Consider the following 72,089-nt stretch of genomic DNA (forward strand, 5'->3'; position numbering starts at 1 on the left):
TATTAATTTATCAAAAGATGCAATAATACCGTGAAAATAATTGATTTGAACCTCTTAAATTTTGTATGTCTGTCTTGAATAAATAGTGTTTTCAAAATTCTGTTGTAAGTAAAAGATTTTCATATATATGTTTGAGCATTTTTGTGTTTATTCACACCTAGTGAATATCTACCTGAATATTGTTTTGGTTGATAAAGAATTGAAAAATAGGTTGGGTGGGGTTTTTTTTCAGGATTTGAGAGAGACACACTTTTGTTAACAGCTGTAAACACTAAGGAATAAAGTACTGTACTTGAAGTTGTTTGTATCACCTGTGTAGTGTGATTTGGATCCACCATCGTATGTTCCTCCTGTGTTTGCAAGGAAGAATTCCTGCTGGTGATTTACAATAATGATGGAACTTACTTTTTGTGATAATGAAAAATAACAGATATATTTTGACCAAAATGGAGAGGGCAGTAGATGACAATGTAGGAGAATTTCAACAGACAGGGCATGTCACAAATGTATCCCTATTACATTACCTGGGATTACTAAGGGATCTCAGTTAAATTTTATCGTAGTAAAAAAAGAAAAATACATAGGTCTGTATGATCAGTACTTTTGTCATTACACAAGCTAAGAAAATATCCTCCAGTTACTTCTGAAGTTTTCTCCTTTTTTTTTTTTTTCCTAATTTCTGTAGTTACTAAGTAAAATACTATTTGCTTTGTATATGTACGACTGTAGGCCAGATTTGCCCATAGAAACAGAAATCATGTTTCCAGTAGTTAGTGTGCACTCCTTGTTCTCCCTTAGGTGACTGAAGGTAACTGAATGAATATTCACTATGCCACACTGAAACATATTTGTGATAAGATACTTTGAGGTTTACTTCAAGGTAAAGAATAGCAAGTCTTGAGGGTGCTAGAGAGCTGCCCGTGTAATAGCCAGCATCAGCAGACACTAATGACTAATGACTTGGCTGTTACGCTGTGAAATATTTTCTGAGTTAGCATTCTTAACAACAAAAGTGAGAGATAGATTGGGCTAATGAAGAGTTGAGCTCTGTAATACTTGGAATAGCAAGTAGCAAAACAGTGTCTGTACTGTGTCCACCACTAAATAGTGAAGAATAATCTGCAAATCCCAGGCTTCCTGCGTTTTCTCGGGCAACATGCCAAGGTCCACCGAGGTGATGCTGGGCCTCTGGTACTGGTTTAATCCTGCCCAAGTGTCTCAGATGATGGAGTCACAGAAGATTAATAGAGGTTGTTTAGTTTTCCTTGAGATAGAAACTCGGAGGCATGAAGTGCAATTTTATTATTTTTCTATTATAAATATTAACCCAAAATCTTACAATTTATATAAAATCTTTACAATCTGTACAGGTTTTCAATCTTCTCCAACAACATTAAACCAAAATTTTTTTCAAGTTACCATAGAGATCAGTTACAACAAAATAAGATTGCTGCTGTACAAAAATGTATTTCCAAAATACATATATGAGCTACTCTACAGGCAGTTGTGTTTAATATGAATATGAACAGTAGTCATGCCTTGTTAATTGTGACATTACTCAATCTATTTACTTGTATCTTTAAACAATCAGAATTCACACTTTTAAAAATTAAACAGTAATTGGGAGGGGTGGGGACACTTGTTTTTCCTTACTTCATGTAGGTACAAGAAACACAGCTGAGCCCAGAGGAGTAAAGGTGAGTGCTTTTCATTTACATTGGCCATGACAAGATAAATTCAATATCAGTGTTTGCTAATATGACTTTAAACAGCACTTAGTAGTTTAATTGTATCTTTTTTCCTAGCATAAAGCAGCTTGAAGACTAATACAGATGTGAGTGATTTTTGTTCAGTAGCTTTGTCAGTTTTAGTACTATCCCTGTAGTCAGTTTCTGCTATGAGTCTTTCATGTGGCAAAAAGAAATCCCGAAAGAAGTAAGAAGGCACCGCAATCATTTAAAAAAAAAAAAAAGAGATAAAATTGTAAGGGGCTTTGGGCAAACAGAGAACCTGAAAGTACTCTGAGAGCTCTGAAATTCTCCAGGTACCAACTGCCTGTTTTGAAGCAGAAAGTTTGCAGCATACGCAAAGCACCACATACTTGTTCTGTAAGACGTTCCTGCAAACAGATGCCTTTGAAGTAATTTAGATTGTTTGTAGGAACAAGCAGACAACACAGAGGGAACACTGTGAGCATTTAAGACTGTACAAATCTATGGTCATAACTCAATGTTGAGTATTAAGTACTCAAGCTAGTAACACAGTAGCCTTTGGGACAGCTCCTGATAGATAATTTTCTTCTTAAGTAGGAGTTTGTTCATGATCTCCACCCCCCCCAGCACAGACAGTATATGCATACACACAAATACTATTAGAATCCAGAGTTTAGACCACAAGCAAGCAATTGTCGTAGCTGCACAAGATGAGTCTTAGCTCTTCTTTCAGGGTATTTTCAAAATATGTGAAAACATATTCAGCTTTTATCATGTTTATTTTAATTGTTGCAGAAACAGACTTTTATTTGCTAAATGCCTATTAGAAATATGTTTTGCTGTAGTTCCCTGAAGACAAAATCAAGAAACTTAGAGAAAATGGGCAAAGCAAGTTTGCAGACATGACCTGAAAGCCATTGCAATTGCTTCATTGATCAAAGTGCAATTCCATGTTAATTATTTATAATTCGGGTTTAGTGTATGAGGAAAAAAAGCTGCAGTCTTCACCACTGCTGATTTTTGTCTATGCGTTTCAGTTATTTACAGTAAGGTAACAGAAAATCTACTGCTATTACTATTTCCCTCTATTTGTTTTTACCAATACATGGAGATGCAAGCACAATCCAAGTTCAGAACAACAATTCAGAATCACTAAACTGGCAAGTAGTTTCAAATTGACTTTGTTTATAAATAAAGCATTCATATACTGGATAATGACTGTAAATTGTGGATGGAACATATATTTATACCATTGAACACGAAGCACACATACTAAATTTCAATCTATGTATAATGGACTTGTAACTTAAAAGTTCTGAGGAGTATTAAGTGGACTTTGCAGATAAATATATCAAAGTTATAAGTTTCTGACTTTAAATGTGTGATGACAAATCCCTGTGTAATAAATGCAAGTTTTTTACAACTGTAAATGTACAGATTCTCTTAGAATGCAAATGCAATTTTAAAATGAGCTATTCTGACAAGTAGATTTATCAGTAACTTGAAAGACTGTTTTGTTGTCTCTTAACAATAAGAACACCAAGTTACCTCCCCAGCACCTTTTTACTATACAAAATTTACACACAGAAAAGCACACTCATCTTGACTCTTTACCTAAAGTGCATGTGAAATTTAGGAGAGAGAAAACTGAGAAAACCTGTTTAGAACCAGAAGATGTTAGGAGCTCTGGAATACAGTAGCTGTTCCACTGGAATTACTCTACAGTTTCCCTCATAACATGGCTCTCAAGGTTCTGCTCAACAATGGCGTCCACTTGGATGTAGGAAAGAAATAATCAACCTTATCCCATGTCTACCATATGTGGACAACAAGTTATACCTTAAGCCAAATAAGCGGTGCTAAGTGTTCAAAGCTGTGGCATGGAACACAAAAATGGAAACTATTCCATGTAAATTCTCCATAGTCTTATCTATTTTACCTTAAGTAAGGGTTTGAGGAGCAGGACTTCCAAAGCTCTGAAAGAGTTTTCAAAAAAATGTCAGTTTATCTTAAGTCTAAGAATCAAATGTCATTAGCTTAACTATTTATTTTAATATTCTTGTTAAAGTTAGGAAATAAGGATGACAGTTCACAATTTTAAATGGTTTCAGCCCCAATAAGAAGGAACTGTTTCTCTTAATGGAATATTTCTACAGCTTTATCAAACGCTTGTTTCTACAGACCTGAATTTGGGCCAAATCTGAGGTTAAGCAATCTTGTGAATAGCTACTTTGTCCGAACACTTGCAGAATAAGTGTGCTGTGGGCAGCCAAGTCACTGGAGAATCTACATGGTCTTCATCATGAACAGAAACTTCAGCAACTGTGTCACTCCTTGCAAAAGCAAACCCAGAAGTTACTACTTTTACTGCACAGATAATGCTAAATTTCCTTAAGAAGTCAAAGGAATTGATTTACGCATTTTGGAGTGTATTTTTGATATGGAAATGTGATGAGTAAAGAGAATATTCCTGTTTAACATCCTTCAGGCTCTCCCTCCAGTTCACTTGGTAAAGCAGCTTTGTCACAACCCCTCCTTCAAGTCTTACATTTTTCCACAGAAGATTTCCTCTCTTCTCTGCTAGGAGCCGTCTCTGTGCTGTAGGTTGTTGACTACGTGGTTTCTTCTCTGGATTGTGAGAGATTCAATTGTTTTATGTGCCTGTTCCAGTTGGATCTTTAAACTTTCATTGTTTGCCTTAAGAATATTTCTTTCCTAAACAAAACAAACAAAAAAACCCAAAACACAGAGAATGATATTTTATTTTGAGTTTGTTTCAGGACTGTCTGGTTGTATGTTTAGGTTTACTGGCATAAACCTAAGCTGGTGTAACTCTTATCAGTTAAACAGAACCAGTAACTTATTTGAATGCTTCTATAGTCGCTGGTCTATCCTTTGTGTATACTCTGAAAACTTTCCAGCAGCTGGTATCAGACACTCATGTCCACAACCTGTGTCTATCCACCCTCCACTGCTCCTCTCAGAAGAGCAGTAATCCAGGGGAAACAAGAACACAGCTCACATTTTAGTGCTTTACTAATGCAGAAATTGATGTACAGTAATCTAAGACATAAATTTATAACATCAGTGGCTGTTCAGTAATTGAGGTCAGGACCTGCTGAGGGAGCAAGGACAAGTGTAAATGGTGGGACTCGCATGAATGGGACATTTTAGAGAACCAATTATTACAAGTACATCCACACTTCACATCTTTGTCTCTATTGAATGTACTGTTGACTGAAAAAGAAGTGGTCAGCACAGGACAATTCATGCTAATTGTCTTAATCTCTCTTAATAAACGAGTCATCTTTCAAAAAAGATGACCTCACTTTATCAACAGCAAAGGATACTTTGAAAGTTACACTGATCATTCAAAGATCAGGCTGTGGTCCCATTGTTGGACTGTTTCTGTGTTGGTCCATCTCAGAATAGTGATAGTGAGGAGTAAAGTATGAAAATAAATCAGCCTTTGTTCCTCATAATGATATCTAGATGCATGCATCAGTCACATTGTTGATGTTGTGATATCTCTTTCATTGGTCTGGAAAGATTTTGTTTCTACAAAACTGAATTTGGGCAAAATCTGAGGTGAAACAGTTTTATGAATAGCTACTTCATCAGAACACTTGTGGAGAAAGGTGAGCCACAACTGAGCTAATGCAGGTGAAATCTAGCAAGAGGCATCATGTCCACACAACACAATTTCTTGGTGACTTAAAGTTATCAAAAAAAGAAGAGATTTGCTGTCAGCTGAACAAAAGCAGAGCTCCCTGCCCTCACCAGCCCACATATTCTGTCACTTTGGAGAACAAAGGCCACCAAAAATCAGGAAGAAATTCAGGACTGTGTTACTCATTTTATGTCCTAAGCAACTGGATTATATTCACATCCTTGCCTGTCACTTTTAAGACTGACAGGGATCAATGTAATGACAACAAGGGTTTCAAAATCGATTCCCTAAGCTAGTACTAAAATTTCTGCTTGAAGTGAAGCACTGCTGGAGTTAAACTGGCTATGAATTTATGATGCTACTCATGGATTGTTCCGGAAATTAATTATATTGGAGTAAGGTGGCACCTTCCCACCTAGCCACTTCCCCACACCCTCCAACCAGTTGTGTAAAACAGAATTTGTTTCATCATATACATACCTGCTCGAGTTCCTGGTATGAGGATTTACAGCTGTGATGCTCCTCCTTTGTCTTCTGACTGGAGTCCTTGTTTTCCCATTTAACATATGCCTTTTTGCGGCCTAGAAGCGGGCTTGGCCAATGAGATGTTGGAGCCGCCTGGAGATAAGGACTTTCTGTCATCCTGTGTTCTTTCTTCTCTCTCTGCCTACGAGATACTTCACCAGCCAGCAGTACGAGATCAGTCTGTGTACCTGTATGAACCACAGCTGGTTTCAGTCTCACTGAGATTTTCTGAGCTGAGGAGCCCATGAGCATAATGGTTCGATCCTTGCTGTCTTCATTGTGTTCCACTACTTCTCCATTAGGAAATGTGAACGGTCCTTCTTCTTGAACTGTAGAATATATATGGGAAATTGAGTCAAGATCTTATCCCAGGAAAGGAGAAACAGGAAGCACAGTAATTAAACATGATTTTTTTAAAAAACAACATTTATTCTTTATTGATTTTACATTCGTTGCTCGCCAAAATAGGTGTCACTGGAAGTTTCCCAATGTTGTGCCTCTTCAAACAACTTTTTGTCCCATCTCAGTAACATAAATATGGATCAGTAAGAGGACAACAGGTGTATCATCAAGGTCAGCTAGAGAAAAACCTCTAGATGGCTAAGAGGTTTTATACAGACCATTGGTCTTAGTGATTGGGCTAGAAGATTAAACCTCGGTGTTATAATAGTTCAGCTGTACTACAACTTGCAGCTGTAAGATACACATTATCCACTTTATAAAGGAGAAACAATGACATTTTAAATTTTACACTGGTTTTGTATAGGTCATCCTAAAATACTTTTGCAGTTAAAAGTAAAAACTGAGGAGGGATTTGGGAAAAGCCACAAGGATAGAAGCAGTGGGCAAAATTTGTGATTAAAGGATTTTCAAAAGACCTGTTTCAGAGAAAGTAATTTCTCTTGTTGGGAAGAAAACAAAATAAGACTGTTCAAACATGAGGGGAAAGAACAAAGTTCAGTAGCTGCTGCAGGCTCTGGAGAATTAAATGAGGATATGGATGAACAGATGAAGCTTACACCTTCAACCTACACCTGAATTCTCATTCTTCGACGTGATGTAGCCTTGAAAGGTACCACATCCTGGTGTACCGGGTGATGACGGGGCAACACGCTACAGTTCATTCTCTCTGTGTGACATCCACAAGGAGGTTACTATGCAGGGCTGCAGCCATTGCAGCTTCAATCACAGAGATGCACGTGGTCAGTTATCAAGAGAAACGGGCTGCATTGTCCTCCGTGTAAATGCTAACAGAAAGCCTAAGATGGAATCCAGCAATATAAATCTTAAACACAACACAAGAGATTGATATGAAAGTGGCAAGAAGGAGATTTGAAGAACATTAGATACAAGCAAAGAACAAGAGAGAAACTCAAAGAAAGTGAGTACAGAAGAATTGGAACATCAAAATAAAAAGAAAAATGAAACAGAAGTAGCCTGAGGCCTTATTGAAGGACAACACATTCCTTTGGAGGCCTACATGGTAATACACAATATGAAAAGTTTATATAGCTTGTCTGATATAAGGAGAAACACAGAAGTGTAGAGTTTTCATTTCTGATTAAACACAAGATGGACAAAGAGGAGTTTTAGATTCAGCTACTGAAGCGGGAAAAAATGAACACAATCAGTTCTTGGTTTTCCTAGCACACAGATATGTAAGTGAACTGACTTCTTAAACTCCGCATTGAAATCTGAGTCAGAACTGTTAACAGTGCAGTAGTCACTTAATGTGACAAGAGCAGTAAAAACCTGCTTGTCACAAGGTAAGAGAGGTAGGAGAATCTGTCAGCCGTTCAGTTCATGGCATCTAGTTCTCATGAGAGTTTGGCAGAAGATTTACTAAGTTTTTGTGGAATTTGTGCACCACACATTGTGTAGTGTGACAAGAAATCTCCCTGAAAGGGAGTCCGCACTGACTCAGACTAGAACAGGAATGCTGTTACTTGGTACAGGCTCACTTATGCTTGGTTCTAGTTTATATGTTGGTAACATGCTGCAGTTAATAAAAACCTAAAACAATGCCATACAACACAGCTAAAATTATAGATAGATAGATAGATAGATAGACAGATAGATAGATAAAATCTTTTGATCTTTTTAATGTGATCTTTTCCCACCTTGGAGTTGCTCTTTGACTCCTACTGGGCAGAGGCTTGAAGCAAGAGCAGATGTTGGGCTGTTGTCTGCAACTGAAGTTTTGGGTCTTCCCTTGCACTCTATCACAACCAGGTCTTTGCATTGCTTGTGACAGTTCATTCCACAGTCTGTAAACAAAGCGGAGTGTACATGATTCCATGGCTGTGTTGTAGCATCTAAGATCAGCTCTCACACTGTCTTGCCTGCCCCGGAAGCAAGAAAGTTTCTTTGGTGTTCTCTCCATACATTACCTGTTACAACATATATCTGGTAAACAGACCAACAACATCCCTTTGCTATATATGCTCAAGACTCCTTTTCATTATTAAAATACAAAATAGCAACATTCAGTTGCAACAGTGTTCTGACTGTAGGAGTCACAGAGAAATAATGTATCTGTATGAGGAAGAAAACTCCGAAAAAATACAGGTTGTGAATGTGCCATGCTGTTTTCACAGAGTGGTAGTGTTTGTTTCCAAACCCTCTGAATTCAGTCTGGAGCATCTGTCTGTCATACTATTCCTGACCCAGTGTTTTCCTCCCTGAGGGGTCAGATTAAATAGGTCCATAGACACATTAATGGATCTCAGGATGATCTTTTTTTTGTCATTCGCCATCAATTATAGAGTACGTTACCTTTGCATCTGTATCCTTGTTTAATGACTCCCCATAGCTGAAATTCAAACAGAAAGTCTATGTATTAATATATTTCTCTGAACATTTGATACCTCCAGGTATAAAAATCCACTAGAAGTTCCACTCATTTCTGAGATCTGAGCACCTGCAGGATATCTTGTTTTTCTAATCTTTTAATTGTAAGGTCAAAAAATGAACTATTTACCTCTTTAGCTTAAGGTAAACAGAATATTTAATGTGTGTTCCTCGGTCACAAACAAAATACCTTGAGCTACTCTCTAATGAATACATCAGCAGATCTGACAGCCACCAGAGAAGTTGTGGGGCTGGAATAGATGGAGAATTCTATCTCAGCACCCTTGTTTGATCCCAGCTAAACTAGGGATTGGTAGGACAGTCTGTTTTACTAAATCTTTCTGTGCCATAGGCAGGGGGCATCTCATGTCTCTATCAGACATGAGTTCTAAGAGCCCCATGGATTGGAAGGCCCTGGATTTGGAAGTCTAAGACTTCCTAAGACTGTGCCTAAGACTGTGTTTGGTGACACGACCGAATACCACAAGGTAGGAGCCATATTTAAACACATATTAGTATTGCCAAGAGGGGTGTAAAGGGAACCTTAAATAGCTACACAGGCAGTAGGCTGCTGTTCTGCACACCTTTACTGGTGTTTTATATTTCTGTATATGACACATGGTGATTATGAGATAACAAGGGCATTATTCCAAACAATGTTATCATAATTTACTAAAAAGTATGCTTACAAATCCAGCACAGTTGTCGCAGAAAGTAGGCCTTAAGTAGGTAGTCTCTTGAAAGCTGTGAGCAAAGCCAAGTCCTAATTTGGAATAGATTGAGCTAGCCCTCATAAAGTAAGCTGTTATTTCATCCCTGCTAATCAGACCTTCCCTGAAAATGAACAAGAAAAGTTGTTTGTGAGACATACATTTTCTTAAAAGCATAAAGGGGAATTAAACATATCTTTCTTCACAATTTATAATTACAATAGTTTAATGGGTCAAAATTACAGTGATCTGAGTAATCTTGTCAACTGCTCCCAAAACCTACAGCAGTTTATCTACACATTTAAAATGCAGCCTGTCAGGATAAATAAAATACCTACATATGTGATGCAACCTCAAAGCTACTTCATAGAAAACATCTGAATAATCACTATTGTATTTTTCCATGCTTTAAAGAAAAATGTTGTTAATTTGACCAAAATATATATTTGCCATTTCTCTATTTTTGAGGGATAGGTTCATCTTAGGAAAGTTCTTTAGTAGTATACACTGAATATCATACAAAAACTATTTATTTTTCTATTATCTGTTCTACCTCCTATGTCAGCGTGGTTACCACTGTTGTAAGCTCATGAAGATGTTATTCACAACATGTTTAGAAGATGCTTTTGTCAGTTATGTCTTCACTTTTTTTTTGTGGCTGAAGAGGATAATTTTACCACCCTAATGACAGAAGTAAAGTTTAAAAACAAAACCTCCAAACCCCTCCCAAAACAGATGCTACAAAGTTGATAAGCAGGACTAGGTACTCACCAGTCCTTAGCCATTACACAAAATGAGAATGGAAAACTGGCAGCTATCTTTTCAAATTCTTCCTGGGAAATGTATCCATCCTGATCATGGTCATAATTTTTGAAGACAGACTGTGCAAGATAATAGTAGAACAGTTTATAATGAATTACCATTTTAGAGAGTCTCCACAATATTTATGGATTTCCTCTCCCACTTTCACCCAGTATCAAATAGTGCAACAGTCTAGCTGTTTGTTTTTTTTTTTTGCTTGAGACTTGAGCATTGAGCTTTGCTTGAGCATTGTCATTGCTTGATTTGTAGCAAAATATACATGGATCAACATAAGCTGGACTAATTTCTTCACTACACAATGACAGCTCTTTTTCAGTTTTGCTTTAAGATCATTAGGTCCAGGCCTACACATATGACTTGCACTAATGCTCTCAATTAGTGCTCTCAGTGATCACCTCTGTAGCCAAATCAGCGTAGCTGCCTAGCTTATTTCATCAGGTCAGTATTATTTGAAAAGTAGTTGTATGGCAGAATTGTCATGCAGGCACCTATTTCCACTTATGGAACAATATTATTGTTTATCTCTGGCCCTCAGGCAAGGGTCACACCTACAATACATTCCAAAACAGCATGTGTCAAAGGATACCTATCAATATTAGAAGTGTTTAAGAAGGAAAAGAGATGAAGCAGGCATGCAAAGACAAACTCTTTACCTCTCTCTCTCTCTGTGTCAGTTTTGCAATCAATCACATGAGATACTTGATGGGTGACCCAAAAGAGAGAGAAAAAGCAATGGCTGCTAGTAACAAAGGCATTGAGAGGCCCACTTTCAGATTCCATCAGTAACATGATGTCGGAGTCCCTGGTAGGAATGGACTCCCTGGCTTCTTGAAAGAATGACTCTGGAAGTATTAAGACACAAACCAGGATTCACACTCCCTGTTGGCTCTTTAGCTGTTTAAGGAATTTCCTTCCATGCCTCAGGGGCCACCGCTGCTATTTACAGTGACGCAGAAACGTCTGAGGGCAGAATTGCTTACATACTCAGCACAGCTTTGAACATGTCCAGTATTTTTTCCCTTCTTTGTATCTTCTCATACCTAGAGATTAAGGCTGCAACTGATACTAAAGGTAAAATGTGCCAACCATACTTACGTCTACCATCCTCTGAACATGTTTGCTGACAGTTTTTGGATCAGGTTTTGGGGCTACTCCTGAGGCCCAGTCTGCAACTACTGGTGGTCTGGAAGGTGTCAAAGGCTAGAATAAATTGAATGGAACCTCATTAGTACCATATGGAAAGATATTAAATATTATACTTTTATTTGTGACAATGGACTATGTGATACAGGACTGCAGAATTGGTCTGTGGACCCAGCATCATACTTCTGATAATTACTTCAGAGGAAGCTCTTCCCTGAACTGTCCAAAATTGTGGTCATTCCTTAAATGCTCACAGTTCACCGGCAGCCCTGTAAATTCACCATCTTTTCCATATTTATAAAACAGGAACAAAACTACAATATAACGCTCATGGGTTTCATCATTTGAATCACGTAAGAATTCTTCATTTAAAAGAAATAGTATCAATTGCCAAGACTGAGTCTGATGTCGTGTCTCTAAACAAGTAACTTCATTTGTGTTTGTGTTCATATTGTAAAACCTGATATGGCGTCAACTCTCCCATGTCCTCTAGCTTAGGCTATATCATCAACCAAACAAATGCTCCAACAGATTTTGCTCAGCCTATAAAGCTAAAATGTTTTAAATTTAGCAGAAAATAAGAAGAGGGAAAGGAGAGGGAGAGGGAGGGAGAGGGAGAGGGAGGGGGAGAGGGAGAGAAGGAGAGGAAGAAAGAAGAGGGAAAGGTGAAAGGAAATCGAATGCAATAGATAATAGTTATGTTACTCATTAAAAAAAATCTTTTTGTTATGAATCTGGAAAGGCCCTTACGGCAGCTCGGTGACTTCGTGGCTCTCGTGCATATGAAAGCTCATAAATTTCATCTTCTGTGTAGTAAAGATCAAGGGACAGCTGAAAACAAACACAACATTAGTTTAATCATAAAACAGTCACTGCTACTTGATAAACTTGTTCCTGGCATGCATTAGTATTTTTTGATGGATTCATTCTTCATTTAGGTTGCACCTAGAAAAAATGCACATGAGCTGTGCAGGTGTTCACAGTGATTTGAAATGGGTACCTTTCTAAATTCCAGACTGTTATTGCCATTATCTGGAAATCTGTAACATTACACAGCTACAGTCATTAGTACAGCAAGTGACTGTAGGCATGATTCAGCCAGTTAATAAATAACCTTAAAAAATCCTCTTACTCCCATGATATTCAAGTGGTCCATCGTTTAACTAAACAGAAAAGCACTGTTCCAGTGAAACTGTCCATCAATTCAAATTCTCAGGAAACTCTTGTTTTAAATATATCATATATATCCAATCCAGCTGAGACCACGTTGAAATAAGAACTATATGCTGAGGATAAAAGATAGACTTGCATATATTTATTTAGTGAGAACCTTTAACTGTTAGCAGCAGTTATGTAAAATGAGGAACATTACACCTGGGTAAAAAAGGAATTTGAAAAAAACTACCAAATTTATACCTTTGCTTTTGCATGTGTCCTGGAAAGTTGTATAGCAAATATTTTATTGACTGGAAACAAATTTCAAGCTAAGATTGAAGACTGGTAACATGACACTTTTTGAGTATTTACATGAAAATATTCACACTAGACACGTGACTGAATAGAAAAGCCAGATGTAAATCTGTTACAAGCCTTAATCTATGGCAAGTCCAAAGAAAATACAAACTTTTTACAGGGAGTCAAGTTCACAGCAGTCAGGTATATAAACTAAGAAACCAAAATATGCCATTTTATCCAATTAAAAACCTTACTCAAATTGCAGATATGCAAAAATTTGCTTGTGAACAACTACAAGAATTACTGTTGTAGTCATAATAGCGAATAATTCTTGGGGAAGTCTTAGAGTAGTTTCTGGCACTCAAAAAACAAAAGTCCAAATGTTACACTATTCTATGTATTATTGACTTATGTATGTAATTACTAATATGTCTTCAAACGGATTTGCCTGCTAATGGGAAAGTACATGACTGAAGGAAACAGGAGAAGGAGAAAGACTGCTGGAAAAATCAGGGAATAAACAGGAACATTATGTGTCCTGGAATATTAGCAGATTAGAAGCTCCTGCTTTGAAATGTAGTTATTTTATTTTATGTCCTGTCTTATATAGCTGCATGAAATTGTGGCCAAAGTTCTACATATTTGTAATAGCCATTTTTGTAAAACATTATTTTTAAAAGGGGGAGGGACTTAGAATAATTTGAGGCAAAATATCTAAAACATTTAGCAGGAAGAAATTCACCACTTTGTGTAGCTCTATATCAGGCCCTGGGCATATGTGATTAATTTCACATGAGTGCTCCCAGAGAACAAAGAACCTCAAACACACAAGCATTTTTTATTATATCTATTAGCTTTTTGTTGAAACAGAGCTTGTAACCAGACAATGGAAGGAGCCTATATAATTTTTCCAAGCTAAGGTACTTGTTAAAGGCAAACAAAATTGAGAAACAAGAAAGGTAGATCTACTATTTTATAAAAGGTAGTATTTTAACTTAATAGATGCTGAAACTATTGTTGTGACATACATCCTAGGTAGTATCAATTTTTTAGTAACATGGCACTAACTAGATATGACTGGAAGCCATACAACAACTATATTTTACTAATATTTATGTTGGACAGATTTTTAGTAGCAGAAAAAACTTGTTGAGAAATGTGGCATGTTTAACCCTACACATCTCAAGATACTGAATTTCTATGTGAAAGTTTGTGTGTTCAACACAAGGAAGTTTTGTATGCAATCTTCTGCCTTCGAGGTGGATCTAAGAAAGCTTTCCACCTTTCTCCCTATTTAGGCTTAATCAGCAGAGGATTCAGAGTGCTTCCTTAGTGAAACTACAGAGGGAACACACACTAAACAGAAATAAACATTTCCTTCCTTTATAGAAATAATTGGAAGCATACTGTTGAACTGGCACTTCTACCCTTGCTGCCAGATGAATCAATATCACCAACTTTTTCTCTTCTTCTATGATTCTATGTGCATTCCCTTAAGGAAAATGAACACAGTATTATGTATTTATTATTAATGGAATTCTCTAGTTAGTTGTTTGAGAGGTATATGAAATTATTTTAAAAACTGAAGTATTTATCTCATCCACCAGACTTACTGTAAGCAAATGAACAAGGTCCATATTAGCCTCCAGGGGAAGTGGCATTTCCTGGAGTTGTATCAGCTCATTTATGTGGTTATACAGAGAGTATAGTTTGTATATGTTAATTTTTTTGTCCTCTAAGTAGTCTGGCATGCCTGCATAAAGTGATATCAAGTCTTTCAGGTGGACCCCAAGGATTGGAATCTTAAAGTTAGTGCACTCGTTATAGGCACGTCGGTAACTGTCATAATTTCTGTAAGATGAAAGCAGTTCCGTCATTTCATTAAACACCTAAAAATAAAACACACAAAAAAATCAAAATCGGTTATGTTTTTGTTCTGGTCACACAGCATAAGCATTTATCATGTTACTATTAAGTAATGACTCTTCAATGATTCTTGAAATGGATTTTAAAATTTTAGACTTCAAATAAAATCTAGGTATTCACCTCACCTAATTTAACTATCAATAATAATTTTGCTTGTGGAAGTTGCTGTCTAATCCTTGATTTAAACCTTCACAAACTATTAGTTGTAGTTAAACTTTAAAGTGTGTTCTGAAGTCACTAATTACCAGCCTCTATTTACCTGCTTTCTATTAGTGCTTGTATAAAATTTCTTGATGCAAAACATTATTTAGTTGATGGACACATATGCAGTCCACTCCTCATAATGACAAAATTTGTAAAAAAAACCACACTTCGAGAATGAGCTTGCTAACTGGTTTTACAGATCCTGAGAGCTGCAACCATCATGAGTGGGAGGTCATACTTGTGGTCTCTACTGCAGGTATGCACTGATCATTCAAACTGATCATATTGTGATCAAGACAGGTTCATTAGCTACCTACAGGAAATCTTTCAGGCTCAAACACAATAAAACAATAAAACATATTAGTCTCTTAAGAAGTGTCTTCAGATGCCACTTCATTGCTAAAAATACACTTTCCTTCACAGTTTTAGTAGCTGGAATCTCAGCAAAAAATAGATCCATCTGTATTTCACAAGAATTATGACTGATTCCTAACATTCCACTGTATTATAATGTGAATGTATCAGGACTAGGTTTGTTCATGTCTGAAATAGATAAAATCTGTCATAAGGAAATGTCAGATGAACAAAACCAAACCAGTCTTTTCAGTTTTAACTCAAAGTCCAGAGCTCTGTTCTAGCATTTCATAGTTTCAGGATGGTCAGTGTTGCTATGGATGACAATTGTTTTGTTCTCAAATGTTCTAGGATCCAATTCTCCACTTTCTCATTCGAATGCTATTCTGTACTACTGCATACAAATAAAAATGCAGCTTCTTGTCACATCTGATTATTGAAGAGAAACTTTATACAAATCTTGAAAAAAGATGGGGTTGGACATGTGGGAGTAACTGGTGCCATAGAGATGAAATGACAAAGAAACACCCTCCAAAACGAAAGGAAGTCTTCAAGTCTTCCTTTTACTTTTTTTTTATTTTTTATTTTTTTTTTCCTGTCTTTCCCTCCATCTTATCCAATGAAGTAAGGTTGGTTGTTGTATGTGCAATGACAAAAAGAAAGCTAAAGGTTACCTTACTTGTAAAACTTAGAGCAGGAATACCAACCTTAATTACATCATGAGGAATGCATGAGCTTGTTTCCTTGAGTCTGGAAATGGAACTGTGACAGAGACCTCCTATCACTGCCATTAATGTATTGAAATTCTGCAGCTGGTGGAGCTTCTGTGTTGACATACAAAAGATTAGTATTTATTATCTACAGGTTCAAGTTGTTCAATATGCACATCTAAATTCTACATTTCCTCTACTGTCTTCTTCTAAAGTCTTACAAGTTTCGTGCCACTATCCATTTGACTTCATTCATTTTGGTACCCAGGTGTGATTTTACTGGATGTAACATATATTTATTCCACTGTCATTAAATCAGATATTAATTCTGCAGATACAGTAAGACTTCAAAGTACTTCCTCAGTACTTTTCCTTCTTCCCACAGTCTACCACAACTAGGAAACACTGCCTATTATCTTGGTTATGACTGCAGTTGAATTAGTATACAAAGAATAACAATAGGACCAGTAGACTCTGCTTCTATTCAATAAGGCGTATCTGGTAGAAGTGCTTCTAATTACAGCCAAAGGCATGATAGTATTTCATGCTTTGGAAAGGTTTGCGGTCACAGCTTGGAATTGCATGAGCTGATTCAAAAGCAAGTCTAATTTTTCAGTGAAAACAATTTCTTCAGAATGGATACGAGAAAGTCACAGTGCCATGATGCTGCAATATTTGAATGCTTGGTATGAAACTACCGCATACACAAATATACATGTTGTATGTATGAACCAGCTGACCCCACAGTAGTAGCGTGGGAAGAGCAACTAAGGAGCTATGTTGGAGAAAGACAAAATAAACAAAATATACGGCAAAAGTTAACTGACCTGTGCAACATGAATGAACTTGATGAACACTTCAGCCCGAAGCTGTGGTGTCGGTCTGCTGAGAACCATTAGCTGCACCCACTGAGAGACACCATTGCAAAGGGCAATTGATCTTTCCATGGTTGGATTCTCCTTCACACAACTATTCACAATGTAGTTCTGATAATCTGAGAACTTAAAAAAACAAACAAAAATGTAAATGAAAACTCATCTACAGTTTCTTAGACCTCAGGTTCTGTGTGCAGATATGGGTTTGCTTTTCAAATGAGACATACAAGATATATTTTACATCTCAAATATCCATACAACTGAAATCTCAGCTTTGTCAAAGCTTTGTTCAGTTCAAAGCAGAAAGCTTCAACTAATTGAATTAGCTGAAAACATCTTTTCACCATAATTTGTGTCATACCATTTGCATCATGTATATCTCAGGAGCCTTGACTCTTATAAACCTTCAGATGAGTAGAACTGGGGCTTTCCTCCCAGCCTCAGTGGCTCCATAAATTAATTTAATCTAGGCTTCTACAGGGAAGGGTAAACTGAATTTAAAGTGTAATCTAGTAACTCCGTGATAGTTTAAGGAAGTTTAAGAAAGGTACCTGTTCAGTTTATGCAGCTAGGGCAGACTTCTGAATTAAGATACACTAATAGAGAAAGCAAGTTCAATGAGATTAATATAAAGCCAAGATCATTAAGAATGGGGGCTACAGATTCCTTAATATTTTTAATACAGTTTGTGAGATTCTTTTACTTAACCAAAGCAACATAAAATTGTTCGGTAGACGCCTTATGGGACAAATAGATTTTTTTAAGCCATTCTACCCATCAAGATCAAGGAGAAACAATCATTTGTTTTTGTTAATGCAATGTTCATCCATTCTCTTGATTTATTTAACAAGAACATACAAGAATTCAAATAATCAGAAAAGGTGACATGGGATTTATATATCCAATCTTTACTGTGACTAGTAACACTAACATCTTACCAAAACCATCCATAGCTGTAATAGACACATATTCCTCTCTTAAGGCCACAGGAATAGGCTAAATGGAATTAATCCTTAAGAAAAGGTCATAAATTGTTGGGCTGCTATTTGTCTCTTGCTCTCCCTCTCTCACTTTCTCTCCACTTTTAAACTTTTTTCCATGCATTTAATTAGAATTATCAACACTTTAAAAAGCAGATATGACAGCAGACATCTCTGGATTTGTCCTCTTACTAAATTAAAACTGGAAGAAACATTAACAGTAATAGGTAGAGCTGTCTCTGAGATTACATAGTACTTACAACTATTGTTTGAATTTTGAACCTCAGCCAGATTTGGCTGGATCTTGAAATTTAAGCAACTACTCTATGCAGATAGGTAATTTTTCAATATCTGACTACATAATTATGGACTTCATAGCAGTTTCAGTACAATTATGAATCAGTTTGATTAGTTTGTATTTTGTTCTCAGCAGCTCTCTCCTTCAGAAAAGTTTGTTTTTGTTTTTTTTTTAATGCTGAACAAATTCACGTCTAACATACTACTTAAAGTTTCAAAATAATTTGGGTGCAACAATTTATTAATGAGGTCAGCTGGAACAAGATTGGTAGTGGCAAATATGGTAAAGAAGTCCAGGTACTGAAATAATGGAAGAGCCTGGTATTTCAGTGGCTAACTTGTGAACTTCAAGAGGAAAGCAGAATCCAGTGTAGCCTCCCTGTATTTTATAACTACTAATTAAAATGGTTTCCAAACCCCAGCATACCTGCAGTCATTACTCTGTGAACAGCACTCCCTGCATTTTTCTTTGCTGTAAGATACATGGTGTCTCATGGAAGATTTTGCCATGTGCTGTATATGTTCAGGGGTCAAATACTCCTTTCTGACTTCCAAATGACTGAATCTACGTATAGTTAGTGACTGATAACACAGCAGGTCATTTGCAGTCTTTCTCCCAATATTTGCTGCCATGTTAGAATAATAAAAGGATTCTGTGGCTTAGCATATCATGCACACATTCTGCAAAGACTTAATGAATATAGGTATTTCTTAATTACACATTATTTTTTGATCTGAGGTCTCAGTAAATTCAATTTATACCAAAACATATGCAGGGACCCTGCATATAAAATGTATACAAGTATGTAACTGTTGGAACTCTATGACACATCTGACACTCTGACTGCAATCATACTTGTTATGCTCATTAATCATTAATTACTTGATGTCTGCACAGAGCTTGAAAATGTTAAGAGTTATATAAGCTTTGTATATTATTACTGCCTACAGGCAGCAATCTGTGCATGACTTTGGCTCTATGGATTTTTGAATTTAACACAAAACATGAAGAGTCACATACTGTCAGCTCAAAATAAAGTACACTACCACACAACTGTGAAATTTTTCACAACCTAATGAGAGCTCTTTTCCTTGTAAGACTTCATCTTTAAATTATAGTGTTAAAAACAAAACAAAACCAACCAACAAACAAAAAATTCCCACTAAATAATCAAATCAACCAAACAAACAAAAAAAGCCACTTGGCTTTCACTGGTGTCATCACACTGACTTAGCAACCGTCTTAGATTTTGGTCTCTAATGTTCACTTTTCCAGGTGTGAACTGGATCATGTTTGAATAGAAGTAATGTTATGGCATATAAGGATGGAAGTGAAGCCAAGTTGCATGGGACAGTTAGTATCTTATCAGTTACCAACATAGCTGAGAAAACAAATCAAATGAAAAAAACCACATAGATTAGATAACTCCTTAAGAATTGTTTGTGTACTTGCAAGCTTGTCTAATAAAATATTTTAACCCATCCTTACATTAAAAAATGGCATTTCCTGAAGTGCTTTCTTATCCTTAGTCTTCATTTTGCTATGCACAATCAAAAATGGCAAGCAGAGTGCAATGGACACCTTCTAGACAGACAGTCCATTAGTCAGTGTGCAAGAATGCTGCACAGCTCCCTACAACCACAGAAGATGGGCATTCCCAGAGAATATTCCAAGTTTCCTTCATCTCATTTTAGCCTGATTACTGATTTCAGTTAAAGGAGCCTGCTTGTTCCTGTGCCCAATGATAACCACTTGTTTTAACACAAAGAAATTATTTGGTAGAAGATCAAATGTTTTACTCCTCTTCTTTCCAACTGACCTTGCCCGGACTCTGTTCCACAGTTGTGTGGAAGATTCACTCTCCCTCTCTCAAATGACTGCAGCAGATGGGTATGTACTCCAAATAAGTAACACTAGCCACCTTCGACACTAGTATGACAAAGAGTCTGGACACAGACTCCACTTCTCCAACAGCTTGCACTGCAGGGTTAATATTGTAATACGACCCCTCTCCCATGTTCTCTACATCCTTCCCATCTTTGTTTAAAATAAATAAATACATAAGTAAATAAAAATAACTTACTGATATTCTTCTGAAAGACTTAAATTCAAGATAGGTAAGGTGGTCTGACAGCTCCTCTGGCTCAAGGTGGTCAAAAAGAAGTGAGACTTTCCGTTTCTTACTGGTGTTGGCCTTTACACGCTGTGTCAGCTTTCTAGACCAATCCCTAGAATTTCTTTTAGACAAATTTCAAAACAGAATTACCCTGAGTTATTTTCTGAAGAGCAAACTTTTCCTCTCTCCCTAATACAAAAGTGACATTGCTTTCAAGCCTTACTGTAATAAAAAAAATTATTTGATTTCTAAACAGCAAGCTCTTTTCATGCATTAGAGGAAATATGACAAAACATTATTATTAGCCTTTATTATATTGATGTAGCAGATAAGTACAACACAACTACCTTACTAAACAGCATACGACTATATATTGCACTTTCAGAACTGCTGTCTGTAACTTTGTCTTCATTGAGCACACCCAGTGCTCCTCCATTTAATAATCCATATAGATTTCCTTGAGCAGCCTCTGAGTATGAACTATTTGCCCATGGAGCAATGAAATTTCATTGGATTTAAAAAACTAGATATCCACTTTCATAACCAGATATAAAATGTATGCCAAATTCTGCTCCGCTTTTGCCTGTGCATTTCCAACCGAAGTGACACTGTTATGCAATTCCATAGAACTCCCTTATTCCCATCTAATAAGGAAGGTTCTCTTCCCAAGAAAGAGCTATGTGATGTATAGCTCTTGGATTTATTCTTGATAGGACAAGTAATTTTGTAACTAAAATCACATAAAATAGTATAGAGTTTGACATTGTAATAAACTATATCTTCTGACTTACCTTTGGTGTTAAAAATGTATTCTCCCTTCTCATTTACTTCAAGTGATCTTTCAAAATCATTAAGTCTCTACAAATTTTCTAAGTTCCTTGGATAGAGTGAAATTTATCTAGCATAGAGTATCAGCACAAAGTCTACATAGCTGTTAAATTCAACCTAAGCCATTCTTAAAATATATGTAATATATATTCCATCTATGATAATGTATAAACTCTTCTAAGGATAGATAACATATGCCTTATTAAAATTAACCCACTATAGGACTATTATCCTACTATACTGGAAAGACACTATATTTGAATAAAGGAAATTCAGAGCAAAAGTTTGTTTTCTGAGCATATTGAGACTTTGGCACTCACATTTGAGTTGTGTCAATTAGACGACAGTGTAACTCCTCACCATTAGCTTTAACCAGTTCTTGAAATTCCTCCATAGTTGTGGATAGTTTAGAGTCCATTTTGAACATAACCCAGAACTCTGTGATCCAGTACCTATTGCACATTGAAAACACAGAAATACAGAAATAAAGGTTTTGCTCTAATATCAGTAAGGCTGAAATTTACGTAGTTGCTCTTGTTTCTGAGTTGTATTTCTTCTTGACCAACTTCGGGGGATAAATCTTGGTTTTAGATTCTTTTGCTAATTTACTTTGATTTTATCAAAAATAAAAATTTCAAGAATAAAAATTAATTAGAAACCACCTGGCTTAATGCTGTATAGAACTACATTACATATATATATTTGCAATAAATTTAATATTAACATTTCTAGTTTCACATTATAGCTAGATAATACGCATGCTGATTTTTCCTCGTGAACTTCTAGGTAATTTTATATATTCCTTCAAAATCTGAAATAATTTGGTCTGGGCATCCAAAAACTGCACTATGCTAGTCAAAATTGTATCTCTTAATTGAAGAAAAATTTACTAATTAAATATATTTAAGAATTTACAGGTGATTCAGTCTCACATGCACAAAAATATTTTCATAGAAATACACATTTTTATGTTGGACATTCAAATTGTTTCAGTCATGTATTTTATATTTCAATTCCTATGTGTTACTCATTGTGGCAGATTGACCCTGGCCAGCAACTAAGTACCCACCCAAGGTGCTTGCTCACTGCTCCCCTCCCACAGAAGAATGAGGGAGAGAATAGGAAGGGCAAAAGTGAGAAGAATGCGTGGGTCGGGATAAAGGCAGTTTAATAACTGAATGAAAGAAAAAAGCCAACCAATCAACCAACAAAGTGATGCAAAGGCAAGCACTCACCATCTCCCACGAGATGCCCAGCCAGTATCCAAGCAACAGCTGCTTTGGGATGAATACCACCCCAAGTTATTGCTGAGCATGATGGTGTATGACACAGAACACCCCTTTGGTCAATTCAGATCAGCTGTCCCACCTGTGTCCCCTCCCAACCTCAAGCTCACCCCCAGCCTACCCTCTGCTGAGGCAGACTGAGAAACAGAAAGTCTTGACAATCACTGTTCAGCAACAGCTAAAACATTGCTGTGTTTTACTGACTGATGCAAAGCACAGTATCATACTGCGTGCTAGGAAGAAAAGTAACTCCATCCCAGCCAGACCCAGTACACCCATGCATGTAAAAATATGTACATGTTGGAAAAATTGAAGTGCACATTCTTATGAATGCAGATCACATACAATACCAAAGCATTCTGTCCTAGCCAATAATCTGCTTTGTCATAATAAAAGCATCACCATTTAAAACAAATCTTACTTTTACTTTTACTACTTATTTCCCATTTTGTGCAAAAAATAATTATTATATGCTAATCTATTATGAGAGTTGAATCTTTTTTTCCTCTCTCTGTCTTCTCTAAACTGAGATATCAAACTTTACTATACCTAATTAAAAAAAGAAAAAATAATGCAAGATCATTGCAAGTGACTAAGTAGAATTACTAAGGAGAATTACCTACCAAATACAATAGATTTTTGCTTAATATAAAAATAGCTGCCATGTCCCACTTCATTTTTAATAGACCTATACAATAACATTATACACACTGCTGTCAGTTCCTGAGCACTGTCAGTTTTCACTGCTGTTTGCGATACAGATTCACACAGACTCAGTTCAAAACAGTGACCCAACAGTTCACACACTGATTTCAATGGATCTGCAAAAAGTCAGTCCAGCCCTTTTGTTTAAAGCTGCTAAAGGGAACCTTGAGAGACTCAAGTAGTATAGCTGCTTCTCTTTTTAAAGTCAGCTTAAGATACGCAAAAGCATTCTTATGTATGGCACATGGATAGCTGCAAACTAAAAGCTATCGAGCAAAATATTCTTACCTCACAAAATAGCATATCTTCACACACAGCATGGAAGATTTCTTTTCTAAAGCACTGAGATACGTAAAAAGCTGTTAAGGAAAACCACATTCATTCACATATGACATGAAATGTAACATGCTTGATACTTTCCTACCTGTAAGCAGCCAAAAATGTTCTACTGATGGAATAAAATGTCACCTTAAGGTTTTACACACATATACAAAGTATATCTCAAGATAAGGGCTATAAACTGAAAGAGAGTAGACTTAGATTAGATATCAGGAAGAAATTCTTCACCATGAGAGTGGTGAGACACTGGAACAGGTTGCCCAGAAAAGCTATGGATGCCCCATCCCTGGGAGTGTTTCAGGCCAGGTTGGATGGGGCTTTGAGCAACCTGGTCTACTGGAAGGTTACTGTGCCCATGGCAGGGGGAGGTGGAACCAGATGATCTTTAAGGTCTTTTCCAACCAAAACCATTCTATGATTCTATGAAGATCATTAGCAAAAGTTTATTTTAGATATGACTACTATGAGTAATACTGACATAGCCACCCAAGTACTGAGTATTGTTAAGCAGCGAAATTATCCTGCTTTCTAGATGTGTTTCTTTGCAACGTGCCTCAAAATTTCTAATAAAATTCATGCACTTGCACATCTCACTAAAATTTGAAACTGTAATACCAAGTTTGTCAATTTCTGCTTTTATGAAGAAATCCTTTTCCATTAATTACAGTTCACTGGAGCTTTTCCAAAAAAGATGCCATTTTCTCTCAAACATAGCCAGTTGTACAGAATGGTAGTGAAAAACGTGAAATGGTAGTGAAAAACGTGATATGCTAACCTCACTTTTCTAAATATGCAACAGTATTGATTTGACTCGCTGTGATAAATGGAAAGAAATACCCATGTTTTAGTCTATTAGCCCCATAAAACATGCATTGATATTGTAGCAAATGTGTTTTGAAGACATGGAAAATCCATTTGGAAAATGTATTATGCACATCTTAATTTTTCCTATGTAGATTACATACATATTTTCAGTGCTAAAAAAACATGACTTAAGGAAAATACCTTGTGAATCCTACCACAATCTAACTGAAATTAACTGCAGCCTAAAACTATCACAACTGCGGGGATATACCATCTACAATTTAAGCACCCACATTAAGTGCTTAGATTAGGCTGTCTATAGAAATAATGATGTCTGAATAAGTTCCTAAATATTTTGCAGGGCCCTGAACCGAATGTCTAAAATTAGATGGCTTACAAATCATCCATAACCATTTAAAATCACTCACATAATTTAGGGGATGGAAAATGGTGAAACTGGGACATTTACAAGTTTTTTTTCAAAATACAAGAGCCCAGACTATCTGATCCATTCAAAACTATCATTACCTTTCAATGTCTTTACAAAGACAAAGACAAAGACAAAAATAAAGCTTGCAAAATATGCAAGTCTAATAAAAGTTTGAATCACTTCTCTGACCACAGAAAACATGACTTCTCAGAAATATGCAAGCAATTACTTTCTTCCATTTTCAAAGAGTGCATGAGCATGTTAAACACAACACCACACTGTAGTTGCAGCTTAGCACACTTTGTCTAACACTTGTGGTGAGAGAAGCAGTAGGACAGTCAGAATCCAACACTACAGTAAAGCTCTGCTTTAAATAATGCTACTTTTAAAAGCGAGTAAAATACAGAATTTAGGGGAAGAAAGGATTATCTAAATGAAATTGTACCAAAACTGGGTGGATATGCTTCACATATCAGGTATGCTTCCTGTCATGTGCTCATCTAATCAAGAGTAAACATTCTGTAAAGTTGAGAAACCAGGTAATATATTCGACAATTAAAAATTCCTAAGGTAGACTTGTATGGCCAGTATGATCTAGTAGTTTCATTGTGAAAAATCTCGTGAGCCAGAAACACACGTTTAAGTCCAGCCAGTCACCTCAAAATGGGAACAAACTGAAAGGAAAAGGTTATGATTTATTTCTGTGCATTGTACTTTTGAATGTGTGAGTGAGAAATATTTCTTGAAAATTTTCATCTCCAGATCATATAATCAGAATATTTTAAAAAATTACACTTTTATTCTTTGCTCTTCTACTTGTATAGCAGACAGAGAAAGATAACTGAAACTTAGGCCCAGGTTCACAGTACATAACTGAGGTGCATACATTAATCTAAGACCTGCTATATACTCTCTCCATGGACAATGGAGAGTGATTTGTCCTAGTTAAAATCTGAAATGGAATTTCAGCTTTTTCTCTGTGGATCATAAGCTAAATCAACCAACCAAACAAAAAACCCCAACCCTAAACCAAATAAAAATAAACTATATAACCAAAAACTATAAAGAGCAAGTATATTGTTTAATTAGTGGAACAGTATACACTCATAGATTAAATATCCTCTACTTACCCATTTCAAAGTTGTCAAGTTATCTAATATTACCCTAACAGCAGGTAAATATTACAAAGGATATAGATCAATGAGTTTCTGAAGCATGTCTGCAGATGAGATGATAAACTGATGCATGGTCAGAATTATCTTTAGCAGCTGGTTGTTTTGACATGCATTTCCTTCTAAATCTGGAAAAAAAAAGAACACATATTCATACTGAAATCTTGGTGTACCTTGGTAAACAACTTGCAAGAGGCTTTTTCAGAATACTAGTTCTAATCAGGCCTGTTCACCTACACTATTTCAAAGATAACAGTAACTTACTAGCCTAGGAAGTGCATCATCTTTCTGAAGAGAGCTATATAGTAACTATATTTCATCAACACGATTTGGAAGACCCTAACAAAAAAAAAAAAAAAGTCAAGAAAAAAAGCAGCTGTGTTTCAAATACACTCAAAATATCCAGATAATAATACATGATGCTCTCAGGCCAGCAATACACTTATATGTTTAGCTTTAGGCAGATGAGTTTAACCTTTGAAACAAATCAATGAATTGCGGAGTAAAAGAATTCAGTTACTGATCCATACCAGTCAGTCAGTGGCATGACTGAACTTCTCAAACAGAATGGTGGTTTTCTTAAGTGTTTGTGGGGCTTTTTGTACAACTGGCATAAACACCACCAAAATACATGCACAGGTTAGGATCTCTAGCTAGACCCACATGGAATGAGATATAACGTATGCAGAAGCCCAGATATTAACCTATGCATACTCCTGGTGGTGGACCTAAATGTCCTTCCACATTTCCTTGAACTATGTGTTACAAGGATTTCACTTGAGGAAGGTTTTTAGACTACATCTGTCTCCTGGGTCTTGTGGGTTTGTTTTTTTCCACATTCAGAAAAGATCAAGGACATCAAATGTAGCAGGAAGTTTAAAAAAGTTTCCATTTCTGTAACAAACACAGTAGGGACAGTGTTTGTAAGTATTAATAGACAATGTTTTTCTATAGCCTGCCATGAGAGAACCTAGAGTAGTTTGAATTGGAATTAGACATCCTTTCAAACACACACAAAATATTACCTTTTTGAATAATATTAAATACATTGTCCTCTATGAAGTTACATGTAGTCATCGCTTAAAACAGCAATAACAGGAACAATATACAGAAATAACGCACAATAATGCAAAATGGAAGAGGTAGATGAAACAGTAGATTTGCAGCATATGAAATGACATCTATTACTAGAGTGGAAAAAAAACAAAACAAAAAATTAGATTGTGCAACACCAAAAATGAACGTGAAACAGCCCACTTGCAAAACAATATAATTCATGTTAGTCATTGAGCAAGACTTTCCATGCCTATCCACAGGAAGGTACCAAATGTGAAGAAAGAACCCCAGAGCCCAGGGCTTTCCTTTTGAACAAAACATCAGATCTTCGGTAGATCTAACAAAGCCTGACTTCCTCTAGATTTGTCTCCCCTGTTCTTCACTCCACAATAGTCCTATTTATGCCTTTTATTACTATGCTCTCCCTGAAAGTCTTCTCCTTCTCTCCCCCACAACGATACCATAACTCCTCACTCACGCTTACAGCTGTCGGCTACACCAAAGCAATACATGCTGTGGTTGCATTGCGCTGACTGGCCAGACAGCAAATCCAATGAAACAAATGCAGGGCTCACACAGCTGCCCCTACACCAATGTGGGCACCAATCTGGGTGTCTCTCTTCTACACAAGCAATTCTTTGAGATCCCTGCCTTTCCATCAAATCTAGTGTAATCTAAGCTGGCAGACAGACTGACTCTATTTCATGCAGAGTAGATGGAGTTTAGTAGGGAGGTGTGTATCACTCAGAGTGGCCTAGATCTGTAGTTTCCAAGTGAAGTTATTGTTTTAGCTGACTGAAGCCCTGAAAGCAGAGGACATGCTGGGTGTCATATATCTGGTATGGGTAACTTCATTCTCCTAGCAAAAGTATAAACAGTTTGGAAGAAACTCAATAAACAGTCTAGAAATACTACAGCCAGCCTCTCAGGCAAGACAAAGAAGAGAAATCCTTATCAGTAAATTCTGGCAGAGTATATGTGAACACGCAGCAAGTCATTCAGCACTATTAAGCCCAGAATGAGAACTTTTTCCATGAGGTGATCTGCAACATTGAACATGAGACACCATTTTCTGAATCTACCTTCTGTAGTTACAACTTAAATTGTAAGGACCAGTTCTCCCTACAGCATTCTGGGGAAACGGAAAGTCTGCCTGTCCTACAGCCCCACAGATGAGAGCAGTATAGACCCCAAGTAACCAAAAGTTCTTGAGCTGCCTTTTGACTTATACAAGTTCTCGGTTTAAGAGCATGAACTGAAGTTTACACTCTCCTTGTTTTTGTTCTCACATAGTTTAATTCATTACTTAAAGAATCTTTCTGGGATACAAACTGCCTAGATATTACAGCAGGTGCAATGAGGGCAAAACAGCAAAGTATTCAGCCAGAGAAGTGGGAAATTTGCAGAGGAAGGCTGGAATATCAGGAATCAATACTTATTCTTGCCTTTAGTATTTGGCATTTTGTACTATTCCAGTGTCTTCAGGAAGAGTAAAATTATTTGAAGCCTTGCACACACAGGCCTGTATCAATTTTCATTCATTTTACAGAAGTTGGTGTTCTGCCAGTGCCTCCATCCAACAGCTCTTGTTTAATCAGAAAAGCAGTTCAATCTATGCTTAGCTTGGAAGCCAAATGGTTATGTGCACACATATAGCTGTAATTAAATCACCAGCTTTTCAGAAGTGCTCAATATAGATCATCTTCAGCTGACAAAGACGGCAAATAACTCTCACGCAGTTTCTCCTCTGTGCGTATTCCAAAATCCTCTGCCACAAAACAACACAGGTACCATGTGGCACCAGGTTCCAGATTGAATTTGTCCTCTAGAAAGGTCTCTTTTCCACTTTAAAAAGATGCAGAGAAAAACAGTATGTTCTGCCTACTGTTAGTGATTAGGTCAACACATGTCTGGTATAATATTGTCTTGCATAATAAAAGTGAATTTATGCTTCACAACATCCAGACCTAATTATCTCACAACAGAGAGACACTTCATTATGACACATGCAATTATTTTGCAGACATTAAAGCACTACTAAGTTTTGTGCTATCCATTCTCTCACCCAGCTAAAAGGCTCATCTCCACAAAGGAAAACATTGTATTAGTGATGGTTTAAAAACCAGAATAAACATCCTGCTGCAAAAAAAAATCTTAAGGTTCTCAGTAAAGTTCAGCACTGAACAGCAAGCTTACATGGAATTGTAGCAGCATATGCTTTTACAAACACATGCACTATCAAATATTCAATGTTATCTTCTTGCCCAATTTTAAAGGGAAGCCCTTTTCAAGTGCATACACCATGATACAGCAAATGTTGCTAAAAAGAAAAATATTGAGTCTGATTCCTCTTCCGTTTGTGTCACAAAGTCATAATTCAAAAAAATCAGTAGAGTTAAACTGGTAAAAACGGGCCTTGGGTGAGAAGAGACTCCAGCTCAGTTTTGGTTTCAGAACTGTCATTTGGTCTTTCCCATCTCTGACCACTAGATCACTTCTTTCTGGAGAGCTAACCTGCTAAACATAGCTCTGTCTAAGGAAGTAACAAAAATTATGGTAAATTATCTTTGTGCAAATGGTGGAGCCAATAACAGGGGTTTCCTGACTCTTGCAAGAGTGTCTCTGAATGCCTTTGCAGCATTCTCTTGAACCTCCAGCAGTTTGTTTTAAAACTTTGAGACTCCTTTTCACTTCCGTTTGTGTACCTGTTTCTAACCACACACCCCGCTGCGCGAAACCCACTGAGTGAATACTAAATGAAGTGCAATGGGTGTGTTTCAGTTAGTCAATTTACCTTAAAGAAAGTTGCAAAACATTGCATAAGCCTTAGCTTTGTTGCACTGCATCAAAATGCAAAAAATCCACTGGTTACATGCTTTTCCTCCTGTAAATGCCCTTATTGTATAATACTATGATGTTTTAATAATATTCTCTGAAATAAACAAGGAAGCAAGAGTTGAATATACTTTTCCAGTCTTAACTACATAAGTGAATGAACAAAGACATTTAGGGCTAAATATTTTATTATCTATATAGTAACACAAAGCCACTAAAAGTTACGACTACTAAAGTTTTATCACATACATGAGACTCAGAACACATAAGGGTAAGAACATCCTAATCTAGGCCCATCAGGCACCCTACTGCATGACCCATTTGGTGGCCCCCTGTAGTCCGTGATTTAGAAAAAACTTAAGTCTCACTTATTCCACAAATAGTTGAAAGAAACAAAGCACTTGAAAGCCAATAAGCGAGGCTTTAAAAGCAAACTGCCTGATTTTCACCAGGTCCTGATGGCTACCAAGCCTGTGGAAAACATACTTAACAGAAACAGTATGCTTAATAGACAAGATCGTTGTACTGAGAACTTCCCACTCATAAGTGCAATGATAAGGCAACAGGAAGAATGCCAAGGATGTTTTAACTGAACTGATTTTTGCAAGAAAGAAAACTTAGGTTTTCTAAGTCTAAGAGGCCTTTATTTCATAAGTTTTGTCTTTATTTCATAAGCAGGTTCCAACTCCATCACCTAGTGTTACATTTGAAATTAATCAGAAGTGAATCACAGCTCACTGACATCACATGATCAGTGACTAAGCTACTAAGAACATGAATAACTTTTTGTAAACTCCTTAAGTCTACCAGTGGTTATCAAAAAGTAGCATCAAAAACAATGAAATGGCAGAAAGCACCAAGCAACTGCCAGGCAATGTCACGAAGTGCAAAGCTGAAGGTCCTGGGTTGCTGCTATACTGATGTGCTACAGAGAATTCTTCAAAGTGCTTTTTTTCTGGTACCTTAAAGAAGACAGTGTGAGGATCGTATTATAAATGTCTGCAAAGATTATTAAAGCAGCACGTGATCTGAAAACTTGGGAAATTGTTGCTGTTAAGGTCTCAAAGACCTCAATGAAATACACAGACATGTATGAGACATGGAGGTACATGTGGGAGTCCATGCTAGGGTTTAGTGACTGCACTGAAACAGCCATAAGTCAATGTCTCTGCACAACATGCAAGGTACAGTACTACAAGAGAACCTTAGAATGTCTAAAAGAAATTGAAATAAATGTTTCATGAGTATTTCATTAGTACATCCTGGAACTTCCCTTCACAAATAAGAAATGCTCCGTTCCTCTTCAGCTTAAAACTTACACAACACACAATAGTCTTCTTACTACAGGCTTACTATTGCCACATTGAAATTTGGTACCCTATAACAGAGGTAGGCATCTAACTCTGTTAATTAAATTGATCACATTTGGTCAGAATCAGATTCATAAGAAGCCACCATCCTGCTCATCAGTTATGACACCATCACTGAGGGTGAGTGTCCTGGTTTTGTCTGGGATAGGGTTGATTTTCTTCCCAATAGCTGGCCTAGTGCTGTGTTTTGGATTTAGTATGAGAATAATGTTGATAAAACATGGATGTTTTAGTTGTTGCTAAGTAGAGCTTATACTAAGTCAAGGGCTTTTCAGCTTGCCAGGCTCTGCCAGTGAGGAGGTTCACAAAGAACCCTGGAGAGGGCACAATCATGACAGCTAACCCAAACTGGACAGAGAGATATTTCATACCATATGACACCATGCCCTGTATATAAACTAGGAGGACTTGGCCAGAGGAGGAGGGGTTACCACAGCTCAGGAACTGGCTGGGTATTGGTTGATGGGTGGTGAGCAATTGCACTATGAATCACTCGTTTTATATATTCTATTATTATTATTTTCACTTTCTGTCCTATTGATTTATCTTTACCTTAACCCATGAGGTTTACCTTTTTTCTGATTCTCTCCTCCATCCCACTGCAACGGTAGTGAGAAAACAGCTGTGTGGGGTGTTTAGCTGCCTGCCAGGTTAAACCACAACGGTCAGCAAGCAGATTCAACTTAAACTAGGGGGTTTACTTTTTGAGTTGGAAGTAGCCTTTATTTTTCAGTGACAGCTAAATGCTCTGTTGATGGCAGAAATCAGAGCTAGAAGCTAATGTACTCTATTCCCCTGCTCCAATGCAGAATAAGCTTCCTTGAAGACAGTATGCTTCAGAACCAGTTTAATTTGTTGTTAAAATTCAACAGCTACAAGAATTTCACAGCCTCTGTAGGTGACTTATTCCCACACTTGAGCATCTCCATCATTGTTGAGCTCTCCTTACTGTCTAAGCAAATACTTCAGGCAACTTCGGCAGCTTTAAACCCATTATGCCTGGCCCCTAGCAGACAGAATAAACATTCTCTTTCCCTTTTTAACATATTTTCTTTCTTTAAGGATTGCTTACATTACCTCTTTTCTGAGCTAGGAAACATCAAATCTGTCTTTTTTCTTTTTTTCCTCAGAAACCAGGTTTTCTAGATCTCTGTCCAACTTTAGTGTCCTTTTCTGAACCCTTTGCAGCTTGCACCTTAAGGAAGCAAACCTGAATATAGTACTCCACAGGAGGTCTTAGTGTCAGAGTCAGAGTATTATTTTTAATGTCTTGTACATAATACTTTTTTTTTTTTTTTTTTTTTACTATGTAAATGTACATATATAATGTGTATATACATATATACATAAAAATGAGCACACACATCTCTCTTATCTCCTTAGAGTTTCTGTGGTGGTACGTTAAGTCTTTTTCAGTTTCAAAATCCATCTTCACATTTAGATCCTTTTCTACAGAAATGCTGGATACCAAGGACTCTGTCGTACTCTTTTTACAACAGATTACCCTAAGTGTAGAACTTCGTGGCTGTCCTTAGTGAATTTTTCTTTATTTCAGATCATTATTTTAAGTACTTAATATCTTCCAGAAATAACATAAATGAATTACAATGTCCTTATAAAGATGACACACTAATTAAGTAAAAGCATGATTGCTTTAATTTTAGGTGCAGAAGAAAGCAGGTGGAATCCTGAGCTCTCCAGCTTACATTTACATCTATACAGGAGGCTGGTGTTCCCTCTCATGCAAAAAGAATGCTATAATTATTAGCAGAGAGCATGAAAATACTCAGGGAATTACACTAAAGTGTTTGGGTTTTTTTAATTGGCTTATTGTCCACACATGCTTGTAACTATTGAGTCATACATAAACTTATTTACACAAGTAATTGGTCTAAGGAGGAAAAACCTCCAAAATTAAAATGAGAAGACATCAGTATTTTTCAGGGAGGAAAGAACCACACTTCTTTGTGATTCTGCACCAACAGAACCCTAAACGAGCCAAATAAACACAGGTGTTGGAAGAAACCCTATAAACCTGACATTTCTCTAAGCCTTCAAACTCCCTGCAGAATGGGGTGGGGGGAACTCACTGCTGTTACTCCAAGTACTCATTAACAATGCACATATATCCAAGACACAAGTGAATCTAATATGCATCCAAAAAGGATAATAAGATTGTTCTGTGTGAGGGTAGGGAACATTAGGGGAGAAAAAACCTCAAGGGAAAGCCATTACCCTCTCTCAGAAACAGCTTTTGGAAAGCTACATCTTGCAGAAAGAGCTCTGGGTGGGTAACTCTTTGAGACAAAAACAAGAAGATAAAAGCTCTTGTCAAGGGGAAATGGGATGATTTTGAGAAATTAAAATGTACTTCGAGAGAAACCAAATGAGGTGTGGGTGGAAAGCATTCCATTAGTCTTGAAAATTCAGATCAAGTACACAGAACAAGATAAAAACTTAAGACCCACACACACACACACATTGTTCTACAGCATGTTTAAAATATTGATTTCAGCAAACTTAGATGGGAACTTTTAAATCAAATAGTCTTTTTTTTTTTTTTCAAGTTCTACAAAACATAACTTGAGCATTCAAGGTTTTATCAAAGCTGTAAATCATGATACTGGAGCCATATGCAGCTTTTTAGCTGCAGGCAACTTTTTAATAATTCAAGTGTAATGCCTGGCAACATGGCTGTGCTGGCATAAGCACTGATGGATAAAACAAACAAGACTCCCAGAACAGAGTCAGAAACTTCCAAGGCCTGTATTTCTATCTGACCACTGAACCCAGCTGCTTGCTTAGAACTTACTCATCCCACAACTGCAGTGTTTTATAATAAGCTTCTCTCTAACTGTGTGACTGGGGCAGCCAGTCATCAGATGCAAGGAAGCATGATGTCAGCCCCATCCCAAGTTTCAAACTGTAATGGACCAGCAGACATGAAAGCTGCTTTCCTCTCAGGGACTTGAAGATGTTGCAGATTGCTTAGATCCCTGTTCCCAGCCTTGATTTTCATTACTGGTGCATACTCCAACTCTACTCCAGCTCTAATATTTCTGACTTACTGTTTCAGGATTCCCTCTCTCACATACCTCAGCTTCCTAGCTGTTGCTCTAACTTCTGGATATATTTCTGGAATTAGTGTTTACACACGCTCTGGCAAACTAGCTTCTAACCCAGCAGTTGTGGCATGCCTTCTCACACTGCCCCACCAGCAAGTAGGCTGAGAGTGGGCAAGAAGGTGGGATAGGACATAACCAGGACAGCTGACCAAAGGGATACTCCATACTTTATCATGTCCTGCTCAGCAAGAAAAACTGAATGGAAATTTGCTGGGGCTGCCATTACTCAGGGACTGGCTGGGCATCAGTCAGCTGGCAATGAGCAATTAGGCATTTTCACATCACATGTTTTTCTTGGTTTTGTTTGGGTTTTTTTATTTTTTAAAATTTTGTCATTGTTGGCTGTTTTGTTTGGTTTTGTGTGTGTTTTTGTTGTTTTTTGCTTGTTGGTTTGGTTTTTACTTATAAAACTGTCATTATCTCAACCCATGAGTTTTCTCACTTTTTGCCTTCTGATTCTCCCCCTCACCCCACTGAGGGTGGGCTAAGCGAGCAGCTGTATGGTGCTTGGCTGGTGGCCGGAGTTAAACCACAACGGTTCATCCTTAGACTGAAATATCTCTTGTTCACCACAGACCAAAAAAAACAAAGTTTTGAAACCCCCCACAGCTTCAATCCAAACTTAAAACATACCTAATCATCAGGTAGCATTATCAAATATCTGCAGACAGAAGAAACTCCCCAGTTGCTGATTCAAGCTACCTGCAGTATGCCAAAATTTCAGAGAAACATTCCCACATGTGCTCAATTGTAAGCTTTATTTGCCCCATTGTATCAGTTGGTCTAGAAGAGAGCAAAAGTCTCATGCCTCCTAAGTACTAGGGCACTTCTTAATATTACTAATTAAGGTATCTGATAAATTTATATGTTATTCAACCTAAATAAATACTTTTTTTTTTTTTTTTAATGTATACATTTAAAAGAATAACACTGTATACTGGAGATCAACATTAAGCACAACTGATTCTCCTGGAGGAAGGGAGAAGACAATCCCACCCAGACCCAAAGTCAGTATTTTAAAGGTGAATCTTTTTCCAAAAAAAAAAACCACGTTAAAATATAAAATAAACTCTTGACATCCCACACTATTGCACTCTGCCAGAGGAGTTCCTTATGTCAAAAGAAAGATATTATGACATTTCTCTAAATGATCTTTAATCACAATATAGGTGGCAGGAGGCACTGAATTTTTCTTAATGTGACCTCTTTATATGTTTGAGTATTAAAACTGCAGTGTTTGGGGATTCCTAAAGTCATCTGCAACCCAAGTAAAACCTTAATAGCTCCCAACAGGTACTCTCTTCTCTCTGCCTTTTGCCAGCTGTTGCACTTGCACCTTCTTACCTCAGTAAGGTGGGAAAAAAGTAGTATCATGATTGGAAAGTTATCTTAGCTTTTCATCTCTAGCCTGTCTTGCATATCAGAAAGATCCACTGAACTATGTAACAGTCTAAGGGAAGACCCTTCTTTTTCAGATTTTTTAAAAAGCAATGCAAACATACCTCTTCACACTTGGCAATACACAGCAAAACACCGAGAGACTTCATGCTAAAACACACACAAACCAAACCAAATAACACACAAAGTAAAATGCACAGGGAAACCTAAAGAACTACTGACTTATTTCTTGCTTCAACTTCATACATAGATTGAGAGGAACAAAGAATTAAATTCACGCAACGTTATCAGGAGAATGAATAATTTTATACTGCTATCTAAGCTTTTTTGCTTTGCTAAATAAAAGTTATATTTTTTTTTTTCTGAAGTAATATTTAGAGGTATGAAGACAGAATTTTCTTACATGTGCCTATGGTAAATATAAGTAAGCGGGAGACTGCTTTATATAGCAAAAAGCTTAAGTTTTCGTCATTATCTTTTAGTACTTATTTCTTGACTTTGGAAAATTATATTGAAAAGACTGAAGTCAAGCTAGCTAAATAGAACTTTAAAATATAGATAAATATATCTAAAGTTTCTTCTCTTTGGGAAATTTTTTTTCCACAGACATCAGGCTAAAAAAGAAACCTATTTTCCTTTTGGTACAATCACAATTAACTTTAATAGTTAGCTAAACAGCACTTAGTATTCTGCAGAGCAGTAACTACTTTTCTGTTCCCACAATGTCATGCATTCTACAGAGCAGTAATGACTCTTCTGTTCCCACAATGTCATTAATTGATCATTAGCATAGTTTCTGTTGCCAAGCAATACTAAAGTTTCTGCACTGTATTTGACCAAAGTGCACCCATATTACTTAATACACAATGATCAACAACATTTTAATATGGAACAACACCATGAACAAAGTGTAACTACTTTTGAGGGGACTGGAGACCTCAACATTCAGCCTGGGCTTCAGGGGTGAGGGGTGGAACCCTGCAAGTTTGGGGAGCATGAGGTAAAAACAAATGACTGTTCAGGAAAACTTAACAGAAAAAAAGTAAATGAACAAAGTTGCCTTCTGTGGGTGTGCATATGCCTTGAAAGATGTAACTGCTTTTGAGTCAGAATTCCATGGTAGAATTGGATATATGGTAAATTGGGTAAAAGGATAAACTCAGTACTTGAACTGTGATCGTTTTACTAGTTATTGTACGTTTTAACTAGTTTGGAAGAATATCCTTAAGCATAGAGTGCTTTTTTCTAGATAACCAAAAGGGGAAACACTGGATAAAACTCAGATTTTCTGTATTTCAGAGGAGAAGATGGCTACTGTTATCCTAATGATTTAATTGTTTGTAAAATGCATGCAACAGTTTCCGGGCTCTCAAAGAACTCATAAGACTCAATATTTTTTTGCATGATATTGATACAAAAGTGAGCTATAAAAATATTATCAGTTCACAGAACTAGACAGCTGTGCTAATGTAGCTATTTTTTATTCTAGAAAAAGTTAACTGTTATTAACTTGTACAGTCTTTGGCAGCTAGCACCTAAGAGGCAACCAGCACCAGCACCTTTGCCAGATTTCTGTCAAAACAATTCCATAGCATCTTTCATCCAGATCAATCTGGAAGTGGTTTCCAGCATTTCTAAGGTTTGTTTACAAACATCTCACTTCATCACATGTTGAGGCAACAACACTGCAGAACAATTTACATCACAACCTACTCTTAGACCTGGCTATCTAAGAGTTTTACAACCAGAAGAAGTAGCAAATTGCACTAGGTTCACGTAAATTCTATTAAGAACATTGCTAATCTTTGAGGTTATTATATTTTAACTTCTTTGAAATGTAGTAGCCATGGGTTTAATTTTTTTTTTTTTAATTGAAGATTGACATAGTGGTATAAACAACTAACTCTTTACCAAACAGTTAATCATGACTGAGCTTCCACATAGAATTATGCTACATGCTTTGGCAAATATTTTGATTGCTTTCCTAAAGCCCTTTACTTACATTTCTCTTAAGAAAGCAGACATAGGGACACTGCATGGTGACATGCATTTAAAGATGATGTTTCATGATTTCTTTTTTCCACTGAGCACACTCATGTAGCAACTGAAGTGCCTGAATTGCCAGATAAGCATACGTTTTCTGTGTGCTACAGTAAACATGTTTATAGTACTCAAATGTAAGAGGTGAATGAGTAAGAGATGATGCTCAAAAGTTAAGAACAGAAGTACCTTCATAATATTAAAATGTTGAGATCTTAGTGATTTCTCAGCTCTTAAATGTCCCTCAGACATTTTCAGGAAGCCACAAGTGTTTGTATAAATTTCAACTTTCAAGTGTGCTCTTGGAATCATTTGTTTGGTAGTTCTAGGTAATGTTTATGAACTTTACTGCAGACAAAGCAAGGAGATAGTAAATTGACAGTATGCCAAACATGTGTTTTTTTCCCAAATGGAACAATTTTTAAACACCTGTAAAAACAATTTAAACAAAACTTTTGCATGAGCAAGGAAAAGGCCTTCAGACTCTACATGGTCTAACCTCGAATGACTGTGAAAATAGTTCATCGAATCTTTGAAAGGTGTATTTCTTTAAAAAAATAAGCACACTTAAACTTTAGTGCAGATTAGAAAAAAAGGTACATTTATCAAACAAAGACAGTCAAAGGAAAGAAACAGGGACCTCTTACCATGCACAAACATATAGTGAAGATACAAATGGAAAAAATATCTGCTAGAATAGAAACTGACTTGCTAACACATCATCAGAACATCAAGCTCACAGTAGCATGAGGATAGCCTAGAGTGAAAAGTGTTATGAACAATTATTATTTCATTTCTATAATTAGCAGATCTACAGAAAACAAATGAAGATATCTAGTGAACTGAACACTGCTAATATATTTTTCCTCTCTGATCTGTAACACTTTCTGGACTAAATTTATGTTAACGTGCATTTATGCAGTCTTACAAAGGCTAATATAAGAACAACTAGCAAAAAGCAGGGCTGTGTGGCCGTGTTACTAAGTGTATGTTTTCTGTGTTCTACTGAACTGTCAGCATTAAGTAGTTAATATGGCTGTGGACCGGCAAACTAGACCCTAGTCTGTTGGTTTCAACAGCAAAGCCGATAGGGTGTCTTTACAACTAGCAACAGAGTAAGAGACAACGCCATACTGACTTTCAGAGGACTGTCTGCCAGTCAAAAATACACTCTTTTCCAGGCATTTTATATACTAAAAACATGAATGCAGTGGGTTAAAGTCACTGTTCTACTTACAATTCCACTCCAGAATCACCTGGAGTGATGAACATTTAATTTTCTCTTTATGGCATTTCTGTTCAAAACTAGAAATTGATAAGTTTCACTGAATCTAACCTTTCTACAGCCTTCTAGTCTTTTAAATCATTTTACCTCCTGCTCTTCCTGTCTATGCGCTCTCCTCTCTTCTTTGATTTCTCTTTTTCTCCACTTCCCTATTATGACTTCTCTTTCTATCCACACCACCCCTTTTCCTATTTAGAAGCTATTATCAGCTCCATTTATATGCTACAGTTCATCTTCTTTTCTAAGGCAACCACAGGTGACACACTACTTGTGCTCTACAGCTCTTCTTGTCAATCCAGATCACAGCAGTAACAGCATCCAATAGCTACTGACAACGTTGAGAGGTCTTCCAAGTCATGTAGAACATGTTTTGAACCACTGTCATATATAACCAAATCTCTTCTCTTTAAACTGAGGAGAGTGTTTTCAAGTCTCTGTGAATTTTCTCCTAATCTCCAGACCCGTATTTCTTTCTAAAGCACTTACTGTCTTCAGTCTCTCATCATACTGTTTTTCCTGAACTCTTGCTCCAGCTTACATCCTGGCTTTTCTGTTGCCTTTACTTTGGGCAATTATCATAATTTGCTGGATGATTCATCTTACCCATCCTGATGCAACCTTTCATGGGACTTGAAGAAACCTCTACTTTCAGCATCTCCTTCTCATCATGCTACTGAATAAACACTGGTGTAATGCTGATCTCTCAGATGTAGTGATCATTTACATGAACTACCTCATATGACCCTCACTGCTTCTATCACTAAAGCATGTGCCTGTCATTCATCAGTTTAAACTAAAGAAGACCAAATTTGAGAGGTGAAGAGCACACACATTAATCATCCCAAAGTAGATGTTTCAGTTAATTACACTGAATAAGCTTTTGGTCTTTTTTGAGAAAAAAAAAAAAAAAAAGTGCCTCCAAATTCATTACTTTTGGAATTAGCAGATGCAACACCACCATTTTAATTCATAGTATTCTGTCCACATTCTAGCATCATCTTCTATCCAGCATTGCTGTAGACCCATAGACCACATCACTAGCTCCATGATCCAATCTTTGTTCCCCACCTCCCTAGCATAGGTTTTGGATTAACTTGGCTCTCTGAACAAAAGTTGTCTTTCTACAAAACATTTTGGAATCCATTTACAACACTGTGGCAAAGCTTAGCCTTCTCACTCTTAGCTTCAACTTAGCATATCCCCCTTTCTCATTTTTCCTCTTATCCATACTGTAAGATACATAACTACACTTGTATTCTTCACAGCTGTGAATGTGTATTAATTCTTAATACTTTCTCAGTTAGACCTTCTTGTTATATCCTCTACATGTATGGCAAAAGGCTGACAACTTCTCCTTACACACCACTGTTGACAGCAGATTCTCTAACACATCATTTGCTTTTTCCAAACTTGTATAATTGAGTCCAGGAACGAACTCAGCTGCATACCTTAAACACAAACTGTGTTTGTAATTGTACATGTAATATTAGCAAGTGCGGTATAATATTAACATGATGCAGTATATATTCTGAAATGTGATACATCATCATCTATCGAGTACCTATTGTTTTTCTTATGTCTAGATAGCAAATGAATCAAGGGCTTTTTCCAGAAAGTAAACTTAAAATATACAAAGGAAAGCTGTGCTTATATCTTGGTGGTTTCTGTATTTTTAGTTTTGAAATAAAATTTGCTCAGATCAAAATAATGAATTTCTAGACTAATATACAAAATATTAGAGGTCAGCACATCTAAGACTGAAGATATAATGTCAGTCTTAATAGGACTATTAGAGTACAGGGTAACAGCTTTAGTACTATGCTTGAGAAGAAACTTGTTCAATCGCTTGGTTTCCTTATAACCATTCAGCAACTGTGCTTTTTCCCCACCATTTTTCTCCCTACTCCCATCCCCCCTCAGATTCCCAGATCCAAGTTTTTTCCATCTCTTCCTTTTGGCACAATGGTGTGAACGAACTTTGCACAGTGTTTTTGTTGGTAGCTACAAGAACCTTCCTTAAGGAACTTCATTAAGTAGGTCATCTATAGTTGTAATAGTTGCACTTCACAATTTAAACACCCTACTGGGAAATTCCAATATAGCTTAAAGTACATGCGTAATGTCACACAAAATGTACAAATACAAACACTACTACTAATTGTCCAATGAAGCATCTAAACTGCAGCACACACCATAATTCTAGCAGTCCTTAGTGAGTTTAAGATTATATTTGCAGATGAACTACAATTCACTTTGCTGGACCTACATACCACTTGTCAAGGTTCAAGAAAACCCTATTTAGTGGACTATGGTAAATTTTCTAAACAAAGTATGAAATCCTGTAGAAAGATTCACATACATATATAGGTGAACTGAACAGGAACACTTGCTTTTCTTTGTCACTTTAGTCCTTATAATATATGGATGCTCAGGAATCTGAGAACACATAGGCATGTGCATGCTGATATACATAGAGTATTGAAAAAGTATTAATACAATTAAGACAACAATAATCTGCCATTCGGGGTTTCCCCTGCACTACCTGAAATCAATCACCGTAATAATTTTACTGGGTTTTTATAATGTTACAATTCTAATACCTTTTTTTCTTTTCATAAAAATGTGGACACATTAAAACTGGTCAGGTAGTCGCAATATTAAAACTGTATGAAGGTCTTACACAGGCTTTTGATGTCTTATCTCACTCCCAGTGAAACGAAGCTTACAAAAATATGAATCAACATTTGTTTAGAAATTAAGACTTTATAGCAGTTCAGTGGATATGATTTTTACAATAATTAAATTGAGAAGAAAAGAAGCTGAAATGACATGTTACTGACAATTACGTATTTCACCAACTTCTCGCAGACAGGCATTTCTCTGCACATGCTGATTAGAAGGCTTTAAAGTTTAAAAAAAAAGAGCATTTCTAATGAATGTGAAAGATTAGTCACTGTTTATACAGTATTTATGTGCTGTATCACTAGATCAGCACTATGTGTTACTAGTTAACTATATAGATAAAATATTTCAGAGCTTAGTGGGTGTTCAAGTACATTTATTTTCTAAGGGCTAATCTACAACTAAGAATTTGCCTCATGCTTTAGGAATAGCTCATAGCACTGAAAGACACAACACTAATGAACAGATGCACTACTTACAAGAAAATTATTCATTGAGTCCCTTCAGTAAAAACATGTTTTAATAATACAAAAAGAAACACATTTACTAATAAAAAAGTTGGAAAAGGAAACTAGGGATACAGGGCTCACGCAACAGTCGTGCTTGGCCACATATTTCAATTTTTATTGTAAAAAGACAAATAGATAACTGATAGGCTCAAAGAGGCATACAGTTGTGATTTTTGTTTGCATTCATTCATTTTTTTAAAGAAGCAACTTTAAATCTATACTGATAATCCAAGAAGCAACCCAATGTTATTTCACGTAGTTTAAAAATAGCCCTGCTCATTTCAAAATGTTTAATATAAATACATTGTTCACAAACACTATGAGAATATTGCTGCAATATGCAAAATATACTAATCACTTGTTAAAATTTACAAATCGGTATTTGAAGGAACAACAGAAAGCATACATAGATGACTGGAGTTCGTCTTATTCTCTCCAGAAAGAGCAGCATTCACATCCATCTCTTGTCATATATTACACACATTTGCATAAACATATCCACAAACCTATAAAAATATGTGGTCACCTACAGTGTAGAAAATTCTTTCTACTCCACTAATAAATCAATGTAATTCACGAGTAAGGTATCTGAATGTAGCCAGGACAGAAACAAAAAAAACTCCAGACACTCACCAAAAGACTGAATGCAGGTTTCAAGAAGATCTTCCAAAGTGGCCCCTTTGGCTAAGTGCCCCAATGGTACCATTGTGCCCTGGGTGAGATTTGAAAGGCTGGGACAATGACTGATCTGCTTCAGCTCAAGCGCTGGTTCAGGGGCAGTGCTGCATGCTTGGGCAGGTTGCCTGAAAGAAAGCACAACAGTGAAGTACATACAAGAAGATCCAGTGGTAAATTTTACACTGCATGGGAAAGGAGAAGAGATTTAAAGGACAATTAACTCCCTGTAGCTAAGGTGCTTAAAGATGTAACCCTCCCACTTAATACGCACACCAAAGAGACTGTTCAATAAATGACTTTTTTTTTTTTTTTTTTTGGGTGTAAATGTGGATTGTAGAGCACACTGTTACAGAGCTCCTTGAATGATCTGTTAAGATTACCAAAAGTCTTGTTTCTTTGTTGGGGGTTTATGTTTACATTACAATTTCAGCACAAGCATACGAACCCCTCAAACTATATAACAAGAATATCATTATGCAGTAAGCTACCACCACATATTTCTGTGCCCACTCATAGTAAAGGAGAAAAAATTATAACTATAATCAAATATTACACACATTGGAAAAGGCCAGACTAGCTTTACTAATTTCACTTGGAAGATCACTATTATCACAAAATATCAGTGCAACTTCACAGTGGAGTATTTCACAATTAAAAACCAAACCAAAACAAAAAAATATTAATTTGCATCCATTCTATACTACTATATTCTACTAACTTGCTTAAAATTGCATACATTACTAAATTAGTGTCTTTAATAGCAAAGGTAAGTGACCAAAATAAAGCACACACCTAGTTTTAGGGTTGTATTTTCATCATATAATAGCTTAGATTTAAATAATGTGTATGTTTACAGGTAATATTAAAGGCCATTCACTGTTTGCATACAAGTTCATAATTTTGCATGAAATAGTAAACAGGCACATTTTTATACCGATGAAGAGTGCTGAAATGCTTTTGCCTGCAAATAACAGGAACCACTTCAAAATCTGACTGGAGAGTATAACCATACAGTTCACAACACAGTAACAACCACTGCTGTTTCAAAGAAACTTGGGTTTATTGCAGGAACAATTTACACTCCACAGATTTCCTAAAGAAGTGAGTCCAGTATCTTTGAGATGCTATCTTAAGCTTTCATACAACTTTTCTTGGAACGCTATGCAAGACTCTAATAATAAATTGACAGTCCTGGGAAGAAAAGGCATAGAAATGTATCCAGTGTGCATAGCGCCGGTAAAGACACAAACATCTCCATATGGAGATGTCTGTTCCTGGACAAAGTTGGAATTACACATGCCTTATGAAGACAGACTGGACCCTAACTCATTCCAGCGAATTTTAAGCCTCATCTTACGTTTCTACTGGGAAAGCCACAAAACTGCACATGTCACTTACAAGCAAACACTGGCCTCAGGCCTCCATAGTTCCAAAGTCAGGAAAATACAAGCCTGACCCTGAAGAGGTAGCGACCATCACTCAGCTCCGGCTTAGCGAAGCTGACAGCGGCTATGCAAAGAATGTTCCCTTCCCCCTTTCTCTAAATTTCCCTCTTTGTGATCCGACTTCCTGTTCTCATATAAGAGAGCAAGGGTCAGATCAGTTTTCAGGGTTTTCTTTTTACAGGCTTGAAACCCTCTCCTAACTTCATTCCATCACCTCCTCAACGCAGGGCAGATCCTAGCAATGCAGTAGTAATAAAGTAGGCGTTACGCAGAAGATATTTTAGGTCTTGGCAACAGAGCATAGAAACATCAAGGTGTCCACACCCCCAAAAAGTTTACAATAACACTGTGGCCGACTTGGCAACACTGGGTAGGCAAAAGTCGGCCGGTGACACATCGGAAACTAATCATTAATTAGGACAGATCCCCTTACAGCAGTTACTTGACATGAAAAATAGATTAAAGCTGGGGGGGGGGGCGGTGTTCGTACACCCTGCATTTCCCCTGCACGTTGTATGGCGGAGAGAAAGAAAGCACACAGAAACGGCCGTCAGTTCGTGAACTGACACTTGGGGCAGGCGGCGATTCCCCGGCGAGCAGGAGGCAGGCTCACTCCCCGGTTCTGGCCCCTCGCTCGGCGCCTCCCAGCAGGCCCCCGGCGGTGCCGCAGGTAACCGGAGCCCGGGCGAGGGCCGAGCCGCCCCTCTCGCTCAGCCGTCACCCTTGAACCGTAACGTGAGGTTCTTTCCAGCCGGTACTGACCGACTTTCCCGGCGCACACTTGCACTCAAAAAGCTGGAAAAAAAATCTTCCGTCCACCACTCCCTCCTCCGCTTCTCTTCCCCTCTCCTTCCCACCCGGCCCCCGCCGAGCCCCAACCACCCTGACGATCGTCCCCGCACCCTACGGAAGCCCACGCCAGCCCCGCCGCGGGGCCAACACAGCGGCAGCACATCGCACCTGTCCCCACCGCCCCGGGGGGCACGTCAAGCTCTTGGGCGCGGCGCCGTGTTGTCCCGAAAGCCGCCGCCGCCGACCGCAGCTTGCCCCGCGGCGAGCCACCGTCCCGCCGCCGCCGCAGGAGAATAAAACAGCAACGAGGAACTCACTGGTTTTCTCTCCTCTTCCCTAAGGTTCCCATGTCGGTGCCAGCCGCGGCTCCGCCGCCCGGCTCTGCCAGCAGCGCGGAGAGCGGGGCTACGCGGGGCGGAGGCGGCCGGGGAGGGCAGCGCAGCCCCGCGCATCGCCTCCTCTCGCTCCCCCTCTCGCCTCGGAAGGAGTCTGAAACCAGCTCAAGTGGGACAGCGGCGGCAGCCGCCACCCGTGACGAGCGCAGGCGAAGATCTTATCGGCAGGAGGAAGTACTGAGCTACTGGGCTGCTCTTCTCTGAAGCCACCGGATTTACCAGGTACTGAAACGCTCTCTCCTGCTCACACTGCCTGGCTCAAAAGCGGCCGCAACTTTTTCCAGGGCACAACTTCGGCAGGGCAGGCCCTCCCGCCTGGGGGAGCCCCCTCCCCACGGCGACCTGACACTCCGGGGCTCACACGTGCCTCACAGCAGCCGGCACGCCGCCGGAGCGCGGCCCCGCAGACCGAGCACAGCCGCTGCCGGGCACCTGGCAAGGCCGTGCCGGGGCGGGACAAGAGCAGCTAAGCTTTTGGGCAAACCCCGGCCGCATCGCAGCCACACTCGCCGATAACAGCGCCGGACGCTGCCAGGCCCGTCTGGTCCCCCGGGACTACGTGACTGCGGGTGGACCCACGCGCGCCCTGGACACGCGCGCGCTGATTGGCTGGCTCGCCAACGGCCGACGAAGTGGAGGGGGGCCGAGGTGGTTTGGGATGTCGGGGGGGCCCCTCCGCGCCGCCACCTGCGGCCACAGACGGGGCTGTGGGGCGAGCGCTCGCGGTGGCGAATCGGTCCGCAGGCGGCGGTCGGCACGAGCCCACTCCGTAACCAGCGCCGGGGCCTGAGGAGAGGCCTGACTGACGGGAAGGTGCAGCCCCCGTGGTACACGCAGGTGGAGGTGTCTGCACGATGCTGAGCTGCGGGCACAAAACTGAGACACCCACGTTGACGATTATTATTTTAAAGCTTCTGTGCTTATTAGGTACTTTATGCTGTCCAGGAGCAAGAAATTACGACCCCCAGTTGTTTCCATGGGCCTGGTATCATAATTGCAAGTTTCTGAGAGGTCTTCCAACTCAACCTTGACAACTCCTTCACTTCTGAAGAGAAATGACCAGGCAGAAAATCTGAAAGGGCAAATTCACCCCTTGTCCTGTAACTTACAGTTTGACCAAGTCATCTTTGTTGAGAAATATGCTCAACAGAGCAGTACAAAAGTACTGGGTCACAGAGCACTTCAGTTGCTGCATTGTCAAGAGCTTATTTTGAGAGCTCAGTTTATGTTCCTAAAAATTACTTAGGCACTATAATGCTCCTGTGCCTCATACCAAGATCCAGACAGGCTTCACAGACTGTGTCCTCAATTTTGAGACTAACTGGTAGGGTTCAGGTATTCGAAGAATTCTCTGCCAACAAGCAGGGAACATTTCTCTTTAGGTCTCCAAAATGATCAGTTTTGCAAAGGATGCAACTCATTAGGATTTTCTCAGAGGCAGTGTTAACTATCATTATCGCAACAGGAGCTGTACAAACCTGACTTTTGCTTTGCTGAAGACCTCCAAGTAAAAGGAAAAGCCCCATATACTCCTGGAGATTACATCAGTGATTCAGTAGGTGACATTCTTCTGAGTAAGTTTTAAGCCCATTCCTAGCATAGAGCTTGAAGGTCACTGTGGTTTAAGATACACAAATACATTAATATATACACAAGACCACATGTCATGTAGTCTGTGATATTATCTGTAGCAATTATGTTGTTAAACCAATCTCCTGATTGAATTCTACTTCAGAGATGTACATCCCAGGTATCTTTATTTTTTCTTTAACAAGTTTTCTTTGAGAAGTTCATGTGCGTGCATGAACACACAAATAAATGGAGGTTTGACTGATAGAATACCCTCTAGCTTTGTGGTCAGAAGGTAATCCAGATGCAAATCTCACAGACCAGAAAATTGCTGTAGAAAGACAAGATATTTCTTCTGTTCTCATAGATTAAATCAGTAGATGATTACTTTAAAATATAACTATGATCCCAAAGAGCCCTGCTAACAGAGTTGCAAGATGGTTATGGCTAGGATGGGCTGTATTGCTCCTGAGGGAACATGACTATCCAGGTGTTTTTATACTGTTGCACTTTGATTCCTGGAAGATCTTACAAAAATACTAATTTAGAAATTGGATTTTACCTTTGTAACCAAGTGAAGGGACCAACTTGCTGCCTCAGTACAAGCTGAAGTTCTGTTTACTTCAAGATACACCTTTCTCCCTCCAAGTCAGTGTGAGTCCACAAGCCTAGCTTGGCCTTGGTGTAAAAATAAATTTCTGAAGCTGTTTTTTACATGTCTACTCTAAGCTCATCTAATTTGCCATCTTTCCTGGGTCCGTATTCCTCCTTTCTACAATGGAGCTACTGGAGCTTATACAACAACACTGTAAGTTGCACACAAAAATTGATCAAAGGGAAAAAACCCAACACAACTGAAATGATACATCTTCTGCCATACAGTATCAATTATTTAATTCATTTCACCACCCAGTCATGTTAGGTCAACTACTGCCACAATCAAACAATAGCGAGAGAGCAAGACCACACATTTTTCCAGTAGCTTTCACTTAGACCTATTTTACATAGATCATTGTAAAAACATAACCTAATTTCAAAAACTTTCTGGTGTCCTTGGGGGATCATGAATGAGAAGGTTCTTTCGTGCTTACAGAGCATCTGCTAGATGGTGGGGCTAGTAGGCAACATTAGAAAGGCAAGCCAGGCAGCCTAGTGTAGAATCAATTCCAGAAAAAGAGAAAAGCTTGCTAACATTGGAAAGAAGGATGGCAAATGGAAAATTATGAGGAGTTACTGTATGAAAAGTCAACATATGTTGTACGAACTAGGTAGTAATCAGAATCATTTGGTTTAACAAGCTGTTGTCATTGAGGGCCTGCTAGCAATTGCAGATGAAAAATCTTCTTCCATCTGAGCTGTGATATGCCAAAGGTGTGGCTACCCTTGTATGACCAGCTGGTAGGAACAGTGCCCTTATTTAAGACATCACCTACATGGACTTCCCTGTTATAATTAAACTTTGAAGATGTAGAACAGTTTTTGTTGGTGTGTCAATTTCTGTTTACTCCTAGAAGGGCATTTCTAGTGTCTTACAAGCCTGTGTCATAACTTTTGATCAGGATGATATAGTCCTTGGATGCTTTCACTAATTTATCAAACATTTCTATTTTTAGATAGGTTTTGAGGTTATTTGAGGTTATCAGCCCATGGTAATTCTCTTGGTATTTTTCTCTTGATGCACCTTTGCCATAGTGGCCAAGGGTGGAATGTTCCACTTTCTAAAGCAACGTGACCTATAACAGTGTTAGTTTTTGTGACTTTATCGTAAGTATCTTCCTTCAATGGTCTATGTTCTTGGATGACTTTCTGGACAACTACAGCTTTCATTTATAAGTGGGAGGTAATAAAACTCATACTCATGATTGAAGAATGAGACCTGAGAGTGTAAAACCATAGGACTGAGAGAGTGGATAATAAGAAGAATGTGAATCCCTTTTTAAACATGATCTTTAAGTCAGGTTGAAGCAGACTGGACTAAACTTATTTGAGTGGTTTGGGTTGTCAATAAGGTACCTCTGAGGTTCCAGCTTTTCTGCAAGAACAGAAAGAATTAAGACTACCTAGTAACCACTGCCTTCTTACTTTTAAGGACTGTTTGTGTGCATTATATGCAAGACATCTTACAAAGTTAGTAGCCATGCTCCTAACAGGACTACCTATTCAATCTACCTCCATACTAACGTTTCTTCTGTCAAGGCTGCTTCTGGCAAACCTTTTAATGTCCAGCAGTCAGCTTTGAACTGCATGAGATGGAAAAGAGACAAGACTAGAATTCATGAAAGACAAAAAGGAAAGCTTAGGAAAATTGTCAGAACCTAGAGTAGAACATGGAGTACACAGGTTTCACTAGTTTTGGATTTTGCCAGACTGTGTATTAGGTTATTTGCCAGCCGTGGGTTTCCCACCACTCTCAGTGAACACTCAGGGTGATCATTACAGTTACTGTGAGTCATTTTGTCAGTTCCAATGTCAAAGGTCTGTGGGATGGATTGAATGAGTCCAGTCCTAGTAATGATCCACGTAGGTGTAAACATGCTGCCACTTGATGGAACATCTGTGGCTTTTAGTCTTGGAAATTATAGGCAAGATGTAGTTTGTAGGTTAAGGCAACATATTTTATCTTCTGTCAAACCAGATGGCACAGTTAGAAAAGGATAAGGTCTTGAGTAGACTGGAAGAGGGTTTCTGCAGAGAATCACAGAAATCACAAAATGGGTTTGGAAGGGACTTCAGGTCCAGCCTCCTGCTCAAAGCACAGCCAGCTGTAGGCCTACTTGCTTAGGGCTTTATCAAGTTGGATCTTGAAAGCCTCCAAGTCTGAAGACTGCACAGCTTCTCTGAGCAACCTGTTGCAATGTTTGACTGCTCTCATGGTTAAAAATAAAATAAATTCCTTATATCCAATCAATATCTTATCTTGTTTCAGTTTATTTGTTGTCTCTCATCTTCCTGCCAAGCAATGCTGTGAAGAACCTGGCTTCTTCTCAACAACCTTCTCAGAAGTATAGTCAGTCTGCTGCTACATCCCCCCTGAGGCCAGTTCTTCTCCAGGCTGAAAAGGCCCAGTTCCCTTACCATCTCCTCACAGGGCAAGTCCTTAAGCTCCAACAATCTCTGTGGGCCTCTGGTGAACTCCAATTTGTCAATGTCCTTCTTGTACTGAGGAGCCCAGAACTGGACTCAGTCTGGAGTGCTGAGTAGAGGGGGTGTAATCACTTTCCTTGTTCTGCTGGCTCTATGCTTGCGAACGCAGCCCAGGGCGCTGCTGGCCTTCACTGCTGTCAAGGCACATTGCTGGCTCCTGTGCTGCTTGCTGCCTGGCAAGACCTCCATCTTCTTTTCAGCAGTGCTGCTACCCAGCTGGTCAGGCCCCGGACTACCTTGGTGCAAGGGTCTCCTTCTCACCAGGTGCAGGAGTATGCATCTGTCCTTGCTGAATTTCATCAAAGTTCCTTTAAGTCCATTCCTCCAGCCTGTCTAGGTCTCTCTGGATAGCAGCTCTGCCCTCAGCTGTACTGAATTGTTACCTTAATTTGATGCTGCCTGCAAACTTGAGGAGAGTGCACCACGTCACCTCCCTAGGCTGTTGATAACAGAATTAAAATGGACAGGTCCCAGGATAGACCCCTGGGCTACTCACTGCCAGCCTCCAGTTAGAGCACAACTCACACCCTCTGAGACTAACCATTCAAAGAGCTTTTTACTGGATGGATGTCTAGCTGTCCACTTGTCTAGACCTCGATATCCCAAACTGAGTGCAAGAATATTGTAGGAGATGATGTTGAAAGCTTTACTAAACTTGATATGTAGCAACATCTGGAAATCTGTCTACTTTTTCCTTTATTATACTAGTTGGTCTAATAAAAGGCATTATATTTACCTATAAATCTTGACTGTGTCTTTAAACCACTGTAGTTATGACATGTAGAGATGCCCCTTGAAGAACTGTGTAATCCAAAATTAGGAGATGGCCAAATTCCTCTTCCATTTTTCTTTTCAGGCAAATCTTACAAGATTAGATGAACCAGTCCAGGAAAATTCAGATATTTCATGATTTTTAATAACTTAATTTCTCCTTGTATTTTCATCCTGGACTCCCTGAAGGACTTAAAAGCCATCAAGGAGTCTAAAATTTCCTCTAAGAACTATGCCTATGTTTGTCATTAGTTGTTTGCACAGATAATTTGCAAGCTGCTTATTGGCAAGTCTTGCACTGTTAGCTATTTGTAACTGAAACTGTTAGATTTTTTTTTTGGTTGTTTTTAATCTGGAAGACTTTAAATAATAGTAGACTAAAATTAATTGTTCCAATAAGAAAAGCAATGAACATGTATCTTGATAATATATAAAAACATAAAATCTACTAAGTCAGAAAATGTTATTAGCTGATGGCATTCTTCTGAATAGAAGCACACTTTGTGTGGTTTTGAGTCTCAGTCCTACAGGTAATATCTCAGCCTTTGTACGGATGAAAGATTTTTATATTTTTCTATTCAAGAGAATGCTGAAATACAGTAAGCACTGATCATCTGCCTAGAAGGATCATCTTCCTACCTTGCATTCATGTTCAGCTGTTTCAGAAGTAGTACTCAGTGGGTCTATTATGATACTTCAATATGCAGTGAAAGGTAATGGCACTGCTAACTGAAATCTGTGTTCTGTATCACTAAAATTGAAATGACATTTAATTCTGTCATCAAGGAAAGATATTTTTTGTTTGTTTACACTGAGTCCAACAGCATTGTCATCATCACTTCTGTTTCCCTTCAGTAGTCCACAGCAAAGTAGTTTTCTTTCCTTTATGGTCTTTCAGAATTAACATACTTGATCAGTTTTGATTCAGAGCATCAGGATGCTTATGTGTCCATACAATTTACCAATTGATTTTGGTAGGAATTGCACAAAAATTAATCTACTTCCCTTCCTCCTCCCACTCCCCCCCAAAGCACAGCCATGCTGCAACACCTTCTTTCTTAAAATCCATGCTTATAAATTATGGATAGATAAAGCGAAAACCAGGTGTTACCCTTGAAATACCTACTGTCCAGAAACAGACTTAAGATACAGAAAGGTAAAGCATAACAATAGCACTAAGAATGCTTCTTTTTGGTTCACCCTCTGATTTAAAAGGACAAATGAGCTACTTAAACAGGATGTAGAGAACATCATCCCTTTGTAAACATTTTCCAAGGAGACAGTGATTAGGTACTTCCTTTATAGAATATCTCTGGATCAGCAGGAAGAGGCAAGACACCACTCACTAGAAATATATTAAGTTTTAACATTTTGAAAGTGATTTCATGCATAAATTGTAGTGGATACAACAGCCCTTTGAAAGTATCACAGGACGAAAGATGAGCTCACAGAAGTGTGGGGGTCTGGTTTGGCTTGGTTTGGGTTTGCCTTGGGTTTTTTTGTGGATTTTGTGGGGGGAGGGGGTTGTTTTGTTTTGTTTTAATGTAATATTTACTTAATTTTTTTCTGTTTAGCAAATAGCAGCTAAAGTTCCTTCAAATTGAAAAAGAAATGCAGACATGATTTCCATGTGGTTTCTGACAGAGCTGCTTCAAAATTTCCAGAATGAGTGGGCAAAATTTAATTTTGCTGCTGCAGAGTTCCAAGGCCAGTATTAATGATTTTGCCCTTGTTAATCGCAGTGACAAAGTCAGTGGTAGGGATTGTGTGAAGAAGCAGGAGTGACAGTTAAGGTGAGGAGAAATGAGGAGTAATCACAGGGGTTTCACAGGCTGTGGGTTTGTAGGAAATGGTGTATCTCTGTCCTTTCTGATCTCATCTGCATGGCAGGAACCTTTTCCAAGGGGATTTCACACTGAAGTGCAAGGTTGTGCTGATTTGATCTGAACACTGAATTGAGTGCTGAAAATATAAGTAGATGTGATATGTCACATCAACAAGGGCCATACTCCTCCTCTGCTGAGGGACTCTCTTTCCTTTTGCATCACTCTAAGGGAAATGCTCTTTTCCTTTCTCACCAGGTTTTGCCTGCCCTTTTCTGTTTCTCTTGGTAAGCTCAGTGTGTGCATCAGCCAGGGAAGAGAGGAAGTGAGAGGAGAGGGGAGGAAGAGCATCTTCCCTCAAAGCCATTCTGGCAGCTCACCAGAGTCCTTGGTGCTGGGGGATCAGGAGGAAGCAGAACAGGGCTAAGAACAAAAGCAGTGAGGCTGCAGATAATAGCAGTGGCTGCCAAGGGCTTTCTGTCTTCCATTTTTATTGATACAAGAATTAACAGTAAGCTGACCAAAAGCAAAAAAAAAATCATCTTAGTTGTGGGCTGAAAATTTTAAGTTTACCAGCTATATGCATGCATGCACGAAGGGGAAGATTAGTCTTTCTGGTACTCCATTTGTGTTTCATGTGCTCTCTTGTTCTCAGTTAGTCTTTATACTTATGGCTTGACCAGAAGGCTATTTGCTTCACATGTACTACAGCAGGAAGGATGGTTGACCGAAAAATTTATTTGATGCCTTTTCAGTTGAACAGAACTGATATTTCATAACATATTTTGAGCTAGTTAGGAGAAAAAAAAAAAATAATTAAAAAAAAAAAGACAACTATTTTTTTCAAAGCTGTCTACAAAAATTGTTACACACAACAGTATGTTGTTGAATTTCTGCTTTGTCCCTGAAGAATATAATCAAGACAGGTCAATGCACTAGTCAGTTCTTACGGCCAGCTGGGCAAGGGAGGTGATTGTCCCACTCTGCTCCTCACTGGTGCGGCCTCACCTCGAGCACTCTGTGCAGTTCTGGGCGCCATAGGATAAAAAGGATATAAAGCTACTGGAGAGTGTCCAGAAGAGGCTACAAAGTTGATGAAGGGTTTGGAGAGGAAGCTGAGGAGCGGCTAAAGTCGCTTGGTATGTTCAGCCTGGAGGACGCTAAACAGAGACCTCATGGTGGCTACAGCTTCCTCACAAGGGGAGGAGGGACAGGTGCTGATCTCTTCTCTCTGGCGACTGATGACAGAACTCAAGGGAATGGCAGGAAGAGGTGCCAGGGAAGGTTTAAGTTGGACATTGAGAAAAGGTTCTTCACCCAGAGAGTAGTGGAGCACTGAAACAGGCTCCCCAGTATTCAAGAGACTGGACAATGCCCTCAGACACATGGTGTGAACTGTGGGGTTGGCATATGCAGGGACAGGAGTTGGACTTGGTGATACTTGTGGGTCCCTTCCAACTCAGGACATTCTATGATTCTGTGATTCTATGGTTCCTAAGAATGAATGGAGAAAATACTTTGAAGAGGTAGGTGACCAAAATACCAGAAAAACTGTACTCAGACTCTTTATATGAGAATACTTAATACTCCTATGTTGATACCATGAAACTTCTACTTCCATGAAAGGAATATAAAACCTCTTCCTCCATTTGTTGGATTTAATAGACACTTCACAATAAACTGTGTTGGGAACAGGATCAGGCAGATGAATGCAATAAAGAAAATTTTGAGTAAGACAGAAAAGATAATGGACCATCTTCATTTGTGTTCCATTGTGGCTAGATGTAAAACAAATAGGGAGAAATGTCAATTACTTAGACCTAAAATGATACAAATTTTCCCAAACTCCTTACATCTTTTCCTTCTCCTGGTTTTATACATCCTTACCTTCCCAGTTTTAAAGCAATGTGGCCTGTTTCCTGTTTTAAAGGACCGCTCAGAATAGCAATATTGTCAAACATTATTGTTGCCTTTCTGGATTAGAAGCATTATCTATTGCTGGCTTTGGTTTTAATCAGGGACAGTAGCTATAGCAGAATGAAGTGAACGTAATTGCAAATATATACCAAACCAAACATTCAGTACGGTATCAATAATCACGTGGTTTGAAGGTATTTAGGCACCAATTCAGCAAGTACATTTTAAACCATTCTTACTTTAAAATGCCAAACAGGGAAAGCCTGAAAATTCATATGCTGAAAATTAATCTAGTTTGAAAGAAATCACTATTTGTTAGGAGCTCCTCAAGGGGCAATATTAAGGGGTTCTTGAACATGTAACTTAGAAAACACTGAGAAAACAATGCACAATAGTCAACATATGCTGTGCACGTTTAGTGCTAAGATTTCTCATAGTCAGGCTACAAAAGAGTTAGGTAAAGTATCCAAAACTTTTTGTAGCCTCAGCTAGAAGGTTTTTTTTCAAAATCATTAATTTTCAACTCTTTATTTTGCCCTTTTGATCATCTGTAACACTATGTTTCTTTAACACTTTTGAAAGCTTCTAAAATTCTGTGGTCTAAGCATGAACAGTAAAGTCTTATGACAACCTGAAAAGAATTCAATAACGAAAGTCAGAGATTCTATTTCTGTCTGAAAAGTGGTTGTTTGGGTGTGTTTTCTCTCCCATCTACCTGTCCTATTTTATCACTTTGGAATTTTGAAAGGAGGGGTTGTTAATGTTTGTTCAGGATGACTCACAGGTTAAAAAGAAAAAGAAAAATGTCGTGTGCTGGGGTTTTTTTTGTCAAATACAAGCACATTTTAAAATTTGAGTTTAAACTTAGTGGTATCTATCTTTAAAAGATCAGAAAACTAGGAGGAGGGAAAAACATTGTCAATAAATTGTGTGACTAATGAGTCAGAGTAACTGGACTAGTATTCTTAAAGCAGATTTACATTTTTCTTAAAGCAGATTTACATTATTCTTAAAGCAGTTTTACATTGCTTTTAAGAACATGCCAAACACTATTATTCTGAGCATGAGTTACAGAATATTATTTAGGAATGTGGACAAAAAAGTTTAATGCATGTTTCCATAGTAGAGAGAAATGACCAAAAAAAAGAAGGAAAAATGTGCTTAAATGGACATGACAGCTTCTACCAATGTTCAAATCACTATTTTACAAGGTGCAGACTAATTGTATTCAGATAGGAAGGTTCTTCAAGTGCTTTTGTCTCAATTTGTGGTAGCGGTAATGAAAAAATAGTTCAAACTCAGATAAAATAGGTCTGTAGATCCCTCAGCTTTTTTGCAGGGTAGGTGGCAAAAAATAGATAGCAGAACACTGTAGGAGTAATTGCTGATTGAGATTCAGAACTTTATATCTCTTTTACCTCTCTTTTATGTTTTCTCCGACAAACATTGTATTTATGCACTAGTTACTGAGGATTCAGTTTGACCCACCAGTGGGAAGCATTCATGTGCCATGCTGACTTTACAACATGCTTCCTCAACCTGGTGGCATCTAAAGCTCTGTTTCTGGACAGGCTAGTAAGATCCCAGCAACCAAAATCCATAGACTGTTTGCTCCTCTGTCTATGCTTGAAAAGCTTGATCCAAGGTTTACTCAATATTAAATGTAACAGAAATGGAACCTAACTTCTCCCCTTCCCAAGAAAGTGTTCTGGTAGTTGGCTGTGTTAATGTTTCTTGTGTGCATTCCCTATGCACAGAAGGTTCTTTAATTATTGAATAGGAGAGAGTGAGAACGCCCTTTCCTTTTAAATATCCTGTAGCCTGGCACTTACAGCATATTTCCACTGAGACATGGGAGGTAAGATTTGAATTTCCACAGAGAGCAGAAGGAATTGAACCTAGACATCTCGTACAATTATATCATGAGTGCTAGAGCTCTATGAGTGAGAGCATCTGTATGAGGGCTCCTAGCATCTGAGCTATTGAATTTATATATGTTACAAAAAACAGTACCTCAGTACCTTACTGTATTTACTTCCTTGCCCTTTGAAAGGAATCTATCTTGAGGAGAGATTCCAGAACCTCAAGTGAAAGTGCCTTCTTTCAGCAAAGACCACTTATGCACCTCAGATCATGTAATTTAAGATATCACAGATTCACAGAATGTTAGGGATTGGAAGGAACCTCGAAAGGTCATCTAGTCCAATCCCACTGCCAGAGCAGGAACACCTAGATGAGGTTACACAGGAATGTGTCCAGGCGTGTTTTGAATGTCTCCAGAGAAGGAGACTCCATAGCCCCCCTGAGCAGCCTGTTCCAGTGTTCTGTCACCGTCACTGTGAAGAAGTTTCTTCTCATATTTAAGTGGAACTTCCTATAAGATATGATCTCTCAGAAGGAATTACTATATTAACTATGCTCCCACTTCAGAATGCAGCCTGTTGCCAATCTGAGTAACTTAAAGTTCTGGATTCTGCTTCATGGCCAGGCACCTAAAATAGTTTGTTACTGGTCATAACCTTTTGTCAGCACTGTGTTTCACTGGATCTGAACTGCATGACATGGTCAAAGTCACAACAGAAAGCTGTGGAAAAGCAAAATACTGCATTTGCATGTCAAAAATCTGATGCTAACATCTTAACCAAGAGCCAACCTTCCTCTCTCAAGTATTTCACTGTAGTCCTATAAATGTGTCATAAGCATGCTGTTGTTTTATGCTTCCATCTTCCCTTAATTGCATCACTTTCTTGCATTGCAGTTGTATTGCTACTGTTTGAAAGTACCACTGTCTTTAAATGCGTGATTGTGCAACCAGCTTTACCTGTATTCATTACTATAGCAACCAGAATAAAACATTCCCTGGCCCATCCCACCTAAAAAGGTCTTAGAGTTCCAGCTTCTCTCCTTTTGTTTTATGCTTATGCCAAGTGAATGTGTATGACACAATGGAAGTTGTGTGCTTTGCTTTGGCTGAAGGCTGCTCACATTAGTGAGAGTGGAAAATTGAATTACACTGGAACTCTTGTTTTAAAAAGGGAATAACATTTCTGGCCTACTCAGCAGTACTCATATGAGACACGTGTACCCTCTCTCCAGCTTAATTCACACATTCTTGGCATAAATATTACTACGTGATAGCCACAGGCCTAAAGGGGAGATCCACATGTCATCCACACATTAGCAGTTATTCTAGTTCATTGCTTTATTATGAATTGTACTGTATTTGGCTTTCTTCATTTAAGCTCCAGTACCTAACGTTGCATTGTTTAATGAGATTGCATTTCGTTGATGGGTTTTTAATTAAAAAATTGTTAGTATGGAGGAAAACTCTAAAATGTAGTTGAAGAGGTCAGTAAGTGGTTCTGTTAACATCAAAACTAAAGTGATATGATTTCTGACACATGAATTTTCTTGCTTTCAGGCTACAGACTTCCATCTACAGTTGTCCCCCTATTTTCATGATGTTGGTATGACATTACCTTTGAGACCAATGCCTTTGAATTACATTATCTTTGAGACCAGTACTTTGTGTTCAGTTTTGCTACAGTTTCCCAAGACATTCAAAAGCTGCTGCTTGAGCATATGTGCAGGCACCCATATACACCCATCGTGATTGCAAAAGTTTCATTTCCTTAGGAAACCAGACTGAAAACAAGAGGCAAAACCAGACAACTCAAAATAGTGTTTCCTAATCCAATATGCTATCCACATGCTAGCAAGTAAAAAAAAAAAAAATGGAGTATTTAGTTTCCCCTGTAACTTCTATAGGTAAAATACAGCCTGATCCACTGCTTATTGGGCTTAAATGCAGGAAATCTTTATTCCAGTGTGTGCTATTAGTTGTGTAATTTTGGTCATATTCTCATCTCCCATTTCCCCTTTTAGACACAGCTCAGTCAGGTCGGAGCAAGTACTTTGCTCACGTCTCTACAATGACTAGCATGCCGATGCCCATGAAAGACACTAAAAATCAATTCAAAACCATGATGCAGCATTCCTCTAGCTGATTATTATATGATTAACCAGAACAGAACCAACATCTGAGGACTTTAGTCACCAATACACAAAGAAATAGAGCTGTTCACAGCTAAATTTTTGAAATCTTCCTGCAGATTAGCAGGGATTTGTCTATCAGCTCTGTGGACAATTTTAAACTGGTACTTAAAAAAATTCAAATAAATTACTCTTTATAAATAATTAATACAAATTACTAGTTTCTTCTACTCTTAAGCAATCTTTTAAAATATTCTTCTCTTACACACTCATTTGCTTGGCTATTTAGAAAACACAAGGATCTTAAGAGTGAATTACAGTCTTACTATTTCTCTTTTATCTAAATTGAGAATGAAAACTACATTGAGAAATTCTGTCTTGTTTTGATGTTGCTGGTGGTGCTGATAACTGCAGTAGACTTTTTAAAGTGAGTTCAAAAGACCTATAAAAGCCTGGCTTGCTCAGTACCTTACTGTAAACAGACTAAGGGATGGGTTCTACGATAAGATAGTAAGCACACACCACACCCTAGATTCAGTTACTCAGAAAAAGTGGCAGGTTTTCATTCACTGTACCTCCCTGAGATGCTGTTTACCTCTGCTTTTTTTTTCAGTACAGTCTAAAATGATGAATTTGTGCCTCAAGTTTAATGTCTGTAAATAAGGGTTCTGAAATGTTAAAAACCCATCCCTGGCTTAACCATAACTGACATAATCTCATTTTGAATGAGAAGTGTGTGCTGTGGTTCAGACTAATATAACAGTGATCCCACAAAGCCTATGCAAATCATGAGGAACGTTCAGTGAAATTGAGCTTAGTTTGGATTAGATGTCCATCATTGTCAGTTTATGTTAAATGAGTAAGAAGTTTTACATTGACAAAGCCATGACCTTCCTCCAGTTACTTTTAGGTCTCCTTCTTCTTTCATACAGTGTATTACAAAGGCCTATTTCTCTTCATGGACTGTTCTTGGAATTTCCAATGTTTAGAAACTTCTGATTAATTTTCCTACCTGATTGATAACTAATCAGAATTTGTTCCTGATTCATAAATGAATTTTAAGAAGAAAGAATTGACAACAAAATATGACTAGTATACACAGCATCAATTAACAGCTGAGTACTAAAAAAAAACCCACTTTAAGCTGGCATTAACCGATGCTCTATGCAAATTAGCATGAAACACAGTAGCAATGAGTACAGTTAAGCTGATGAATAGAGGTTAGAATAGTAAAGAGAAGCAAATACATTGTCTGTGCTAGGAATGTGAGAACTGTCATTCTATAGAATGTATCAATGCTCTTTCCTTTCAACTTCAAAACTCACATTTATAAAATACCTTGAGTACTTTAAGCAAGACAAAAAAAAAAAAAAGTGCATTTTTACTTTTGACTTAAGCAAACATTACTATCATGTGGCTTTGTAGACATTATCATAGGCTATTTTGTACTTAGACTGCTGCTTAGGAAGGAATCCCAAGTCGTTGGGAATGAACCTTGTAATGAATGCACAACAGTACTGTCATGAAGCAGGACTTTCTCGGATACTCTGGGTGGAAAGAAATTAAGAAATTTTACTTTGGGGTTTAATTCTCTTTCCACTTTTGTTGTTGTTGTTGTTGTTGTTGTTGTTGTTTTTTCCTCAAAACACCTTGTGATGACTTTTGAAGCAGCACATTGTGCAAATTGTGTGCAGTGACTACAGAACATCATTTTTTAAAAAATAGGTAATGCCTCTGTGTATCAAAGATCAGAGCTGAAGCATCAGGAAACTGGTGTCAGGGAAGGCATACAAAATACACTACATGGATGTTTTCTGTAACTTAGATATACAACACTTGTACCCACACTGTGCATGGAGTAGAGAAGACTCTTTTTCAGGTTTTGGGCAAGCTAAGAGAGATATGATGTATATTTTTAGAATAAATCCTTACAACTGAGATAAGTGAAGTGGCTGTGTAAAAAGCTTTGGATGATAAAAAAGGGAAGTAACTTGACAGCATAGAAAATATTACTTAACATTTTGAAAAAAAAACCCAGAGATATTTATCCTTTCTCATCAGTACATTTATGAACAAAATTAATTTATCAAGTTTTTCACGTATATAAAATCTATCTTGTAGCTTGTTGTTCATTAAACATTCGTTATTAGACTTACTACATCTGTTAAAATGACTCATGCACTCGTATGTAGAATTTAAATAACATCCTGGTTGCTAAGGTACATGTGATCACTCTGACATAGTAATTATCTGTTATAAATAGATTTTTTTAAAGTATATAATGAACAAATCTGAAGGTTTTTATTATTCAATAAATGTTTCTGCCAGTAGTTCATTATGCAAAACAGCATGACATTTTATGCCTTCAAGTAAATATTGATTTGTATTGTACACAATCCTTAACTGATATGTATAACTTTTTTTTTTCCATTTCAGTAAACAACTTTTTATTTCTTCCATATACGTGTGATACGATAGTTTCCTGGGTAATGTTCCTCGTTTTTTCCCCCACCATCCCACTCTGTCAGCATTGCTACTGGCCTATAATTGGTTTTTACCTTTATTTCAAGCTTCTCATAGATTTTTCTGAGGACTGGTACAAAAACATTACCTCAAATTGCATATGGCTTTCTCTTCACCTTAGAACTACAGGCTTATTTATGCACATGGCACTATGTTTTTCCCTGCATTAAATGTTTTCTTGCATAGACTGGGGAGAAGTGCAGGTGCTATTACTCCTCCATTAGTACAACTTTTTCCAGAATCTGTGCTCATGGATGGTGTGACACAATTTGAGCATGAAGACCAGAGCTGTTTCTGCCACACTGCTATTTAATTTTAAATTGTACGCTGAAAAGCCTGTGTTAAAAGAACACTAAACCTTCGAAGTGATGGGGTCAGAATATGAGGAGACAATAATTCATGCTGCCTATAGAACTAGAAGTGGGTTAAATACATTATTTTTTTCAGTTCCATTGCAAAAACAAGCAATTAGAAAGTACATCAATTTTATGTCAATCCAAAAGATGTCTTTTTTTTTTCCCCCCCTTTTTTTTTTTTTCTAAAACATGCTTTTCTGAGTTTGGATTCACAAAAAATACTTCAGTGTGAGTCATTAAGTATTTTATTTCTTTGTTTCATCTAACATTTGGGTCTTTTCAATTGTTTTTAATTTAGCTCCATAATGAAACAAGGCATGATTTTTCAAAACAAAACATCAGAAACATTTCATAATTTATGAAACAAAACCTTTTGCCTTAATAATAGCAAAAAAACCTACTTAAATACTCCATACCTCTTAGTATTATATATCAGATTTATCTAGCGTTTGAAAATAGTGTTAGTACAGTACAAAAAGACATTTTTGATCATTAAAAAAATTCATGAGATTTATATAAATCTTTACTTTAGTCTCTAGGTAGATATGCATCATTAGATAGTATTTACCTAAATAAGAACATTTTATTTCTCCAGGACTCCTACCCCAATGACTGTGCATTGAAAGCACTGTATTGCGAGGAAGGAAGTGAGCTAAAAGGTAGATAACAAGCTACATTGAAAGGGAAAGTGCAGTTGCAAGGGTATCATTACTGGAGCTCTTCAAGGGTCAGTCTTTTAACAGTTCTTGGTTAATAGTTTTATTGATGAGCTTAGTATGGAAACACAACAGTATGATAATTGAGTTTGGCAATAGCAAAACTTACTTCTGTCATTGACATGGAAGAAGGCTGCAATATCCAGGAAGACTTGGATGACTGTAAGCACTGGAATAATACACAAGGGATGAAAATTAAGAGTAAGAAGTACAGGTGCTCTTTGGGACTAATACTGAGAGTTTCTGTTAATTTGTGAGCTCACTGACTGGAAACAGCTGTGGTGGGGACAACTGTAGTGAGTGGTTTATCACAGAATGATTTATGAGTCACAGGTGTGATACGGCTGTGGCAGAGCCCAGTGTACTAGATGGCATTGGTTACAGCAGTGCTGGTGAATAGTTGTGTGATTTGGTTTGCAGGAGCTATCTCATCTTGGCATCTAAGCTCAAGAAAGACGAATTCAGAGTGAGGCAAACATTATGGAAGGAGGTGCTCCATTTCTCTTCTATATTCCAATCTGTCATAAAATCTTTATTCATTTAGCTGAATATATGAAATGTAATTCTAAAGGAAAACATTAACACAAGGCCAGTTAGAAATTTCACATTAAAAATTTCAGAGTGAGCATCAACAGTTTCTGACCAATGCTCAGTAAAATCCAGAGATGGCTGGGTTGTAGCTCCTTATGGGCAAGCAATTCAAGAATCCTTAAAACCAATCTGCAACATTTAGGAAAATGATTTGATTATTGCAGGAAATTAGATTTAGTGACCCATGGCATAATTTAGGTCTGATAGTTGTATGGTCCTGTGAACAGTTTGCTGTTTTCTGCTTTATACTGTTCCATGAATGATTTTCATTTTTTTGCAGTCTGCACTGAATACAGAATAATTAACTTCCATTTTACAATTACTGTTATTATTATTTAATTCATTTTAGTAAAGATTGAAAGGCAAACTCTTTATGTTGCATAATATGGAATACCAAAGTACTGAGAGTAAAACCCATACCGTTAAGTAATGCTGAGTGTCCCATCTAAAATATTTATAATCTGGTTTTCCAAGTATTTAGAAATTTATATTCAAATCACACTTATAACTAATGTCTGCTGAGGAAGCTCAGCTCTGCTGCAAGTCAGACCACAGGTGTCCTTTTTTTTTTTTTCTTTTTCCCTGTGTCTTGTGATACTTAGACTGAGGAACTGGATGGGAGAAGCAAATTAATATAAAATCCTCCATTATGTTTTGTAACACTAGTTTAAGCTGTAGCAAAAGACGGTATTTCTTTTCACCTGGTCTGTCCCTAACAAGTCAAGATGTTTATCCAAGCAGTGTTTTACCTCAAGGTGACTGTTAAGGGTTGAAACTGAAATGGTGACAATATGCAATGGACTTAACTAGACAACATCATTGAATTAGTGTCATTTGTCAGCTGCTCTCCCAGTCACTGTTATTATTGCCCTGAGTTTTGGTTTAGAGGAGAGCCTCCCTCAGCTCTCACCCCACTCTCCAGGGCTGCGGTGGTAATGCCAACCTGAGGCACTGTTGTTTTTCCCGTGCCTGGACATCAGTGTTTCCAGTGCTGCAGTTCACATCCCCTGCCTCCTACCTGTGCAGCTGACTGTGGGACTATGTTGTCAACTAAGTCAGCCAACTGATCTGCCTGATTTGTTCTCCTCTCCTCTCCTCTCCGTTTCTTTTCTTTCTAACATAAATCAGTTAAGTCCCCCTGTTCACAGAATGACTCACAAACTGTTGCTCTGGCTTACTGTAGACAGGAGACATGCATTACCACATCAGTCCAGGAACCATCAACCCAAATAGCCACAGTATCGTAGAACAATGACTTCTGGGTATATTTGTGCTGAACACTAGAGGTGTCACCATTGCTTGTTTAGACAAAAGAGCTCAACTGTGAAGTGTTGTTTGACAAAAGTGGCTGTAGTCTTTACAAAATTATCAGATGAAACAAGTTTTAATCAGGGCAGGCAAATCCACACCATCATCTTGGTGAATTTAACAAAGCATGAAAAGATTGATTATATCCACTGGTGCTGTGCATAGGTTGATCCTATTATTTAATCTTCTAAGAAGTCTAGAATGTAATTTAACACAGATAATACAATACAATGTAATTTCTCTTGATTTTGCTCTCAGAGATGGCTCCATTGGGGTCGCTGAAATTTACAGAAACACTCAGCTAGTGGCAAACAGTGGCATGAAGTATTTCAGCCCAAATAGCTGCAGTTTGCTAGTCAGAAACAACAAAAAGTAAGTTCTTATTATGGGAAATGATAAGCATTATAACACTTACAAAATTCCAACACTGTAAGCATTGCACTTATTGCCCTACTTTAAAGAAAAAAAAAAAAAAAGCGTGAATGTTGTTGTTTTTAAGCTATGGTTTTACTCTGTCCTTACATACTCTGCTTTGATTTTGACACAGCCTGTATGATCACTTCTAAAAATTGTGATATGATAGGTATTTTTAAAATGTGTTTCTGGTAAATCTTTGTGCCTGTCAGGTAGCAATTTTGTAAAATCTGACAAAAAAGACAGCATTAATCTCATCACCAGATACCAGTTTCTTCTTTAACTTTCTTTCTCAGTCATGTGCAAGTAGTTTCTATTTAGTCAGAATTCCTGAACAGTCAGACCTGAACTTTTCTCACACTGTAAGGTGCTGCAGCTTGCATAGGTTCATTTGAGAAGTGTGTTCTCTCATACGTTTATTGAAGTCTTGGATTTGAGCCAGAATTTGTATGTTTGTGAACTTCATGTTACAGCATTCTACCAGGCTTACCTGCTAAATGCTATAACAAAGGGGGTCATTCTGCTTTTGATACCATTCCTTTCGAAGAGAAGCTGAAACACAGAAATTTTAGTGTATGAGTTAATTATAGTGAAAAAAAACAACTTCCTTTTTGTATACACTTCTCGGAGACATCATGTAAAGCAAGTGCCCACATTTTTGTTTGACCTATTGTTGAGCAGTGAGTGGTAAGTTGAAGGATAGCCCTTCAAGTTACTTTAATTATGGAAACTGGGAATAACTGCTGAAAGATGAATCCATGATGCAATTTTTTTTTTTATTTTGTTCAAATTTTCCTCACCAACCCACTTGCTAACTCAATTGTTGATTTATACTGAGTCTGAAAAAAAGCACATGACAGATGGATTTCAAAGGAGTTAATTAACTAAACTAACCTAAGTTGGATGTAAATGCTATGTGCTTCAACATTGCAACATCTAGAAGCCTTAATCTCATTTATAGCCTAGGTTTCTGCTTTAGAAAGCACTTATTTCTGGTTTGAAAATGGGGAAAACGTAGAAATAAATAAAAGCAAATACATGTTGAATCAATAATTCTAAATGACTAGTGGTCGAACTCCCATTCTCAATCCAGGCTTTTGTAAAAAGGAATTCCACCTGTATTCCAAAGAGTAAATCTGTGGGATGAAAATTTAACTTCTTTTCCTCTCATTCTATCTAAAAGTTCAGACAAAGCTCCCTGTGAAGTAAACACATACCCAGTAAGGGAAGTGTCATGGAAAATTTACATTTCTTTAATAGACAGATGCTACCTTTCTGTTTATGTGGCAGGTGACACCTGACAAATGAGACTAGACATTTCTTAAAGAATTATATTTAACTCATCAAACAAACTAGTTGAGGGAGAGAAGGGTGTAAAGTTCAATGCTGCATGCATCACAGAGTAGAGAACTCAAAACCACAGTTCTCATTGAAAAAGTTCACAGGAATTGATTCACCTAAGGCAAAATTTATCCTATTAGAAATATTGCTTTGGTTTTACTTCTTTCTCTTCAATGTTCTCCCTCTCCTCTCTGAGTAGTAATTTATTTGCTGTCCTTTAAGAAGTCACAAATGTGTCTCTTGTTATATAAACAAATGAATTAGTCTTTAAAGAATAGATGGAAATAATGTTACAGTAGAGTAGAGGAAGAAGGAACTACATGGCCTTTCTGCTAAGGTGGTATGCCATGTGTGCTTAATGGGACACTACAGCCTTTTTACCCTAAGTCTCTGTGTAAACGATTCTACACCTTGTAATCTCCATGATTCACTGATTACTTTAAACTTAGCCAACTGAGAATGTAACACTTATAATTAAAAAATTCAGTTAAAAATCAGCCTTAAACTCTAGCCTATTGTCTAGCGTAATCATCTCTATTTTGATTTCCATGCCAATATATACATAGTCATTCCAATGAAAGACCAGAGATATGGATTTCTATCTTGCTCTTGTGAACACCGTAACCAATTAGGTGCATCTCTTGCTAAGTGCATGAGATAATGCATAGGCCTGAATAGTGTTTTCCTACAAGGTGTCAAAAACTAAGACAAGAACCGACTAGATGATACATCCTCCAATTTTTATGTACTTTCACCTTGCAAGATAAATGAAATGTATATATTTGTCAGAGAAAAAAGCCCTCTTGGTGAGAGCCTGAGTTGCCTTGCATTGAATATTTAATTACATATTCAAGAGACAATCTCCACCATATACCTTTCAGCAGCAGTGCAAAAGAGTAATGATTTGGAAGAAGCAATTTTCAGAGATTACTATAGATAAGCACATAAAGTTTCAGATGTTATCAGCAGTGTTTCTGAGCTTTGTAATGGTTGATTAAAGAAAAAGCTACATCACTCAGCATTGACCCAAAGAAGAATACACATCCTTAGGCTCTGAAGACATCCTAAATAGATGATCCTTTTACAGCCTGAGTATGTCTTGGAACTATCAGGAAATGGAAAGAGAGGAAAATAACAAAATGTTCTGTAAGGAAACATCAAAGCCCATTAGAGAAAGAGCTTTTAAAAAGGAGACAATAGCTTATGGCAAAATGATCAGGCACTGCTATATAGAGATGAATAATATTCAGCTGTTAAATAGAACTGACTGACTATATTTTGAAAGCAATAGAACATACAAAATGTATAAAACTTGCCTGTGAGCTGTTTTCTCTTTAGTTAAAAGCTATTTTTAAAAAGTTTACCAAAGGATAAGCATTTATTACACCTCTGCATTCATTTATGATTTTTATTGGAAAATAATGTTTATTGTTCATGTTTTGCATATGGGTAATGTCTGTTTGTTCTAGGCTGAAAAAAATGTATTAATAAAAAGAGTTCAGCAGGTCTACCATTTTAATGCATTTGAGCAGAAATACCAGAAATTCCTTGTGGCTTAGTAAATAAAATAAGATTGTAATTAAATGGAAACATTTGTTGACAAAAGAATGACCACTTCTAGTCATGTAACTTTAATGAAGTAGTTTTACATTTAATGACTCAGACCACTTAACACTGAGATTAATTGATAACATTTTTTCTTGAAGTTATTGCTAAACAGTACTCTTCTCCATTGAACCTAGTTAAATCTTGCAATATATAATATTGTATCCCTACTTTATGCTAAAAATGGCACCTCTGAGAGCATATTGACTACATGGCGAATTTTTAAGTATTAAAAACCTTAAAGTGGCCTAAAATGCAAAGTGTCATTCTGAACCTAGATGAAAACTGTTTCAAATTGTGAAGTTATTTGAAATCTGAACTTTTTTTGAGTTGAATATCCTTCATTTTAGAAATGTTTTCTCTAGTAAGCAAGTAAGAGCACAACTTTACCCAGTCATCCATTATTGCAATATAGTAAGAGAGAGTCTGGCATGCCAGTTCCTCTTAATTGAAATAATCTTAACATGATGCAAAGGGTAAACAGCCGGGCACATTTTAAAAGGAAGTAGAGGGCCCATTAGGCTCTTCATTCCTGTAGGCTCTTTAGGAAATTCAGTTATGAAGAATATCTAGTCAGGCATATGATATTCTATATATAGCATACCATAATTTGTTGGGTTTTGATCTAGTTCTTAATCTCTTATGCTATGAGCTTGATGTTTTAAAAATAGGTTAACGTATAGCTACAATTAATTGCATTAGTAACTGAGGAATAAATTCAAATAATGGACTTGAGAAGTGTGTAATCAAGGGTAAGTCTGATTTTAAATCAGGATATAAATAACTCAAATGTTAGTAGATATATTACCAAGTGACTGCTAGAATTTTTTTTTTTTTCAAGTTAAGGCTGTTTTTTGAAATTATTCCTAGATATTGCCACATTTTAATGTTGTATCTTTTTTTTTTCATTACCAATATTCTGAAAGTAATGATTTGTGCAGGAAATGTACACTGACATTCTTAGGTTCCCTGCTGAAATATCTGGAAACATAATGTGCTGCTACCTCCAATACCAGTCCTATGGACTTCTCAGGAAGCATATGTGCAGCTTTGCATCCCTTAAGAACACACCAAGTAAAGGATTTGTAGAGCATTTGCAATGATTCAGGAATCTGTTAGACAGTCAAGGCAATCAGAATGCCCCATGGTCTTCTCACACACAATGTAATATATGAAACCAGACAGCCTAAATATCTAAGAAATACTTTTTAGGAAATGACAAGGAAAATCAAATAGAAAAAATCAGGAAAATATATCTTTACTAACCTAGCGAATAAAAAGTCCAAGTATAGTTACACGAGTTAGGGAAGTACAATAATGTCCAAACTGAAGCTCCATAGAAACAACCCACCCTTTATCCTTTTTACATGAAGGGTGAAGAAATGCTTAAAAACTTTCCAAACTCCTGTACGTGAGGAGAGACAGACCCACAGCAGAACAGCCCCATGGCTAGAACTGAGCTTGTACTGTATTGGCACGGAATTATTAACTTTCAACTCAAAAAGCAGGTAGGCTTTCTTCTTGGTTATGAGTTTGCAGAACAAGAACTCTCGTACTGTAAATTTCTCAGATGTGACCTGAAAAGCGCCCATTGCTGAGAGCAGGCTCTTATGCTCTGACAACGCTGGGTGGCATTGTGCAATATGTAACATTATAAAGTACTAGAATATGTTTACAGATTTTTAAAAGTTTGTCATCTTCTGCCCTTCTAGCCCTCAGATTGTAAAAATACTGGGAGGAGCTCACAACTAGCGTGGATACACACACATACTTGTGCAGCAGCGTTAGCTCCTGGGCACAGAGATGGACATGATGCCTTTCTTTATCGCTACCTCTCGAAGTGTTCATGTCTTTGTGTATAGTTACACTGTGAAGAAGTTCTGGTTATCTTGTTAGACTTGTGGTTCAGCGCAGTGTGGGGGGTAGTGAGGTTGGAGAGAAGGGTTTGCACTTAGTCATAAGGGGTGCTGGAGGCAACTAAAATCATTAGTATAGACTGGCTGTGTGGGGGATTCCGTTACCAGCAGAGGAGAGATTCACAATGTGAGAGTAGTTTCAGGGAAATGCTGCAGGGTGGAAAATTCCATTCCCTCCTGAGCTCTGAACCTGGGGGTTCATTTCCCATTAGGGAATAAGAAAGAAGAAGAAAAATAAATTTTTGTGCAGAGAAAATCACCCCATGTCAATGTCACAACTAAACACAGATGTGAATGGCATTCCTGATGATAAGCATGACATTTGTTTTACTTTCAGTTATTTGGTATTTTATAGTATCTAGCAAGTAAACTTTGGCACAAAATGCTACTGAAGAGGTACATAAACAAGTTCAGCATAAACACTTATATTTAAGGAAATCAATTGAGTTATTATCTAGATAAGTTAAAAAAATAGAAATAAAATGAGATTACTTACCTTTCTTTCACTGTTATCACTGTGGTTTTACCTCATGTAATTTTAATGCTTATTTCTCCTCTGTTGTTTTATAAAGTACAACATAACTGGTAAGATGCACTTGACTAAAGTACATCTGGTAGGACTTGATATATCTGTTTTTTCAGCTTTTTTTTTAATTAAAGAAGGAAGAAAGAATGCTAATAAACAAGAGCTCTGGTCCTGTAACTGTAACATGCATTGGTTGCTTTATTTGCATTATTTGACTACATACAATATTGGTAATTGTAAGAGTATGTAAAACTACATCTCCACCTCTTAAATATATAAAACTATGTCTTCACTCTGTCACAAGTGTATTTGTCACAAGTATACAAAGATACTTGCACAAAAATATCTTGTTTATTATAATACTGTACAGATTAAATTGGTTTGATAAAGAGTAATTTGAGCCATACTGAAAATGGCTAACTTACCATAAAGTAGCAAAATGTTGGAAATGCATGCTCTGCCTTCTCATTGTAAGATCCTCAGGGCAAGGGATTCCCTTATTTATGTCTGTCTGGATTTTATTTAGGAACATGAAGCAGAATTATTTCCACTCTCAATTTTAGGCCTCCAATTTGGAAGACTAAATGAGGGCTCTATAGTCAATGACAGTAGGAAAGAACTTCTGTGGGGCTTTTCTGACCATTTATGTCAGAAGTCAAATTGGTGCCTCATTTCAGGTAATCAGAATCTCCTTACAGAAGATTCCCACCTTTTCCCATTAAAACATACAATTTAGGAAGCCTGCTCACCTGTATAGAAACTTAGTGTAACTGCATATACATTGGACAGTACTATTAAAATTTCTTTCTATGAGACCAATAAAGTATAGGTATGCACTTCACAGGCATGTAATAATAAAAGCCACTGCATCATTTTTACTGTATTTATTTGCAATTGAACCTAGTCTTGTACATCCTCTTACTGCTCTCCTCCATATTTATGTCTATATGGCTGAGAATTTAAATACCCTATTTCTCCTTTTAAAATCTGACATGACGTTAATGATTGACTTTTCTACATAAACCCTTCTCTATCCCAACCCCCACCCAAACAAAGAAGTGGAATTTGGAAACATAGGACTAGAAATGACTTTCTGAGTCATTCAGTCTAGTTCCCTTTTATAACCAAACATGAAATCTCTTCCGTAAAGTAATAAGGTACCATCCTAAAGCCAGTGAGGATATTTACCCCATTACTCCTATTGTAAGGCTATTTTGGAACTTAGTTTCCTGATGGTTGGAAATTTTCTTATAATTTACAATCTAAATGTGTTCATACCACATATGTCTACTTGTGTCTTGACTACCATTAGCATTCATCTAAGTGTTATCTATATCTCCGAAGGTTTTCTCTAATAATGACTTTCCAGACAATTGTTTGGTTGGTTTTTTCCACATAAGCCAATTTTTAAGGTCCAATAGTAGCAACATTCAAAGGATAATAGAAGCCAGGCTTTGTTTAATCTGTCTAAAAAAAACTAATAAAGCATCTACACCCATCTTGCTGCCAACTCTTAGTTTTGTAGGAGGATGGATTTTCACAGGAGTAGCACACTGTTTGTGTGATATTTTGAACCTCTAGAAGGAAAGCTGCGATACAAAAGTATGGAAGGAATTTACTTGTCATAGCAAAACCTCCATGATGAGAAAACATTCGTAATAGGACTGAACTAAGATCCTAATTTATCTCTACTTATTGTACAATGTCCAGATTTTATGTCACTTGACAGAAAACTTCATCTAAGAGTTATAATTTTCTAGGCCAATAAGGACTATACTGAAGTTCTGTTCCTACCTGGTTAATATAAACCAACTTGACCTTACTGATAGCAAGTGTCCAGTGTTGATGCATGTGAACCAAGATATTAGTTCCATAGCAAAAATTATATTGGTGTAAAAAGTTGTGTTATAACTTCTATAAAATCATGGTTGTACAATATTAAAATCTACAGTTATTTCATCAAGATTTCATGAGTTCTGTTTAGCTTAAATTGAAATACCTGTGTATGTATAAAAATACATATTTATATAAGTTTAAAGAAAGACTTTTAGA

At 37.5% G+C, this 72,089-nt stretch overlaps 1 protein-coding gene across 1 annotated transcript; it reads right to left on the reverse strand.

The window, feature by feature from the left end:
* Nucleotides 1–4,292: 4,292 nt before the first annotated feature.
* Nucleotides 4,293–45,478, reverse strand: RASGRP1 (RAS guanyl releasing protein 1; the record flags this gene model as incomplete). Its single annotated transcript, XM_080345580.1, has 17 exons — nucleotides 4,293–4,427; nucleotides 5,863–6,236; nucleotides 8,028–8,174; nucleotides 8,683–8,719; nucleotides 9,447–9,591; nucleotides 10,239–10,348; nucleotides 11,385–11,489; nucleotides 12,183–12,263; nucleotides 14,501–14,776; nucleotides 16,079–16,195; nucleotides 16,909–17,082; nucleotides 20,318–20,471; nucleotides 21,499–21,630; nucleotides 23,458–23,511; nucleotides 25,928–26,042; nucleotides 42,848–43,017; nucleotides 45,447–45,478. The coding sequence occupies 17 exons, from the start codon at nucleotides 45,476–45,478 to the stop codon at nucleotides 4,293–4,295; spliced, it is 2,358 nt and encodes a 785-aa protein (XP_080201706.1).
* Nucleotides 45,479–72,089: the final 26,611 nt, after the last annotated feature.

The sequence above is a fragment of the Nesoenas mayeri genome (assembly GCF_963082525.1).
Source record: "Nesoenas mayeri genome assembly, chromosome: 5".
NCBI classification, from domain to species: Eukaryota; Metazoa; Chordata; class Aves; order Columbiformes; family Columbidae; genus Nesoenas; species Nesoenas mayeri.